Source organism: Chelonia mydas, chromosome 2, assembly GCF_015237465.2.
Source record: "Chelonia mydas isolate rCheMyd1 chromosome 2, rCheMyd1.pri.v2, whole genome shotgun sequence".
NCBI lineage: Eukaryota > Metazoa > Chordata > Testudines > Cheloniidae > Chelonia > Chelonia mydas.
The window spans coordinates 187232662-187304750 of record NC_057850.1 but is presented as its reverse complement, the minus strand read 5'-3'; the positions used below and the strand labels follow the sequence as shown (position 1 = coordinate 187304750).

General features: G+C 43.0%; 1 protein-coding gene across 2 annotated transcripts; it reads right to left on the bottom strand.

Annotated features, from left to right (window-relative positions):
• Positions 1 to 12222: 12222 nt before the first annotated feature.
• ABHD5 (abhydrolase domain containing 5, lysophosphatidic acid acyltransferase) lies at positions 12223 to 57480 on the bottom strand. Of its 2 annotated transcripts, XM_037890362.2 has the most exons (8): positions 57076 to 57285; positions 36771 to 36856; positions 36142 to 36514; positions 32859 to 33013; positions 29972 to 30083; positions 27041 to 27227; positions 18339 to 18402; positions 12223 to 14385 (listed from the first exon to the last, which is right to left on the bottom strand). In XM_037890362.2, the coding sequence occupies exons 1-8, from the start codon at positions 57189 to 57191 to the stop codon at positions 14351 to 14353; spliced, it is 1128 nt and encodes a 375-aa protein (XP_037746290.1). In that variant the 5' UTR covers positions 57192 to 57285; the 3' UTR covers positions 12223 to 14350. The 2 variants fall into 2 exon arrangements, with proteins under 2 accessions (XP_037746290.1, XP_037746291.1); XM_037890363.2 differs by lacking the exon at positions 18339 to 18402 and having other exon boundaries at positions 57076 to 57480.
• Between the last annotated feature and the right edge of the window lie 14609 nt (positions 57481 to 72089).

Here is a 72089-nt window from a genome sequence, read left to right as displayed (position 1 = left end):
CTGGAATGTAGGAGGCAAATTCAAAAAGTTTATTGTAATTATTGAAGTCCTAGCGGGCGAGGAGGGCAGAATAGTTCGCAATTCTGAATTGTACAGTGGAGGATGAATAAACCTTGCGACCCAAGAAGTCAAGGCGTTTAAGGTCCTTGTCTTGCGGGCTGATACTGTGGCTGTTTCATCCTTTGTGCGACTGCATCCATTACAAGAGAGTTCGGTTGTGGATGAGAAAATAGGACGTCAGCGTCCTTAGCAGGAACATAGTATTTATGTTCGGCCTTTTTGCAAGTTGGTAATAAAGAAGCTGGAGTTTTCCAGAAAGCGTCAGCTGATTCCAGGAGTGCTTCGTTTATGGGGAGCGCGATCTTTGAGGGCGCAGATGGTTGAAGGATTCTGAGGAGTCTGTGTGGTGTCTCCTGAACTTCTTCTAAGGGGATGTCTTGACTAAGTGCCACCCTCCTAAAAAATTTCCTTCTTGAAATTGTTTACAGTCGTCCACGTTCTGTGGAGGCAGAGAGAAAGAGGGCTCCATCTGGAGCTGATGGAGAGTCAGGGGTCATTGAGTCAGGATATGGTGCGTAGCTCACGTTCTCAGGAGGGGGTTCAGGTACTCTAGAAGTGGATTGAGCTGGAGATCGAGGCACAGGAGGCAGTGGTTTGGTAGAAGAGGTCTGAGGATGAGTGGTAGGAGGATGTGGCCAAGGGCACCGAGGCCAAGGCATAGGGTAGGAGAACCCAGTGCCACCCATGGGGGGAGGCGAAGTAGGGAAACTGAGGCTGGTGGCTGTGAGCCGTGACCTGATGTGGAAGAGGTTCTGGTGGAGGAGGAGAGGCAGGTGCGGAGAATTCCGCTTGCTGCTGTATATCGAGTTCGTTGTCAGTAAAGGTAGCCAGTTCAGGTTGGGAGAGCGGCTGTTCAAAAGGTGAGCCCTGTGTATCCAGGAGCGGGGAGTTAGGCTCAGGTGGCACTGTGAGGTCACACTGAGTGAGAAACTGTTGCTCCTGCTCCCTGGGCTGCGCTGAGCCTGCTCTGTGCTCTAGCGCGTTATCAAGTGAAAGTGTCAGCGGTGCCGCGGAGCGCTTGGAGGTGCCCTGCAAGGGGTCTGCTGCTGGTGCCGGGGTGGGAAGCAGGCTTGGTGACGACGTTGTTCTCGGTACCGGGGTAGAGAATGCTGTCGGCACCGTGTCTATTTTTGGTGCCGAGGGGACCAGTGCTGCGGAAACCTTCACAGCGCGGGAGGTCGGGTCCCTGCCTCTGTGCGAGCCGCGGCTCAGGCGTTAGAAAAGGCTGGCACTGTTAGCACAGAGGGTAAGGATCTCGCAGGAGCCCCTTTACCCTTGTTAAAGTCTCTCCGTTGAGACTGTTGTGCTTCTTGCCTCTGCTCCAGAGAGGGTGAAGCCATGCTCCCAACTGGTTCGAATCTGGCCGGGGCGTGTGTGGGACTAGGTTTAACTTTCCCCGGCTCTGAAAGCGGCTCCAGGAATTTTTCCATTAGAAGCATTTTAAGCTGCAGGTCCCTGTCGCGCCGAGCTCTTGACTTGAGGCTCATACAGTGGAGGCACTTTGCAGGGACGTGAGTTTCCCCAAGGCATTTCACACAATATGACTGCCCATCCGGCCGTAGCATGGAGTCTTGACAGGAAACTAAATAACTAAAATTAACTAAAGAAAGGGATACAACTGGGATGTAACTAACTATTTCTATGTTCTTTGTTACTGTTTCCTACAGAGACCAGGGAAGAAAAGTAGCACTGCCCCGAGTCCCATCTTCAGCTGAGGACAGCTGAGAAGGAACTGAGGAGGGTGCGGGAAGCACGTGCTCAGGAAGATTCCAACAAGATGGGAGATCCCAGCTGAACGTGTGCATCCCGACCAGGCACTGCTACCGAAAATCTCTGATCAATGGCACTGCAACGCACCGACACCTAGAGTGGAGCACCCACAGGGACAGCACTCGAAGAAGTTCTTTTTCTCTGGAATCTGTATTTTTCTAATGGGTTTGGTGATTCTGTGAAACCCGGAGAAGTGAGCTGGGTCCAATTTCTGGGTAGTTTGGGACCTGCTAACTCTCCTCTTGTTTGTAGGGGCATATATACCCAGAGACCTCAATATGGCCATGGAATATTTCAGTGTGGGCAGGGACTTGACTGTAGCTCCCAAGAAGAGCTTCTAACCATCAAACAGGAGGTCCTCATCAGTATTCTGAACCTCTTTTGGGAATCCCAACAACTGGAGCCATGACACCCTGTGCATGACAACTGCTGTGGAGATGGATCTAGCAGCAGTGTCCATGGCATGCAAGGATGCTTGGAGAGAGGTTGTGGCTAATAACTGAACCTCCTTATTGATGGCCTGGAAGTGTTTGCTGTGCTCTTGTGGAAGATGTTCAATAAAGGATGCAAACTTTTAATTCGTATAGTCATACTTGGCCATGATCGCCTGATAGTTTACGATCCGAAATTGGAGGGTTGCAGATGAGTAGGCCTTCCGTCCCAAAAGGTCTAACCTTTTCTGGTCCTTGTCATAAGGAGAAGATCTGGAGTAATGCCATCTACCCTGTTTGTTTATGGCATCCACCACCAAGGAAGTGGGGGAGGGGGGAAAAAATTCTGAGGCCCTTGGGGGAACATAATATTCTTATCAGCCTGTTTACAAGTTGGCAGTATAATGGCAGGAATTTGCTGCACAGTGTTTGCTGGATCCAGGAGAGCTTCATTAATGAGTAGCGCAACCCAGGTGAGTGTTGCTGACAGCAAAATGTCCAGGACCTTGTGATGTGAGTCTTTAACCTCCTCAAGAGACTTCTGGCAGGTCTCCACCACCCTCCTCACAAGATCCTGGAATTGATGAAAATAATTGGCCATTGATGTGGTGGAGGCATGACTGCCTTGTATGGAGACAAAGATGAATTAGGGGTTTGAGGGGTAGGCTCCTGTTCCTCAAAGCCCTCCTCAAGTTGGAGAAGACTGTGTAACCCTAGTTTCCTGGTGCAGTTGAGCCAGTGGTCTGCCAATTTGTGCCTATATACCTCACAAGGATCCCAGTGTGGCTATTGAGGAGGGCCTATATAGAAGAGGGGTGGTACCCAGGACTGATCCCACCATCCCTGATGTGGTTGAGGGTCTTTGTCAAAATATGGGTTCCTGTAACGATGCAAAGGAAACCGTGCACTGAAAAGGAGGAGATGTTTGAATGTCTCCCTCAATGTACTACATTGGGGAGCCCCAGCAGAAAATGGTGGAGAATCCCATGGTACTGGGAAGCACTGGTAATCAGGAGACTAGGGTGTCAGTACCAAGAAACCTTTGGCACCCAATAAGCAGTGGGGCCTCCGGCTCATCTAATACTGACGAGTCCCTGAACTAATGGAATTCCTGCAGTACTGAGTGGGTCAATACCAATGAGGCAGTTGACTTAGGCTGTACCATTGGTTTGGAGCACATAGACACCATGACCAAACATGGGTGCTTCGATTTTGATGGAGCTGAGTGGGAAGACACTATTGCTAAGTGCTGATCTGGAGGTGGATGGTACTGGGGCTCTGCCATGGCCGTGTTTCTCCTAAGTGGTCTGGGATCTCCCTCTTCCATTGGTACCAGAGGAAGTGTCTTTTCCCTCCATGGTACCAAGCTGAGAGGTCGAGGCCTACATCATCACAGACCTAGCAGAAGATTGGGACTTCTTGGGAGGTGGCTCTTTGTGGTGGGAGATCAAGCTCCTCTTCTTCGGAAACTTCCCTGAGTCCTCTGATATTTTCTCTTTCTTAGATGAGATCTAAGCTGAAGTCAGATGTACAGCGGGGTCTCCTGACTCAGAAGCAGGTTGAAGCGAGTGTTCAGCAGCAGCAGCAGTTTAGTCTTCAGATTCTTCCAAATTCTAGATTTTAGAGCCAGACAAAAGTTACACTTTTGGGAAACAGGGTACTGTCCCAAGCAACGGATACACTTCAGAGTGAACATCGCTGATTGGAATAGCCTTCAGACAAGAGAGGCAGAGTTTGAAACCTGGCAAGCCAGGCACACCCAGCCAGGCCAAATAAGCTCCCAGAAAAAATGGGGGAGAAAAAAGGGAGTAAGGAAAAACTGAAACCTTTCCCAACTAACACTAAACTAACTAAACAACAATTACAAAACACACTGAGGCATGCATGAGGTGGACATGCTAGAGCAGAGAAGGAACTAAGGGAGGTTTACCCGCGCAGCCCTTTGTACTCTTGGAGTATGGCATGGGGGTTGTACATAGAGCATAGGCCAAATGGACACTAATGGAAAATCTCTGATCAAAGGCTCGAGAGGCACATGCGCACTTGAAGTGGAGCATCCATAGGGCCCCTATTTGAAGAATTATTAGTGCCTCCTCAGAATACCGATCCTCTCCATCCAGTGTCCCATCTCCAGTTGGCCAATCTCTGATGCTTTAGTGAGAGATAAAAAAAAAGGCAGGTGTGTGTAAATTCCTTCCTGACCCAGCGAACCAGCTGAGCAGCGGGGACAGCAGAGCAGCTCACAGCAGGAGTTTGCCTGGGACTGGTAAGTATCCGAGTGTGTGTGTTTGCTTGCTGAGGAAGTATCCGAGCGTGTGTTTGCTGGGAGGGCAGGGAGAGAGCCTGAGTGAGTGTCTGATTGGCTGCTAGCCTGCAGGGGGCGGGCATTAGGGTGTCTGTGTGTTTGCGTCAGGGAAGCCTGGCTGTTTAAAAATAGCCAGAGCCTCGCGAACCAGCTGAGCGGCAGCGAACCAGCTGAGCAGCGGGGACAGCAGAGCAGCTCACAGCAGGAGTTTGCCTGGGAGTTCGCCTGCAGTGAGCCCAGTGAGGCTTACATCTTGCCAACGTCTCTGAGGAAGCTCATAGTAGGTAGGTGATATGGAAGGGGGGGGGTTCAGCTGTTGTGACCTGCACTGGATGTGCCATGTTTGTCTTTCTTCCACAGGACAGAAGCGACTTTGTCTGTACAAAGTGCAAGCTGGTCTCCATACTGGAAGAGAAGATTGAAGGTCTGGAGCAACAGGTAACGACCCTGCGTTGTATACGAGAGACTGAGGATTTTCTGGACAAAACTCAGGATAGGCTTCTAGGGGCACAAAGCTCTAAAGATATAGAGCAGGTTGCACAGAGGAGCCAAGAGGCCAGTGAAGAAGCTTGGCAACATGTGACCTCCAGAAGAGGTAAGCGGAATGTCCGGGTTCCAGTAACACAGACACAGGTAGCTAACCGCTTTCATGTTCTCTCCACAGGTACCATTGCGGAGAGTGGACCAGATGATATGTCTGGGGGGAGAAAGCAGAAGGAGACTCCGCTGGTTGGAAGGCATGAGATGCGATGTCCTGAGGTTGGGGGTTCCATGACCACCACTCCCAAGAGGAGAAGGCGGGTGGTGGTGGTCGGGGACTCTCTCCTCCGGGGGACTGAGTCATCTATCTGCCGCCCTGACCGGGAAAACCGAGAAGTCTGCTGCTTGCCAGGGGCTAAGATTCGCGATGTGACGGAGAGACTGCCGAGACTCATCAAGCCCTCGGATCGCTACCCCTTCCTGCTTCTCCACGTGGGCACCAATGATACTGCCAAGAATGACCTTGAGCAGATCACTGCGGACTACGTGGCTCTGGGAAGAAGGATAAAGGAGTTGGAGGCGCAAGTGGTGTTCTCGTCCATCCTCCCCGTGGAAGGAAAAGGCCTGGGTAGGGACCGTCGAATCGTGGAAGTCAACGAATGGCTACGCAGGTGGTGTCGGAGAGAAGGCTTTGGATTCTTTGACCATGGGATGGTGTTCCATGAAGGAGGAGTGCTGGGGAGAGACGGGCTCCATCTTACGAAGAGAGGGAAGAGCATCTTTGCCAGCAGGCTGGCTAACCTAGTGAGGAGGGCTTTAAACTAGGTTCACCGGGGGAAGGAGACCAAAGCCCTGAGGTAAGTGGGAAAGCGGGATACCGGGAGGAAGCACAGGCAGGAATGTCTGTGAGGGGAGGGCTCCTGCCTCATACTGGGAATGAGGGGCGATCAACAGGTTATCTCAAGTGCTTATATACAAATGCACAAAGCCTTGGAAACAAGCAGGGAGAACTGGAGGTCCTGGTGATGTCAAGGAACTATGACGTGATTGGAATAACAGAGACTTGGTGGGATAACTCACATGACTGGAGTACAGTCATGGATGGTTATAAACTGTTCAGGAAGGACAGGCAGGGCAGAAAAGGTGGGGGAGTAGCACTGTATGTAAGGGAGCAGTATGACTGCTCAGAGCTCCGGTACGAAACTGTGGAAAAACCTGAGTGTCTCTGGATTAAGTTTAGAAGTGTGTGCAACAAGAGTGATGTAGTGGTGGGAGTCTGCTATAGACCACCGGACCAGGGGGATGAGGTGGATGAGGCTTTCTTCCGGCAACTCACGGAAGCTACTAGATCGCATGCCCTGATTCTCATGGGTGACTTTAATTTTCCTGATATCTGCTGGGAGAGCAATACAGCGGTGCATAGACAATCCAGGAAGTTTTTGGAAAGCGTAGAGGACAATTTCCTGGTGCAAGTGCTAGGGGAGCCAACTAGGGGGGGCGCTTTTCTTGACCTGCTGCTCACAAACCAGGTAGAATTAGTGGGGGAAGCAAAAGTGGATGGGAATCTGGGAGGCAGTGACCATGAGTTGGTTGAGTTCAGGATCCTGACGCAGGGAAGAAAGGTAAGCAGCAGGATACGGACCCTGGACTTCAGGAAAGCAGACTTTGACTCCCTCAGGGAACAGATGGCCAGGATCCCCTGGGGGACTAACATGAAGGGGAAGGGAGTCCAGGAGAGCTGGCTGTATTTCAAGGAATCCCTGTTGAGGTTACAGGGACAAACCATCCCGATGAGTCGAAAGAATAGTAAATATGGCAGGCGACCAGCTTGGCTTAATGGTGAAATCCTAGCGGATCTTAAACATAAAAAAGAAGCTTACAAGGAGTGGAAGGTTGGACATATGACCAGGGAAGAGTATAAAAATATTGCTCGGGCATGTAGGAAAGATATCAGGAGGGCCAAATCGCACCTGGAGCTGCAGCTAGCAAGAGATGTCAAGAGTAACAAGAAGGGTTTCTTCAGGTATGTTGGCAACAAGAAGAAAGCCAAGGAAAGTGTGGGCCCCTTACTGAATGAGGGAGGCAACCTAGTGACAGAGGATGTGGAAAAAGCTAATGTACTCAATGCTTTTTTTGCCTCTGTTTTCACTAACAAGGTCAGCTCCCAGACTGCTGTGCTGGGCATCACAAAATGGGGAAGAGATGGCCAGCCCTCTGTAGAGATAGAGGTGGTTAGGGACTATTTAGAAAAGCTGGACGTGCACAAGTCCATGGGGCCGGACGAATTGCATCCGAGAGCGCTGAAGGAATTGGCGGCTGTGATTGCAGAGCCCTTGGCCATTATCTTTGAAAACTCGTGGCGAACGGGGGAAGTCCCGGATGACTGGAAAAAGGCTAATGTAGTGCCCATCTTTAAAAAAGGGAAGAAGGAGGATCCTGGGAACTACAGGCCAGTCAGCCTCACCTCAGTCCCTGGAAAAATCATGGAGCAGGTCCTCAAAGAATCAATCCTGAAGCACTTAGAGGAGAGGAAAGTGATCAGGAACAGTCAGCATGGATTCACCAAGGGAAGGTCATGCCTGACTAATCTAATCGCCTTTTATGATGAGATTACTGGTTCTGTGGATGAAGGGAAAGCAGTGGATGTATTGTTTCTTGACTTTAGCAAAGCTTTTGACACGATCTCCCACAGCATTCTTGTCAGCAAGTTAAGGAAGTATGGGCTGGATGAATGCACTATAAGGTGGGTAGAAAGCTGGCTAGATTGTCGGGCTCAACGGGTAGTGATCAATGGCTCCATGTCTAGTTGGCAGCCGGTGTCAAGTGGAGTGCCCCAGGGGTCGGTCCTGGGGCCCGTTTTGTTCAATATCTTCATAAATGATCTGGAGGATGGTGTGGATTGCACTCTCAGCAAATTTGCGGATGATACTAAACTGGGAGGAGTGGTAGATACGCTGGAGGGGAGGGATAGGATACAGAAGGACCTAGACAAATTGGAGGATTGGGCCAAAAGAAATCTGATGAGGTTCAATAAGGATAAGTGCAGGGTCCTGCACTTAGGATGGAAGAATCCAATGCACCGCTACAGACTAGGGACCGAATGGCTAGGCAGCAGTTCTGCGGAAAAGGACCTAGGGGTGACAGTAGACGAGAAGCTGGATATGAGTCAGCAGTGTGCCCTTGTTGCCAAGAAGGCCAATGGCATTTTGGGATGTATAAGTAGGGGCATAGCGAGCAGATCGAGGGACGTGATCGTTCCCCTCTATTCGACACTGGTGAGGCCTCATCTGGAGTACTGTGTCCAGTTTTGGGCCCCACACTACAAGAAGGATGTGGATAAATTGGAAAGAGTCCAGCGAAGGGCAACAAAAATGATTAGGGGTCTAGAGCACATGACTTATGAGGAGAGGCTGAGGGAGCTGGGATTGTTTAGTCTGCAGAAGAGAAGAATGAGGGGGGATTTGATAGCTGCTTTCAACTACCTGAAAGGGGGTTCCAAAGAGGATGGCTCTAGACTGTTCTCAATGGTAGCAGATGACAGAACGAGGAGTAATGGTCTCAAGTTGCAATGGGGGAGGTTTAGATTGGATATTAGGAAAAACTTTTTCACTAAGAGGGTGGTGAAACACTGGAATGCGTTACCTAGGGAGGTGGTAGAATCTCCTTCCTTAGAGGTTTTTAAGGTCAGGCTTGACAAAGCCCTGGCTGGGATGATTTAACTGGGACTTGGTCCTGCTTTGAGCAGGGGGTTGGACTAGATGACCTTCTGGGGTCCCTTCCAACCCTGATATTCTATGATTCTATGACCCCTACTGAAGCCCCACAGCATGAGATTTTAGGAACATAAATCTTGAACCAGAAGGGACCCTCAAGGCTATTGTGCCTAGCCCCCACATCAGTGCCGGCAATCCTATCATACAATCCCATATATTTATCAAGTTCTCTCTTAAAACTAATTAGTTGTTTACCCCCAAAATACTAATCTGATACAAGTCTTTTTAGTTTGTGAAACCTGACATGCATGAGACAAGAGTGGGCATGCCAAATTTTCACACTGCTTTGTATGTAGAACTAGTATCGCAACAGGTAGTTTTTATATTGTGTAGTTTTTCCCTATCCATGTTCCAATGGTTAATTACCCTCACTGTCAAAAATGTACACCTTATTTCCATTCTGAATTTATCTAACTGCACCTTCCAGCCACTGGATTATGTTATACCTTTTTCTGCTAGATTTAGACTGAAGCCTAAACTGCTAGATTAAATAGAGCCTATTTGTTCCACATGTAGATACTTATAGACTGTAATCAAGTTACCCCTTAACTTTCTCTTTACGCTAAATAGACTGAGCTGTTTGAATCTATCACTATAAGGCATGTTTTCCAATCCTTTAATCATTCCTGTGGCTCTTCTCTCCAATTTATTAACATCCTTCTTGAATTGTGGGCACCAGAACTGGACACAATATTGCAGCAGCAGTCGCACCAGTGCCAAATAGAGGTAAAATAACCGCTATTCCTGCTTGAGATTCTATTTGTGCATCCCTGCCTCAACCAAGTCTGAACCAGTTCTTGAAGCTAACAATGCTTTTTTCTGTTCCCATTTGCTTCTCTCTCACTCTCATCTCTAGTTCCTGTTATTCCTTATTTCTATATTCTCCTTCCCTTTATTTCTCTCTGCTCTTCTCACCCATCCATCCAGTTCCTTGCTTGTGAAACTGTAGTAAAGCCTCACCCAGTTTTTATTTATAGCTACTATCCCAAAAAGTAGTAGCAGAGCACTACTCTAGTCTGTTCTGACCTCACTATACCCACTAATATCTTGGGTTGTGGATAACTCTCTCCACTTAGCTTTACAGAAGTTGTAGTGTGAGCCCAGTTTCACCTACAGCAATGACTCTTAAACCTTCATATGATGGGCCATTGAACTTCAATCCATTCATAGATCAAAAGTAGTCCACAGGATAGAAACTTTGTGGCAATTTATGTGCAGGACTACATGAAAAATATTAGTATAGACTAAAGAAAAACTGAAAATAAACTCACTAATGTAGCTCATGTGGCTCCGTAGTTCATGTGGCTCCAGAGGTTAGTAAAAATGTCTGTCACTTGACTATATATTATGTTGCAGTCTCATTCAATAGCCACTGTTGAAGCTGCGTACATACAAAGACTTTAATTAATTGGTATTTGGGCCAGAAGCTTATGTATAGTTCTCTCTACTTACTGTGGAAAATCAGTTTAGTTCTTGGTCCTGTAATCTTGCTCCATGGCTAGTCTATTCTTTCTCCAATTGACTGAGAAGTGATTCTGACTCCAAAAGAAGGACTGGTCACAACTTTTGAACGAATCCAGGGGGGAAAGATGTGAATCTGAGATAGCACAGATTACCATCCAACACATTGTAGTTCATACATGTTTAATAAAGGTACTCATACTAAAAGACGACTGTTCTATAAATCTAATTTGATAAGTGAATACGCCATTGTAGGGTCTAATCTCTTTTAGTACACTCAGGAAAAATGTATTTAACAGCTAACTATGAAGCTAAACAACACTAGCCTCTCACTTCTGGAGGTTCAAATTTTGATTGGTACAAGTGAAATAGACTTTTTGTACATTTATTTGCCCACACTGTAAATCCAGACAAGTTACATAGCTTATCTAAAGTGATCACTCTCCTTAAAATGTGTATGATAATCAAGTTGGGCCATTTCCAGCACAAATCCAGGTTTTCTCCCCCGCCAGCCCCCGGCCCCCACCACACAAACCCACTCTCCTGCTGGTAATAGCTTATCTAAAGTGACCACTCTCCCCACAATGTGTATGATAATCAAGGTGGGCCATTTCCAGCACAAATCCAGGGTTTAACAAGAACGTCTGAGGAAGGAGGGGGGGAAATAGGTTACCTTGCATAATGACTTAGGCACTCCCAGTCTCTATTCAAGCCTAAGTTAATTGTATCCAATTTGCAAATGAATTCCAATTCAGCAGTCTCTCACTGGAGTCTGGATTTGAAGTTTTTCTGTTGTAATATCGCAACCTTCATGTCTGTAATCGCGTGACCAGAGAGATTGAAGTGTTCTCCGACTGGTTTATGAATGTTACAATTCTTGACATCTGATTTGTGTCCATTTATTCTTTCACGTAGAGACTGTCCAGTTTGACCAATGTACATGGCAGAGGGGCATTGCTGGCACATGATGGCATATATCACATTGGTGGATGTGCAGGTGAACGAGCCTCTGATAGTGTGGCTGATGGTATTAGGCCCTGTGATGGTGTCCCCTGAACAGATATGTGGGCACAGCTGGCAACAGGCTTTGTTGCAAGGATAGATTCCTGGGTTAGTGGTTCTGTTGTGTGGTATGTGGTTGCTGGTGAGTATTTGCTTCAGGTTGGGGGGCTGTCTGTAGGCAAGGACTGGCCTGTCTCCCAAGATTTGTGAGAGTGTTGGGTCATCCTTCAGGATAGGTTGTGTGGGAATGGCTAAGTCATTATGCAAGGTAACCTATCTCCCCTTGTTTTCCAACCCCCCCCTCCTTCCTTGATTATCATACACATTGTAAGGAGAGTGATCACGTTAGATAAGCTATTACCAGCAGGAGAGTGGGGTGGGGGGAGGTATTTTTTCATGCTTTGTATGTATAAAAAGATCTTCTACACTTTCCACAGTATGCATCCGATGAAGTGAGCTGTAGCTCACGAAAGCTTATACTCAAATAAATTGGTTAGTCTCTAAGGTGCCATAAGTACTCCTTTTCTTTTTGCGAATACAGACTAACACGGCTGTTACTCTGAAACATATTATCAGAATATGATTACATTCAAAACTGCAGTATTAACCTCCAGGAGAAGGAGGAGAGCTAACATTTCCTTTCATTTAACAAACAACACACACAAACAAAAACATTTTCTTTGTATGCATAGCCAAAGTTCTGGAACCTTTCAGTTACCTGTTAACCTATACTCAAGTCTCCAGTTCAGCACAAAGTAATGCTAAGAAGTTTGAGACGTGTAAAAAATTAACACACCCTATACATTTCCTCTTTACACATATTTGGATGGTTTAGCTCAATTTCTGTAATTAACCTCTGGAAATCAAAAGTAGTCACATAAGTATCTTTAGAAAAGCAACTGCCAACAGAAATATTCTTAGCAGAAAACATACACAAGCATTTAATGAAATTTTTTTTAATAGTGCAAAACTTACATAAACAGTGATTTTTACTAGCACAGTGAGTTGGAAAAACAAGAGCTATTTAGAGAAATTTTCATGTTTGGCATAGAACTTTTCTCCCCTTCCTTACATACTTAGATGTGACAAACTGGAGCTCCCTACATTAATGCTATCTGAAAGTATTAACAATGTGTTCCACCTTTTCCTGGTTAGAAAAGAGACACCACACATTTTGGTGTCACTTTCTGTAGGTAATTCAAAATGTTTAGCTGAGTTCAGTTTATCAATGCAAATTAGACTGATAATTATGGAAAAAAAACTATTCACCAACAAGGCATTCATTAACCAATCAGTCATGCTGCCAATTTATGACCTATGTACAAAAATATATGTGATGTTCTGTATCTCCATTTTGAACATTGAATTTTAGAAAATATTGTTCTGTTTTATATAAATCTGGATTTGCTAATTAAAGATGCAATTTAATTTACTAATTCATTGCAATTAAATAATTTAGATGTATAATAAGTACCACCAGTCAAGGCAATCACAAGGACTGTTTGATGTTTTCATAGCACCATGTAAGTAAAGTAAGAAGAAAGACTGTGCTCTACTGGAATACAATCTATGAGAAAATTTGTTACATGTAATCATAATATGGAAAGCAAAGATATCCAGAGATTCTTTTCAAACCTTTAGAAGGTGATAACATTAAATATTTTATATAAAGGAGCAAGATACTTTCAGTAGTTATTCCAACAATCAAATGGAAACGTAAACTTGCTTTTTTTAAAAAATAAAAACACCACATAAATTGGCTTTAAAGTGTCAAAGTACTTTGTTCAATGTATTTTACTAAGCATCTGAAAACTAATGTCAAACTACACTTTTGTAAAGAACCAAAGAATAGATTTGCTCCAATTGTGAAATACTGAATTGGTCAAACACTTAAGAAGGAATTCCCAAAACAAGCTACTGTTTATTTCATTGATACTATTTATTCTGGTAATATCCATTCCTATAAGGATGCTACTAAGATCCAATATTCTGTTGCATTTCCAATTAGACTAGTTTCAGTCTAATTTGTATTTGTGAGAAAATGGCAGGCTTAATATCAAAAGCAAAAGATCAGGATTAATCTCATTAGTCAGACAGTTATTTCCTGGTATTAATCAAAATGAGCAATTCTAAAACCAATAGATTTGGGCTGGCAACAGACCTTACGATAATTGTATCAACATAAAAATAGGTTGTGCAACTAGCAGGCCACTTCTGTATTTTAAGTCATTAAATTCAAACATATTTTATCTGTAATGGAAGCATGAGTGTCAGCAACACCATTGTCTCTTAAAACTGAAGTTTCCTAGGAGATTAGACACATGGAAGAATGTCTTGTGAAGTATATAATAGAATCCAATAGGCAAAAAAGTACTGTAAGCTTCAACGCACCTTATTTCCAATGACAAGCTGTGCTAATTATTTTGGCCCTGACACTCTCCAGACACCTGCTTCATAATCTGTCATCATGCCAAAATAAAATGTTAAAATATTGTACATAAAGTCTTGGGATCGAAAGAGAAGAAATATATTAATTTCACATTCTTACTATGAATGCATTGGCCTACCAAGTATGAATGTTTATAAAGTAACCAAGTCATATCTTTATACAGTATATTATTTATATAGTGGCTTAGTATAGACATTCTTATGGTAGATTTAGAATGCAACATAATTTAAAGTGTTCAAAATTTTGCAAATTTCAATCAATTCAAATTTTTTCCCAGTTTAAAAACTATTATTTATTTCTATTTTCACTATATCAGACAGGCAAAAAACATCTCTAAATATTTAAAGACAAGTCTCAAAGTAAACTGTACAAGGTTTCCATTTAAAATATTCCCCACTCAAAAGGCACTAAGTGGTTTAAGTGTGCAGGTGACTTCTTGGAAGAAACTGTGTGCAAACAGAGCCTGCTCCACTAGCTCTGCATTCTTTAAATTTTTGTAATGTTCTACAAAGTATTGCTAGTAAACTGTATGTACGATCAGACTTTATAAAGAGCTGAATTCAGTCAGTCCACAGAATCACATATCTCTTTTACTTTCTGATTGAAGTCTTCAGGTTGATCAGCATACACATAATGACCAGCACCAAGGATAGCCTGGGAGGAGGAAGTAGAAAACGAGAAGTCAGAACAACAAGAACATCAACAAATCCTGAAACACTAGGACATGGGAAAAACGTACATTAGGAAAAATAAAAATAAATACATATCCAAACCTTCACACATAATCATGAGTCTGTTATTACATAGTGAGAAAGACATACTCTCCCCCATGTCTGGTCATACGGCAAGTTCCTTTGGTCACCCTGAACAAAAACACTATGCCAGAATTTCCAAACAGGCTTTTACACCTAAATCAGAAACCTGATTTTTAAAAGGACTGAGATCAATGGGAGCTGGTAGGTGCTCATTACTTTGGAAAATTTTTAACACTTACTTAAGACGTCTAAATGTGGATGTAGAAGCTTATAAAACTTTAGGTTCCTTTATTTTAAATCTTGGCGCCAGCTCCTGTACATTACATTACAAGTGCTAATATTAAAACCAGACAAATCTAACAAGTGTTAGAATGTGCATTAGATGAGAACATTGATTAAAAAACTGACAGCTGTGACAGACCCAGACCAGTGGGGTACAGGAGTCTGGTCCTATTGGGATCCAGGGTACAGGAGTCTGGTCCTATTGGGATCCAGGAAGTGGGCGGGCTAAAGCTCGCCCACTGCTAAAGGATCTCCCCCCAGCCTACGGGGGAGATCCACAGGATCTGGAGGCCAACTAATCACGGGGGGCAACTAATGAAGAACTAATGAAGAACAGGGACGGGAGTGCGGTCAAAGGGTCAAAAGAAGGGAACCGGACGGGGACACTGAGCAGAGAACCCCGGACAGGAGACTCCATCGGCCAACCTCCTCACCCTGGTTTTATAGATGGCCACTTTAGCCAGGGCCAGGAGGAGGTTGACCAGGAGGTCCCGCGACTTAGTGGGGCCACGGACAGGCAGTGCGTACATAAGAAGGTGAGGGGAAAAGTGCAACCAAAACCTTAACAAAATATTGGTGAGGAGCCGGAATAGGGGCTGCAACCTGGCGCACTCCAAGTAGACGTGCGCCAGGGTTTCCCTCACGCCGCAAAAGGGGCAGGTGTCTGGGATCGGGGTGAACCGCGCCAAGTACACGCCCGTGCTCACGGCCCCGTGAAGGAGCCGCCAACTGATATCCCCGGCGGGCCTCGGGACTAAGGTGGAATAGAGGCTGGCCCACCGGGGCTCCTCACCCTCTAGAGGTGGCAGGAGGTCCCACCACTTTGTGTCAGGGCGGGACGCGAGGGTGTACAGGAGTCTGGTCCTATTGGGATCCAGGAAGTGGGCAGGCTAAAGCTCGCCCACTGCTAAAGGATCTCCCCCCAGCCTAAGGGGGAGATCCACAGGACCTGGAGGCCAACTAATCACGGGGGACAACTAATGAAGAACAGGGACGGGAGTGCGGTCAAAGGGTCAAAAGAAGGGAACCGGACGGGGACACCGAGCAGAGGACCCTGGACAGCGCCCACCGTTCCTCAAAGGCGTCAAGGGAGTCGGTGTACGCCGCCCAGAGGAACTCTGCCTGGAGGCGTGAACGGACGGAGGATCGGAAATAGGCCCCGCAGTCGCAGGAGACTCCATCGGCCAACCTCCTCACCCTGGTTTTATAGATGGCCACTTTAGCCAGGGCCAGGAGGAGGTTGACCAGGAGGTCCCGCGACTTAGTGGGGCCACGGACAGGGAGTGCGTAGATAAGAAGGTGAGGAGAAAAGTGCAACCGAAACTTTAATAAAATATCGGTGAGGAGCCGGAATAGGGGCTGCAACCTGGCGCACTCCAGATAGACGTGCGCCAGGGTTTCCCTCACGCCGCAAAAGGGGCAGGTGTCCGGGATTGGGGTAAACCGTGCCAAGTACACACCCGTGCTCACGGCCCCGTGGAGGAGCCGCCAACTGATATCCCCGGCGGGCCGCGGGACTAAGGTGGAATAGAGGCTGGCCCACCGGGGCTCCTCACCCTCTAGAGGTGGCAGGAGGTCCCGCCACTTTGTGTCAGGGCGGGACGCGAGGGTGAGGACATGAAGGGTGTGGAGCACGAGCGTGTAGAGATGTTGTTTTGGCGCGGTCTGGAACCGGACGGGCTGCAGCTCGTGCAGCCGGCTCACGGTGAAGGGGCGGGGGGGTCGGTCGGGTCCACGGGGCAGGGGCCCGATGAAAAGGTCCGGAGGGCCTGGGGTGGAGGGTGGGCGGGGCGCGCCCTCTCGCAGGACCCGGTCGAGGTAAACCCGAGCAGCGGGCGGCAAAGCGGCCCTCACCTCGTGAAGTACGCGCAGGGCAGTACGAGGTCTGGAGAGCCCCATGCGCTGAGCGAGCGTCAGGGGATCCAGCCAGTCTCCCCGGTCGTAGTCCAGGAGGTCTCCGACTTTGGTGACTTCTGCCAGGACCAACCTCTGGCGCACCGAGGGGGACTCCGCCGCCTGCACACGGAGGTAGGGGTTATGTAGCAGGGGCTCCGCGAGGAGATCTTCCCCCACGGAGGCCGCCACGGACCTGGTCGCTGCAAACAGTTTCCAGGTCCGGAGGAGGTCCTGGTAGAAGACCGGCAGCCCGGAGAGGTCTCGCGGAAGACCCCTCGGATGGAGATAAAGGAGCTGCCGGTCATATCGGAGCCGCTCTACCACCCTGCCCTCTAAACCTTGCCAGTTCTCCGGCGGAGACGGATGCGTGGCGGAAAGGTAAACGCCGAGATAGAGCAGCGGACCCGCGCTCCACCGGATGGCTTGAAGCGCGGGTGGAGTTCCAATTCCATGAGGAATTGAGACAAGTTATCTTAAGAGAAGAGAAATACTAGGAAGCTAAGAAACAGTCACAAAATAAAATGTAATTAGAAATAACGAGATCTAGTTAGATATTAGAATAAACATTGCTGGGGAGACACTTTACTACCTAAAGGGAGACACTGGAAGAAGCCTCTCTGTCACCCTAAAGGATGCCTTTCAGTGTCCCCATTTTTCTTTCCGTGTTGCATTTGCCTTTTATAACCCACATCTTGGCTGACAAAATGTTAACCTGAATTAGAATAGGACATTAAATTAGCCCTCCTGTCCCTCAGAAAACCCAAACCAGACTGGTTATACCTGTTTGCATGACTCACGCATGTCCTACCCTTCTACTCCCTAACAGTAACTTCTGTTATAGGAAGCCTGCTTGTTAAGCCATAACAGATCACTTTTGATAAATATATTTTTATTCGCAAACATGTCACTACTTCAGGAAGAGGAGAAGTGCTCTTTAGAAGGATTTGACTTTCCCTAATCCTCCTATACTGTATTGGGCGGTATTTATGAGTGAATTATAGAACCAGGAAATTAAGAGAAAAATCTCATCTTGTCCACACTCCCTTCTTCGTGTACCTACTTCTGATACACGTGCACATTCATTACAATCTTTTGTTCAACTTCATGAGCCACAATATATTATGTCTAGAACACGTTTGGGCAAGTTACTGGTCAGTCACATCCGGAAGACCACACAACAGTAATACGATATCCAGCATATTCTAAGATCTGACCAACTCATAAAAGTAACTCGTACATCCATATTCAACAGTCACAGCTGTCTAGTATGATTCTGAATATGAATGATAATAGTAAATTTCATTTAGTTCATTAGAAAAGTGGCCTCTGTGTGTGTGTAAATATTAATCTAGGATGTAAGCACACACATCTGAAAGAGTAGCTCTCCTCACATATATAAATAAAGCCACATTGGCTGGAATGACAAAATTCAATATTTCTGCAATGATTCAGATGAGGGCACTTCCAAAACTTCAGAAGAAAACAGTTACCACTTATAAAAAAATGTTCACACTACACAAAATGATTGGAACAACTTATCACATTGAAGATTCCTTGATTAAGTAGTATGTAAATTTAGACTGTAGGTATCTTTTCTTTACAAAACACATTTCATTAGAACACTGTAGAGTTCATACTTTTTTAGAGAGGAAAAATGACCCTATGGTTAAGTACCTGGATTGGAAATTAGGAAGAAATGTGGCTCAGTTCCGAATGCCACAGTCAAACTTCCTTTTGACTTGAGCCCAAGTTTCCCCACATGAAAAAAATGGAGAAGAAGAGTTATTGACCTTTCTGTAACTGTTTGTCTTCGAGATGTGTTGCACATATCCATTCAAATGTAGGTGTGTGTGCGCCCCAAGCACAGTTACTGGAAATTTTTCTTTTAGTGGTATCCATTGGGTCGGCTCTAACACCCTCTGGTATCAGGTGCTCAAAGTGCTGGTAATAAGGGGCCCTGCCGACCCTGCCCTCCTTCAGTTTTTTCTTGCCAACCGCCTCTTAAGAGGGGAGTGAGGGTGGGTTTTGGAATGGACATGTGCAACAGATCTTGAAAAACAACAGTTACAGAAAGGTTAGGAACAGTTTTTTCATCTTTGAGTGCTTTCACATGTCTGTTCCAATGTAGGTGACTCACAAACAGTTGTCCGGTAGGTGGGTTTGGAAATCAAGGGCAGGCTGACTGTAACACAGCCCAGCCAAAACTGGCATTGCCTCAAGCCTGTTGTGTAATGACACAGTACGTTGTGAAGGTATGAACTGATGACCAGGTTGCCGCCTTGCAGATGTCCTGAATTGGAATGTGCTAAAAAAGGCAGCAGAAGAGGCTTGCAAACTTGTAGAGTGAGCTATTAAGTTAGCTGGGGGCGAAATGTTCGTGAGGGTGTAACATGCCTTGATACACGAAGTGATCCATGATAAGATTCGCTGTGCAGAAATGGGGAGACCTTTCATCCTTTCTGCTATTGCTATGAACAGTTGAATGTATCTGCAGAATGGTTTGGTACTTTGTATTGTAGAAGGCCAGAGCACACACAACATCTAATGAGTGGAGGTGCTGTTCCTCCCTGCTCTCATGTGGTTTAGGGTAGAACACTGGCAGGAAAACTGTTTGACTCCAATGAAACTGTGATACAACTTTCAGGACGAACAATGGGTGCAGTCGCAGATGGGTTGTGTCCTTAAAAAAGACTGTGTATGGGGACTCTGAAGTGAGAGCTCATTTCTCGGAAATCTATCTGACTGAAGCGATGGCCACCAGGAAGGCTACTTTCCAAAAGAGGCGTAACAGCGAGAAAGTTGCCAGTGGTTCCAATGGGGGTCCCATGAGTTTTGACAGGACTAGGTTTAGGTCCCACAGGGGGTGGGATACCTAACTTTGAGGAATACCATCTCCAGGCCTTTGAGGAACCAGACTACTATGTCATGTGAAAAGATAGAACAGTTGTCGATCTTGGGATGGAAGGCAGAGATGGCCGCTAGATGAAACTTTACTGAGGAAAAGGCTAGCCCTTGCTGTCTTAGCGACAGCAGGTAGTCTAAAATGAGATGCAGAGAAAACTGCAGAGGCAGTTGTGAACACTAGCTGGAGAACCTCTTCCATTTGGACAGGTAGGTAGCTCTGGTGGAAGGCTTTCTACCGCTCATTAGGACCTTGCGGACTTGTTCCGAGCAAACTTGCTCCTCTGGATTCAGCCGTGGAGCTTCCAGTCATCCAGGTGCAGCGACATGAGGTTTGGGTGCAGCAGTTGACCGTGATCCTGGGATATTATGTCTGTGTGCGACAGGGGTTGCAGGGGTGTCTCCATGGACATACCTAGTAGGATGAATAACCAGTGCTGCCAGGGCCATGAGGATAACCCACGCTCAGTCCCGCTTGATCTTCATCAGAAACTAGTGGATCAACTGGATAGGAGGGACAGCACAGTACAGGTGCCTTGTCCATGGTAACAGGAACGCATCTCCGAGAGACCCCAGGCTGTGGCCCCTCAGGAAACAGAACTGATGGCATTACCTGTTGGATCAGGTGGCAAACACGTCTATAAGGGGAGTCCCCCGCCATCAGAAGATGTCCCTTACAATGTCTGGATGGAGAAACCATTCGTGATGAGAGGAGAAAGATTAGCTGAGGTGATCTGCTAGCTGGTTCTGAGTCCCAGGAAGATAGGATGCTTCTAGAGTGATGTCGTGATCGATGCAGAGTACCCACAGGCAGAATGCTTCCTGGTACAGGGGGGAAGAACGTGCATCACCCTATCTGTTTATGTAGATCATAGCCATCGTATTGTCTGTGAGCACTGAAAGAGATTTGCCTGTCAAGTTAGGTAGAAATGCCTGGCATGCTAGACATACTGCCCTGAATTCCCTGACATTGATCTGCGGGGAGAGCTCTTCTTGGGCCCAAAGGCTTTGGGTTCTGATGGGTGTTAAGTGGGCTGCCCAACAGAGGGCTGATGTGTCACATTCCAGGGACAGGGATGGGTGAGGTCTTGAGAAGGTACCCTCGCGCATACCGTGGGGCTGTCCAGTCACCATTGTCCAGTCACAAGATGAGGCTGGAACCGTGAGAACTGAATCCAGGTGATGGCGAGAGAGGGAGTAGACCAGGGCTAGCCAGGCTTGCAGGGGTCTGAGTCTTAGCCTTACATGTTGCATTACATATGTACACGATGCCATGTGGCCCAGGAGACTCAAGCACTTTTGTGCGGTCATGATTGGATGGCTTTGGAAAGATTGTATCAGGAATGCAATTGCGAGGAATCGGTCGTTTGGAAGCAGAGCCCTCGCTTGCACTGAGTCGAGTTTTGCCCCTATGAACTTGATCTTTTAGACTGGGATCAGGAAAGTTCAGCACAAGGCCTAATACATAGAAAGTTAATTGAAGGAGATGGATGTCGGGCTCTACTTGAGTTCTGGACCAGCCCTTGATCAGCCAGTCGTCCAGGTATGGAAATACGTAGACTCTCTTTTTCCTTAGGAAGGCCACTACTACTGCCAGACATTTTGTAAAAACTTGCAGGGTGGCCAAAAGGGAGCACCATGAACTGGAAGTGACTTTGGTTCACTACAAATATTAAGAAATGTCTGTGAACAGGGAAGATCGAAATGTGAAATAAGCATCCTTTAGATCGAGGGTGAAATACTAATTCCTGGGATCCAGTGAAGAGATGATGGAGACCAAGGAGACCATGTGGAACTTCAGGTTCTTTAGAAATCGGTTGAGACTGGGTAGGTCTAAAATGGGTCTGAGACACCCCCCATGGCTTTCAGAATTAGGAAATAGTGGGAATAGAACCCCTTTCCTCTCAGGTGATGGGTTGCAGAGGATTGCAAGGAAGAATAGGAATCAAGAGGAGTTGCAGCCAAAGGGAACAGGAGATAGACCGGAGAATCGCACTATCACCAGGAAAAAGCAGGTCTACATGATTAGGGACTCCTTATTGAGAAAAATAGACAGGCCTGTAACCAGAGCTGATCCAGAGAACAGAAGGATGTGCTGTCTGCCGGGTGCTAAGATACGGGATGTGGACCTGAGGCTGAAGGGGATCCTAACGGGAGCAGGAAAGAATCCACTGATTGTCCTTCATGTGGGAACAAATGATACGGCTAGATTCTCACTGGAACGTATGAAGGGAGACTATGCCAGGCTGGGGAAGACGCTTAAGGAAATCGAGGCTCAGGTGATCTTCAGTGGGATTCTGCCTGTTCCTAGAGAATAGCAACAAAGGTGTGACAAGATTATGATGATCGGCAGATGGCTCAGGCAGTGGTGCTATAAAGGAGGGCTTTGGGATGTATGGCCACTGGGAGGCATTCATGGACAGAGGACCGTTCTCTCGGGATAGACTTCACCTGAGCAGGGAGGGAAACAGACTTCTAGGATTGAGGCTGGCACAACTCATTAAGAGAGCTTTAAACTAGGAATTTGGGAGATGTCCAGGTAATCTCTACGCCAGATTTTAACACTGAGAGGGAAGAAAACGAAGAAATAAAGGATACAGCCGTGGGTAGGAGAATAGACATAAGGAGGAAAGGTAGCGTAGATACCAATCTAATAGGTGATACTGGCAGTAGAATGTCTGGGCCTAATTGGGTAAAGAATGTGAGCGAAGCCAAACAGCAAAAATTAAGATGTTTGTACACCAATGCGAGGAGCCTAAGTAACAAAATGGAGGAACTAAGTTACTGGTGCAGGAAGTGAAACCAGATATTATAGGGATAACAGAAACATGGTGGAATAGTAGTCATGACTGCAGTACAGGTATTGAAGGGTATGTGCTGTTTAGAAAAGACAGAAATAAAGGCAAAGGTGGTAGAGTAGCATTGTATATCAATGATGAGGTAGACTGTAAAGAAATAAGAAGTGATGGAATGGATAAGAGTCTGTCTGGGCAAAAATCACATCAAGGAAGAACGCTACTAGAGCCTCCCCTGGGATAGCGCTTGGGGTGTGCTATAGACCATTAGGATCCAATCTGGATATGAATAGAGCCCTCTTTAATGTGTTCAATGAAGTAAATACTAATTGGAATTGTGTGATCATGGGAGACTTTAACTTCCCAGATATAGACTGGAGGACAAGTGCTAGTAATAATAATAGGGCTCAGATTTTCCTGGATGTGATAGCTGATGGATTCCTTCACCAAGTAGTTGCTGAATCAACAAGAGGGGATGCCATTTTAGATTTGGTTTTGGTGAGTAGTGAAGAACTCATAGAAGAAATGGTTGTAGGGGACAACCTTGGTTCGAGCGATCATGAGCTAATTCAGTTCAAACTAAATGGAAGGATAAACAAAAACAGATCTGTGACTAGGGTTTTTTATTTCAAAAGAGCTAATTTTAAAAAATTAAGGAAAGTAGTTAGGGAAGTGGATTGGACTGAGGAACTTGTGGATCTAAAGGCGGAGGAGGCCTGGAATTACTTCAAGTCAAAGTTGCAGAAACTATCGGAAGCCTGCATCCCAAGAAAGGGAAAAAAATTCACAGGCAGGAGGAGTTGTGGACCAAGCTGGATGAGCAAGCATCTCAGAGAGGTGATTAAGAAAAAGCAGAAAGCATAGAGGGAGTAGAAGATGGGAGGGATCAGCAAGGAAAGCTACCTTATTGATGTCAGAACATGTAGGGATAAAGTAAGAAAGGCCAAAAGCCATGTAGAGTTGTACCTTGCAAATGGAATTAAAACCAATAGTAAAAGGTTCTATAGCCATATAAAGAAGAAGGAAAGAAAGAAAGAAAGAAGGGGGACCGCTAAGCACTGAGCATGGAGTGGAGGTTAAGGATAATCTAGGCATGGCCCAATATCTAAACAAATACTTTGCCTCAGTCTTTAATAAGGCTAAAGAGGATCTTAGGGATAATGGTAGCATGACAAATGGGAATAAGGATATGGAGGTAGATAGTACCACATCCGAGGTAGAAGCGAAACTCGAAGAGCTTAATGGGACTAAAATCAGTGGGCCCAGATAATCTTCATCCAAGAATATTAAAGGAACTGGCACATGAAATTGCAAGCTCATTAGCAAGAATGTTTAATGAATCTGTAAACTCAGGGGCTGTACCGTATGACTGGAGAATTGCTAACGTTGTTCCTATTTTTAAGAAAAGAGGAAAAAAAAAAGTCATCCGGGTAACTACAGGCCTGTTAGACATCTGTAGTATGTAAGGTCTTGGACAAAATTTTGAAGGAGAAAGTAGTTAAGGACATTGAGGTCAATGGTAATTGGGACAAAATACAAAATGGTTTTACAAAAGGTAGATCATGCCAAAACAACCTGATCGCCTTCTTTGAGAAAGTAACAGATTTTTTTATACAAAGGAAATGCAGTGGATCTAATTTACCTCGATTTCAGTAAGGCACTTGATATGGTTCCGCATGGGGAATTATTACTTAAATTAGAAAAGATGGGGATCAATATGAAAATTGAAAGGTGGATAAGGAACTGGTTAAAGGGAGACCACAAAGGGTTATACTGAAAGATGAACTGTCAGGCAGGAGGGAGGTTACTAGTGGAGTTCCTCAGGGATGGGTTTTGGGACCAATCTTATTTAATCTTTTATTATTGACCTTGGCACAAAAAGTGGGAGCGTGCTAATAAAGTTTGCGGATGACACAAAGCTGGGAGGTACTGCCAATACAGAGAAGGACTGGTATATCATACAGGAAGATCTGGATGACCTTGTAAACTGGAGTAATCATAACAGGATGAAATTTAATAGTGAAGAGTGCAAGGTCATGCATTTAGGGATTAATAATAAGAATTTTGGTTATAAGCTGTGGACTCATCTGGAAGTAACAGAGGAGGAGAAGGACCTCGGAGTATTGGTAGATCACAGGATGAGTATGAGCCACCAATGTGATATGGCCGTGAAAAAACCTAATGCGGTCTTGGGATGCATCAGGCAAAGTATTTCCAGTAGAGATAAGGAGGTGTTAGTACTGTTATACAAGGCACTAGTGAGACCTCATCTGGAATATTGTGTGCAGTTCTAGTCTCCCATGCTTAAGGAGGATGAATTCAAACTGGAACAGGTACAGAGAAGGGCTACTAGGAAATGGAAAACCTGTCTTATGAAAGGAGACTCAAAGAGCTTGGCTTGTTTAGCCTAACCAAAAGAAGGCTGAGGAAAGATATGATTGCTCTCTATAAATATATCAGAGGGATAAATACCAGGGAGGGAGACGAATTATTTAAGCTTAGTACCAATGTGGACTGGGTGTCTGGCTGGTGAGTCTTGCACACATGCTTAGGGTTTAGCTGATCGCCATATTTGGGGTCGGGAAGGATTCCCACATGTTGAAGTTGTAGTGCCCCAGCAGGGCCTGCTGGTTTGCTATACAAAGTTGCAGGCCCTCTGATGGGTAAACCTTACACTCAGAGGCCTAGCTTTTTAGGGTCCTTTGCCTTTGGCACAGAGCTCTGCTGTCCCTGGTGGTCTTGCTCATTGGGTGCCACAACCACCAATGATCCCGAGAGGGATGGGGGTGGAGAAGAGGAACTCACACCCCTTGGCCGGAACAAAGTATTTATGCTCTGAGCATTTCGCCATCAGTGGAAGGGAGGCAGGAGTTTGCCACAGGGCTTTAATAGGGTCCATGATGGCATCGTGTAGCAGCAGAGCCACTCTGGATGGGCCTGCTTGTGACAGACTATCCAGGAGGCCGTGTGTCACCTCCTTAACTACCTCTGTTTGAACCCCTAGGCTTGAGACTACCTGTTTTAGTAGGTCCTGATACCCCTTATGGCCATCTGGAGGTGGAGAGATCCCAGGTGCCACTGCGGCCTCACCTGGAGTGGAGGAGGAGGAGGCAGCTAAAGCTTGTTGGGGAGCCTCAATTGATGCCTCTGCTGTCTGCAGGAGCTTGCAGGGCTTCCTCTTAGGGTTTGGTGCAGTGTTTGGTACCGGAGTATCTCTGCACAGTACCAGGGTGCTCTAGCCTCCGAGATGACCGAATAAGAGCGTCTTGACAGGGTAGCTTGAGGTGGGTGAAACCCCCAATGATTCCAAAAAGGCCACTGCATGGTTGTTGGGCCCCCTGGGTATGGTAGCCATGCACCCAGAGGCCCCTATGAACTCAGTGCCATGATGGAGTGGGAATGGCCTGGGGAGCAGGCGGGCGAGTACACTTCCACCTCTGAGTCCGTTTAGGACTAAGAGGTGCGCTGCAGAGACCAAGGCAGTGCCGTGCCCCTGGGTGCCGGAGAAGGCTGCTCAAGGGCCCTTGAGGCTCTCAGCAAGGGTTCCCCCTTGGACATCTGACACAGTTCTGGTTGAGATGCTGGCGTCAATTCCCTGCTGCTTGGGGGCACTGATGGAGCTGAGTCTTGACCCTCCAGAGAGCCTAGTACTGGCAGGGTTAGAAGATCCCTTTCAGCTGCAAAGGCTTTGAGGGTCGACGGGACCGTAAAATACCCAGTACTGTGGTCCTGAGTGGGTGACGTAGGACGCTCTGATACCGGGACTGTGGGCTCCTGGCAATGTGGCACCAGGGATGAAGAGAGGCCCAGCACAGGTCTCTCCCTCTCCTGGTCTCCTTTGTCCTTTTGCACCAGAGACCGGCTCTTCTCCTGGCACCGGTGAAGATGATCGGTGCTGGGTGACTTGTGTTGATGGAGGAACACGCTGCACTGAGGCAGAGGTGCTCGGTGCTGACTCTGAGCGCAGCTCTGAATCTGTTCTTAAGCTGTCTCCATAAAGAGGACCTTTGAAAGAGCAGTCCTTCTCGGTCCGGGGCTTGAACTCTTTACAAATTTGGCAACGGTCCTTCCTATGAGCTACCCCATAGCACTTGAGACAGCTCAAGTGCGGGTTGCTCAAAGGCACAGACCTCCTGCATGACGCACAAGGCTTAAACCCCACGCCTCGGCACTGGGACAAAGGACAACTCTGTTATCTAAGAGCGGAGACGTCCAATCTATGTAAAAACTAACTACTAAAAACTATGAGAATTATTTATACTAAAAGGTTAGGAAAACCACTATAAGGAGATTGCCTAAGCAATGAGAGGTTTCAGCAACCATCATGGGTGGTAAGAAGGAACTGAAGCAGGGCAGGGCCCCTTATACTGGCGATATGAGTGCACCACACCAGAGGGCGCTAGAGCCGACCCAACAGATACTACTAAGGGAAAAATTTCTGGCAACTGTGCTCTGGACATGCACATACCTACATTGGAATGAACATGTGTAAGCACTCAAAGAGGAATATTTATTTTCTCCCACCCTTTTTCTGTTATAGAAATCAAATCAGATATCCTATCCAGAGTTTTAAACTGTAAGACTACCATTCCAGGGCTGGCACTAAATAGGGCAAAGAATGGACACAATTTACACAAACCCATAAAAAGGAAAAAACAAGGGCTAGAAAAATTCACTTACCACTGTCTTTACGTATGAATTTGGTCGCAGAGACTGGATGGTACTACCAGAATTGCCATCTATACAAGAACGTGCTCCATAAATCACAGTGATAGGAATATCTTGATGCATGTGAGCGATCCGCTGTAACATTGGCCTTTTTGCCCATCCATAAGGAACAGTCATGTTCTTGAAAGCAGTTTCACCACTTAAAATGTCAAATGAAATAAGTGCAAAGTAACATACATTAGAAACAAACTCAACTATACATACAAAATTATGGAGTCTAAATAAGCTATTACCACTGAAGAAAGATCTCAAGTCATCATAGAGAGTTCTCTGAAAGTCATCTGCTCAATGTGAAGTAGCAGTGAAAAAACTTAATAGAATGTTAGCAACAATCAGGAAAGGGATAGATAAACAGAAAATATCGTTAATGCCACTCTATAAATCTATGGCACACGCACACTTGGAATACTGCATGCAGTTCTGGTAGTCTTACCTGAAAAAAGATAATAGAATCGGAAAAGATACAAGACAAGGGCAACAAAATGATTAGGGCATGGAATAGCTTCCATACGAGGAGAAATTAAGAAGAGTGGGACTGTTCCACTTTAAAAAGAGATGACTGGAGGAGGGAAGAGATATGATAGAGATCTATAAAATCATGAGTGGTGTGGAGAAAGTGAATAGGGAAGTGTTATTTATCCCTTTACATAACACAACAACCAGGGGTCTCCAAATCAAATTAATAGGCAGCAGGTTTAAAACAAACATAAGGAAGTACTTCTTCACTCATGCACAATGAACCTGTCCAAGTCATTGCTAGGGGATGTTGTGAAGGCCAAAAGTATAACCAGTGTTGTTGCCAACTTAGCTACTTTGTCACTAGATTTAGTGACTTTTTGGTTTCCCTAGCGAGAAAATAAGTTTCAAAGTGACCGGTGATAAATCTAGTGACTTTCACTGCCAGTTACAGTGGCATTCAGAGAAAGAAGTCACCAATATGTATAGTCACAAAATCATTCACAAGCAGCTCAACAGTGTTAATAAAATCCATTCCATGCTCTTATTTTTCTTACAGATTTAAAATTTTTATTAAAGCTAATGTTAAAATTATGTAATACATAATAATAATAATACATATAAAAGACTGTCTGTGCATCTGCGTAGAATGCTTATATTATCCAAAGTACAAATGTTGGTTTAAAAGTAATGCAATATATGTAGTACATAATCAGCAATAACCCAAATAAGATTAATAAATTTAATTACTACATTCTGTTGCACACCAAGTCAATGTCATTATGTCTCAATTGAGCATGTCCTTGGAAGGAACTGCATTCCAGGGAGTTTGTGGAAGCTAATTAAATACTTTGCTAAGCCAGGCACACTTTGAAGAGAGCAGCATATTAGTCAGGACTTGTTTTTACCCAAATGTGTTCTTTCTTGCTGCTCCGTAGTAGACAGCACATCCCAGGTCAGCTGGGATTGGTTAATTTCAGCTAAGCCTCCCTTTCTTGCCAGCCTGGATTTGAGCTGACAGGTTAGTAAAAGGGAGACCCAGAACCAGGGGGAAGAGGGCATTCACCTGACCTGAGCTCGATGCTGCAGGGAGCCAAGAGGGTAGATTTAATCCCAATCCCACTGCTTCCAGGGCCTGATATTTTGAAAACGGCTGGGCTGCTAACCCCAGGCCAAGTCAGGGAAGGAGTAAAGGGGAACTGAAATCAAGCTAGCTCCTCCTATGATCCTGTGGTAAGGGCTTCATCCCTTGAGGCACGGTCCCCCCGGCCCCATTAGGGCACATGGTCCTGTCTCATCCCACCACACCTTCCATCCGCGGGGCTCGCCTTGCCGGCTAACCTGCCGCCCCCGCCCTGCCCGCTTCATTAGTGATCTTCCCTTGCATCACAGGTTACACTACCTACTACAGAGCAGCGAGAAAGAACACCTTTGGATAAAAACAATCCTTGGCTAATGTGCTGCTCTCTCCAAAATGTGCCTGGCTTTAGCAAAATATTAATTATCCTCCATAAACTTCTTTTTCTCGCCTGCAGATTACAGTGATCTCAGCCCAAGCAGCCCTGGAATGCGATTGCTTCCGAGGACATGCTCAATTAAAACATAATGACATTGACTTGGTGTTAAACAGAATGTAGTAAGAAGAACATGGAATAGATTTTATTAACACTATTGAGCTGCTTGAATGATTTTGTGAATGTACTTGCCTGGGTGAGTGTGTATACACACACACACAATCAATTCTCTAGAAATTTTATTTTGTGACATTTTTGACTCCTTTTGAATGCTTAAACAGCTACATCTAGTGACTTTTCGGGGTCTGTCTGGTGACTTCCTGCTATGTGAAGTTGGCAACACAAGATTCTGGGTTCAAAAAGAATTAGGTAAGTTCATGGAGGACAGGTCCATGAATGGCTATTAGCTAAGATGGTCACAGATGCAACCCCATCTCTGGATGTCCCTAAACCTCTGACTGCTAGAAGGTGGGCCTATACGACAGGGGATGGTTCAAAATTGCCCTGTTCTGTTCATTACCCCTGAAGTATCTGATGCTGGCCGCTGTTGGAAGACGGGATACTAGGCTAGATAGACTATTGGTATGACCCAGTTGGGCATTCTTATAAGAACATCCTTTCGATTGAAACTTAGCTCCCAAGTGCTCATCCAAAGTTAAAAAAAAAAAAAAAGGCAACAAGATCAAACTTGGTGGACCTAAAATTAGGATTGCAAATAGATAAATGAACAAGCAAAGTTCAATAATGTTTTGCTTTTAAAATTAACACATTAAATGCTAGCAGCCTAACAAACAACTTTACAATAAAAAGCCAGTGCGCATGCATTACTGGAAGCACTGAGGGAGGAGGAGAAGGGTGGCTGTTGAATTAGGAAACAGATTAATTTCAAATATTTTGGCAAATTTATGCTCACCTGGGTGACTGTACATTGCAGTGGTAGATGTATTCAGTAACAGTGTTATCATCAAACATAGAGGAATATTTTCGCTTGAAGTCTGGTCTTAAACGCTGTACAAGACTTAACCCTGTAAAAAAAAAAAATAGAAGTTTAAAAATAATTATCGGGAGCTGGTAGCGACCCCCTTTATTTAGGTTGACTAACATTTTCCCATTATAAAAAGGTACTGAGGTTGTGGCTGAGATAACTTTGGACAAGTCACTATCTCCCATTCCATCATTTGCGTTCCTTAGAAAAATTCTGGCATCATGCATGATATCAAAACAAATGGACACAAACATTCTAAAAAGAATGGGCACCAAACTGCATCAGAGCAGCAGCTGCATCCCCCCAACCCCCCCAGGGGTCAAGATAGAGGAACGGGGCTGGGCCAGGCTCCACTAAGCCAATTCTCCAGAACCAGCACATGGCTCCAACAAACCATTCCCCACCCTGAGGACTCTACATGGGATAGGAGCATACCAACTCCTTGCAGGGAGGACGTGCTGGAGGAGATAGCCAGGCCAGGTTCCTTCCTGCAACTCCTGGACCTTGCATATGGCCTCAGTGGCTCATAACCTCCTCTTGGAGGAACAGCCTTCTCCTGTTGCCAGCTAATTAGTTAGTCCTATAGCTCAAGAGGTAGATGTCTGGGCTGGAGGTTTGCTCGCTGAACCCTATGGATGATGTGGGAACTATAGTAGTTGAATTTAAGGGTTTCTTTTAAAACCTTTTTCTTAAAAAAACATTCTCTAGGAAATTACATACAAAAACTACATTATAAGAACTACATTATTTTGGGTGCAAAACCAAGCACTTGAGAATTAGGAAATGTCAGAATTAAAGTTGTCCATGCAATCCTCATTCTGTCCTTTTGTACACATTCATTAAGATATTGTTCTTAGCTTTCTTTTCATTTTCAACTGTTTGACTTTGCAACCTTAAAAGAACGTTATTTTAACATATTTTGTGTATGTAATCATACGGCTCAGCATTGGCCTAACTCTACTCTCAATGAATTCAACAACAGTTTTACCATTGGCTTCAATGATAGTAGAGTTAGGGCACTGCTGAGTTCTTTTGAAAATCCTACCCATAATCCATTATTAAATGCCTTATCCAGTATCTGGGGCATGAATGAGGGATTGCTGGCTGAAGGTCAACCCAGATAAGACAGAATTGGTGCTAGTAAACGGGGGTAGCAAACTGAAGACATGTCAAAGACTATAGCTCCATCTTTAACTGAAGATGTGACCTCACCATTTATGACTTGGGTTTATAATCTGGAGGTAAGGGTTAATCCTCAAATGCTGGTAAACAGTCACAGCAACAGCAGTGATCATAATGCTGCTTCCCCTACCTGTGTCAGGCCAAAAGGCTATGACCATTTATGTAGAACTTGTCACCGTGATCCATGTTGTTATAACCTTGAGATCAGACTATTGCAATATACTTTATGTAGGGTTACACTTTAAATCAGTTCAGAAACTGAATCTAATACAATAGGTTGCAGCTCACTTATTAAATGGAGGTTTTAGTCATGAGCATGACACCAATGCTCAGTTATTTGTACTGGCTGTACGTAGTATTCTACATAGAGTTTAAAGTGCTGTTTTAGATTTACAACCCCAAAACTGGCTTTGGACCTTGTATTTGAGAGACTGCTTATTTCTGTGTACCATCCTGCTTCAAATGAAGTGCCTGCACTTCAATAAAGTGGAGACTACCTGCAGGGCATTTTCTGTGGGTAGCCCAATTTTGGAATGTACTTTCCACTCGGCCATAAGTCCAAGTTTATTGATCTTAAGTCCACATTGCCAAATCTCTTTTTCCTGGAATGTTGGGTGAGAGAAGGAAGCTGCGATATATTGGTGTGTGCTGAGATCAGTGGTTGGAGTGTGAGGGTCATCTCCCTTTTCAGTTTTAAGAAGATGGCTGCATTTGCTTTTGTTGATCAAATTAGTTTGTATTTTTAATGTTTATCAAAGACAACTTGAACCTTTGGATAGTTTTTTTTGTGCATGTTGTCTAAATAATTTAAAAAATAAATACTCCACATTAAATCAAGTAACGGAGTTTCTATCTTATAAATGGATTTAACAGTCTCATCCCCTCACCAGAAAGAATCTCACCCCCTCATCAGAAAATCAGAATGTACAGTTAATCCACTATATAATAGGAAGAAAGGAAACCAATTTTTTTGCATAAGGAATGGAACAGATGTTCATGAAGATTTACAACAGAAGCTAGGATTGTTGGGGTTTTTTACGTCTAAGACAGACAAACCGGTTGCATTTTAGAGAAAATTTTCTTTGGCACAGCAATCTATTTTAAAATTAGAATTTCTACATTCCCCAAAAAGAGTGGAATACTGTTAAGAATAACTAAACTGAATTTTTAAGTTAGAGGCATCATTTGTTAGCTTTATTTCTGTGCAACTACTTGCTAATCGAATAGTCCTATTAAGTAAATTAGAAAAGCTTCTACTTCAAAGAATAATTTTGTTTGCAAAGTAACAAATTAATATGTCCAAAAGGCTAATTACCTTAGTCAAGCTTTTAAAACATACAAAAGCCTCTTTCTGGTTTGCATATTAAATTATATTATATATATAGATATATTTTAAAGAATACAGTTAGTTCAAATGTAAACAAAGGCTAGAAATTCCACTTTTTTTTTTAAACTCACAATAGATGGTTGATGTAGCTCCAGATGCTTTATGAAATAAATGATGGGCCAAAAACTATTTATAAGAAGGCAATTAGCAATCATAAGAAGACAACCTCTTAATGAAATATTTGCTTTGTATTCATATTTAAAATAAATAGAAATAGTACTTTAATAAATATTAATTAGCACTCACCAAAGGGTCCTGCTAACCTGAGCCCAGCTAATGGATTAAATGGACTCAGCATAGCTCCTAGTGCTTTAATCCAGATTGGAATTGGTCGTTCTTGTTCAGCATTGTCAGGCCTCTCTGGAAAACCCCATGGCTCCACTAAAATGAGGTGCTTTACCCTGTTGGCAAAAAAGGTTTGGGAGGTTTAGTGTGTATAAAATGGTTTGAAGTCTCTCAATTTATTGTGGAACAAGAAATATTAAAACTAGCTATTGGCAGATTAAATGATCTACATTATTCACCATCACGGTCATATCCTATGATCTAATTTCTGATCCCTCATTAGCATAAAAAAGTAAAATCAAAGAGAAGATTCAACACAAAACCAGCTGCTAGGCACTGTATTCTGTGAGCTAGAAAGATGAGATTTGTGTCCTTGTAAATCAGGTAGCGGGTATAGCAGAAGGGGTAATCACGAGCAGCCAGCATGAATTAACAAGAACAAATCATGCCAAATCAGCTTGATTTCCTTCTGTGACACGCTAACTGGCTTGGTGGATGGGGGAAATGCAGTGGACATAATATATCTGGTCTTCAGCAAGGCTTTTGACACAGTCCCACATGACATTCTGGTAAATACGCTGGAGAAATGCATGCTTAGCAGAACTACCATTAAGTAGATACACAATTGGTTAAACAATCACAAAGAGTAACTGTTAATGAAATGTCAGATTGGAGGTCTCAAGTGGGGTTCCAAAGGGATCTGTGCTGGGTCCAGTGTTCTTTAACAAACTTTATTAATAACCTGAAAGTAGGAACAGAGAGCATATTGATCAAATTTGCAGATGACACAAAACTGGCGGGGGGGGGGGGGGGTTGCCAACACTTTGGAGGACAGAGCTAAAATTCAGCAGGATCTTGATAAACTGGAGAAATGGGTTAAAGACAACAAAATGAAATTCAACAAAGACAAATGTAAGCTGCTACACATGGCGAAGAAAAACCAAATGCACAAATACAGAACAGGGGATAAGTAGCTTGGCAGCAGCACTACTGAAAAGGATCTGGGAGTTGTGGTAGATCACAACCTAAACATGAGTCAGCAGTGCAATGCTTTTGCAAAAAAAAAAAACAAATGCAATTTTAGGTTGCATTAACAAAGGTATAGTATGCAAGTCATACAAGGTGACAGTACTGCTCTACTCAGCGCTGGTTAGGCCGTTGCTAGAGTACTGTGTCCAATTTTGGTCACCAATGTATAGAAAGAACGTAAAGAAACTGGAAAGGATTCAGACATGAGCGACAAAGATGATCTAAGTGATGGAATGCATGTAAACAAAGGCTGAAGGAACTAGGTATGCTTAGTTTGGAAAAGAGGAGACTAAGGAGGGACATGATAGTGGTCTTCAAATATTTGAAAGGCTGCCATAAAAAATGATGGAGAAAAATTTTCTCTTGCCAGAGAAGAGGTAATGGGTTCAAACTACAGAATACCAGATTTGGATTAAATCTCAGGAAAAGCTTCCTAACTGTACGATTTGAAACAGATTGCCTAGGGAGGCTGTGAAGCTCTTTCACTGCAAGCTTTCAAAGGGAGGCTGGATAGCCATCTGTCTTGGATGGTTTAGCCACAACAAATCCTGCATTTTGGCGGTCACTTCTAACCCTGTGACTCTGTGGTGTTTAAGTGGTTTGATAACATATCTTGCCTATTTTTAAATAAGTCACTTGACAAACTCAGGAGAGACCAGAGATGTTAGAGAATAACTACAAAAAAGCTCCACTCCAAACATTAATTTAAGGAATACTTCAGAAACACTCCCCCCTCCCCCCAAACATTAACAACTGCAGCTCTGGAATAATTTCAGTAGCTTTTTTTTTTTTTGGAAGTACAGGTTTCTGCAGCACTAGACATACATTAGAGCAGTGGCTCTCAACCTTCCTATTTTACCCCTTTCAAGAGTCTGATTTTTCTTATGTATTCTCAAGTTTCATCTCACTTAAACTACTTGCTTACAAAATCAGAAATAAAAATACAAAAGTGTCACTGCACATTATTACTGAAAAATTGTTACTTTCTTATTTTTACCATATAATTATAAAATAAATCAAACGGAATATAAATATTGTACTTACACTTCAGTGTATAGTTTATAGAACAGTATAAACAATTAATTATCTGTATGAAATCTTAATTTGTACCGACTTTGCTAGTGCTTTTTATGTAGCCTGCTGTAAAACTAGGCAAATATCTAGATGAGCTGAAGTACCCTCTGGAAGACCTCTGCATACCCCCAGGAGTATGTGTACCACTGGTTGAGAACGACTGCATTAGACTGTGGGCTCTGTCTTCCTAGATGCATCCCTACTAAGATCCCCCTTATAAGAGATTCATCCATTGGAAGGGATAAAACAACTTACTGTATTTTCATTTAAATACACAGATTTAACAAGTAATTATTTTTAGTTTAAACCAAGCAAACATTTATCTCCTACTGGCTAAGAATCTCTGATTTCTAATGATAAGTTGGAGAGAAAAATGCAGCCATCCTTATACCTTAATGTTAAATTATCAGGGTGGTGAGAGGGAAAAATACTAAAACAGAAATGTAGGTTACTTTTAAAAGGGCACACAGTATTCAAATATAAAACTTATTTGACTGTAATGTCACAGTCTGATTAAAAACAGAAAAAAAGAGACACACGATACCCTTATTTATACAAGGATTGGGGAACAGGAGACAGCAATGGACTCCTAAAATTAGAAAAATCACCTAGAGGTCATTAATTTGTTGGTTCATCCTGCCTACTATGGGAGTTATGTTATTAATATTTTTATTATGCAAATACATCTGCAGCTTGTGATGTCTGAACAATTTGTAAATATATACTTTAAAAGTTATATTAATGCAGATTATTAATAGTACAATATTTAACTAACTATACATGCTTCAGGATTGCAGTTTTGCTTTTTGATTCTCACGAATTAACTGATTTTTCTGTTCAGGTTCAGAGTACTGCAAGAGGATGTTTACCAAAAATGGTTGATGGTTAGAACGTAAACAAAGAATTTCTGCTCATACTGTATTCATATTTTTCTACACAGAACAAAAACAATTTGCATTTTGGGTCTAAACTAGATGATAGTGTCTCTTTAAATCAAGTCTTGACCCAATTTTCACAACTAAAACTAATTCAGAAAGAACTTGGTTTTACATTCTGCTGCATGTCAAATGAATACAGATGTGTAGTACTAACATTAGTAAGAGACAGCAAAGATTTCCTTTATCCCTTTATTTTCACATACCTTGATGGGTATTTCAGTGAGTAAGCCGCAGCCAGGAATCCACCCAGATTATGGCCAAGTAAAATCATTCTGTCCAGCCCTACTTCCTGTCTCCATTCTTCTACAGCTTCTATAAACTGATTTTCTGCTCCTTCTGCATCAGTGTCAAACTGTGGTCTACTACTACGCCCAAATCCCAAGAGGTCAAATGCATAAACAGTCCTATTTTCGCAAAGGTCTTCAAAATTGAGAGCCCAAAGTCCAACACCTCCTCCAAACCCATGGAGGAGAACAAGTGGAGTTTTATATGAAAAGTCCTGAGAGAATGTTAGCGTCCATATTTTATTTCCATTGGATATGAAGACATATTGTTTACTGTACGTGCTTGTGATACCTGAAGAAAAAAAACATAGTTCAGATACTTTTTATTTTGTTAGTCATATCTAGCAGTCTGTTCAGTGGAAGCTCAGGGCAGGAATATCAGGTATCTTTCAGATCAGGGTCAAAGGTCCTAAACAAGGGAACACTGAGAATCTATACTACAGTCATATTTGCTTCATTGCAATGCATTAAAAATAGCAATGATTATTTCTGAAGAAAAATTACATGAGATCTGAGCATATTCCATATGTGTAAAAAAAAATACTTACACTTCAGTATTTTCTCTTCAGCTTCTTTAAGATGTGGCAGTGACGTGGGGCACCATGCAGGAAGCCAACTAGATAGCCACCCTGACCTACAGTAGCAGTAAACACAAAATAAACAGATTTATAAATAAATTGTAATATATATAAACAAGCTACCTACATTCTGCATTAGCTGCAGTTTTAGTGATCTTCAAGTATTGCCCCAAGTAGAGCACACAAGTACCCCAGACCATTCTGTACAAGAACCACAATGAGCATGAGATGGAGTTTCAGCCTTTACTTTCTCCTGACTTATTAGTTTGTGTCATAAGCTTAAGCAGTAACACAACAGGGAAAGTCTGATGAGTGTGCTCGGTGAAGCTGCAGATAGCACAGATCAGATACACACAGAGCAGGTGATTATAGCAGAAAGACAGTCAATCAGGATTCAGCATCTGACAATCTGTATCCACTGCCATTCAATAATATTTAGTTACCTTTACAACAGTCACTCTGAATCATGACCTTTCTGTGTAAAAAAGTGATTTGCTTAAACCATCAGAATTTAGGAGCTGTGTTTCAATTTCTCAATAAACACATTTAAAAACAAATACTACTTTATCCTCTCAGGTTTCAGAGTAACAGCCGTGTTAGTCTGTATTCGTAAAAAGAAAAGGAGTACTTGTGGCACCTTAGAGACTAACCAGTTTATTTGAGCATGAGCTTTCGTGAGCTACAGCTCACTTCATCGGATGCATAGCATATCGTGGAAACTGCAGAAGACATTATATACACACAGAGACCATGAAACAAAACTTCCTCCCACCTCACTCCCCCGCTGGCAACAGCTTATCTAACCCCTTATCTAACCCCCTAACAGCTTATGAAACCCCTCTTTATAATGCGCATGATAATCAAGGTGGGTCACCTCCAGCACTAATCCAGGTTTTCTCACCCACCCCCCAACACCCCCCCCCTTTTCCAAAAACCACACACACGAACTCATTCTCCTGTAGAGGAGTTTCAAAAGGGGTTTCAAAGGGGGATGGGCTGTTGCCAGCAGGAGAGTGAATTTGTATGTGTGTGTGTGGGGGGGGGGGGAAGGATGAGAAAACCTGGATTTGTGCTGGAAATGGCTCTACTTGAGGATCACTTTAGATAAGCTGTTGCCAGCGGGGGAGTGAGGTGGGAGGAAGTTTTGTTTCATGGTCTCTGTGTGTATATAATGTCTTCTGCAGTTTCCACGATATGCTATGCATCCGATGAAGTGAGCTGTAGCTCACGAAAGCTCATGCTCAAATAAACTGGTTAGTCTCTAAGGTGCCACAAGTACTCCTTTTCTTTTTATCCTCTCAGGTGCTCAGCTCAATCAGTGAACTGAAAGCACTCAGCATCTTGCAGGAGCAGGCTCTTAAGAACATTAAAAAAAGTGTTGAACAAAAGTAAAACATGCATCCAACATCCCAAGTTTCATATTGTGGAAGTTCTGAAAAGCAGCATAGGCAATGGCATAAGTTTCTAGATTCAGGAAGACTGCACTGCATTGCTTTAACTACAATTTTTGTTTGGAAGAGTCTCTTTACACCCATAAAGTTAGAAACTTCCAGGGTTTCAATTAATTAATTTAACTGATTTTAAAGTAAGCTCGAAGTCTGCAGAAAGTGATGGCACCCTCCTGGGAAAATTCCCAAACTCCCTATGGCAAGTGGACTTTTCAAATTCTACATCTTAAGCTAAGTCAGCTCATTAGGCATTGGCATCCAAACACACAGACACCAACTTTCCAATGTGCTGAAGGATGCTCAGCCCCTGACTCTGCCCAGGCCCTGCCCCCACTCCACACCCTTCCCCCCCAGACTCCACTCCCGCCCCCTTCCCACAGCGCATTGTGCCCTCGCTCCTCCCCCTGCCCCAGCCTCCTGCATGCTGTGAAACAGCTGATCACGGTGGGTGGGAGGCACTGATCTGCGGGGTCCGCTGGTGGGCGGGAGGCTCTGGAGGGTAGGGGTGGAGTTGATATAGAGGCTGCGGCTCAGCATCCATCATTTTTTTCCCCGTGGGTGCTCCAGTCCTGGAGCACCCATGGAATTTGTGCCTATGTCCAAACATGTCTGCCATACATTCTCATGTTGATTTTTTAAAATACTAACAGTTGAGGAAGACACACACAACACAAGACAGCTAAATTAGAATGTCAAATCAAACTCAAGGTTACACATTTTCAAGAACCTTTTTCTCTTAAAATCTCAGTTAAAACTCTTCTGCATTTAAGGGTTTTTTTTACATCATTTTGCCTCAGTTATCCTTTTCCCCCCTTTATGTTTCCACTTTTTTGTTTGCCCAGCCTCTTGGCATTTGTGAAAGAAACTAAAGCAATTAAATATTTGCTTCTACCAGTGCTAAAGATTGCAGAACATTGCACCCAAGGATCACCTTAATGCTATATAAGGGACCAGTCCAATTCCCTTTAAAGGAGTCAATGGAAAGATTCTCATTTTAAGTCACGGCTGTTGCATCTGACCCCATGGTTCTCTTTCAAAGGCCACTGAAGTCAATGGAAGTCTTTACACTGATTTTTAATGGGATCTGAATCAAGCCCCAAGAGTACTTGAATACAGTTTGTTTCCAAGCTGATGGACAAGACTAGCTATCTAAAATTTAGATTTTTATAAAAAAGTAAATTTGGCATCAACACAAAGCAATCTGGCCAACTATCAACCATCAACTTGTACCATGAAATTTAAAACAGTTTAATGAAAATTAATCAATTGATATAATCAACTTAGTTTTAATTAATTACTGTCTTAAAAACTGATTATAACAATACCTTGGTATCAGCTGGGCTACCATGTTAAGACAAATGTCTCTTCTAGTGAAGAGTTTAACACCCACTCACTTCTCTTCCCATCCCCTCAGCCCAATACTGTATAAATTCCTAAGACATATCTTGATTAAAGAAAAAAACCCTTAAAATTTCTTTAAGAGGAAAAACATTTTTAGCAATAAAGAAATTTCTCTACTGTTAAAGACAGCTGTAACAAACATGTCAAAATGGTAGCAGTGCAGGTCTGCTGATCATCCGCAGTGTTGTCCAGGCCCACAGTTCCCACTGCTTGAGAGTCGCAGTCACCTCTTACAGGAACCTGCAGCACATGTCCTTCCCCCTCCTCAGCCAGCACAGACTGAGCTGGGCTGCCTCCTTTTATCTGTCCCTTCCACCTGAAACATGCACAGCAGGGGCAAAGGGGTGTGGTCTCCTGTCCCATCTGATGGATTTCAGTGTTAGTTCCCTGATTGGTCAGGCCCCGGTGCCCAGTGCTGTGTTAGTACACCCGTCACACTGTTACTTGTATCTGTTCTTTGGGATAGGCAAACTTCAGTCTTCTGAAGACAAGTATTTAGTTTCCTCTATCTATGCTAAATCTGTCATATTTAAATGACTAAAAGTAGCTTTATTTTTGTATTGCCTATTTTAATTTCTGTTAAATAAATTTGAACACTACAACAGGTGGATGAATTATTAAAGGAAATTCAAGGTTTAGCGTTCTCAGAACTAAGCGAGTATATATCTTTGTATTTATGTGAATTAAAGGTTTTTCATATTTTTCATTCCAGATTCTTAGTTTCGTGCCTTTTTAAAAAAAAAAAAAGACAGATCTTTGAAGAGTGAATAAGTCTTTGATATGACAAACAGAGCAGTAAAAGGTGATCCAGATCAGGCAGGAAAATGGCCAGGGTACCTCTATCATCTACATAAAAAGGTTACACACTGCTGGGGTTGAGAAGCGATGCACACAAGGCATTTGACATGTGGAGTATGTAATCCTGACTGTGATAGGCAGAGGGCAACAGTGAGCACGTATTAAAAGGATACAGTCAATTTGAAATCTAGTCAAAGCTTAAAGTAGTTTCAGGTCCTACACTTTCCACAGAATCTTCCTGTCAATTTATATAGTTTTACAATCATATTTTCTTTTCTTTTTTTAAAAAGTGGTTTCATTCCTCAGTTGCTGTGTGAAGTTACCAAACAAAAAAAAATCAACTAATATTGACTATACAAAGAGAAACAGACACTCACTATACATAATGTTATCAAATACACTAAGTAAACAAAAAGGAAGAACAGAGAAAATAACGTCTCTAATCTTTGTCGAACTCATTTTTGATTACCCTTGTAACACCAATAGGCAAAAAGAATTTCAATGAAGTATCTTTTTTTTTAAAGTAGACAATGTCCTTTTAATGACATCTTTGACGTGATACAACATTGATATGGTTCCATGTAAGACAGAAACTACAGTTCACACAATCTCCAAGCAAGTGCAGGTTTACCAGCAACCACCTTAAAATAACCTGAGGAAGTCCCTAAGGGCTTGAAAGGCATGGGAGCTTTCAAAACTATGTTCAGAGCACGAGTCAGAGGAAACTTAACTAGGTTGCCGCAAAGTGCATGGGGACCCCATTAACCACAGCACAAGTAGGCCTCATTCAAGAGAGTACAAACTTGAACCCAGAGGAAGCTCAAACACCTCCCTTATCTAGCTCATCTCTAAGAAAAGTTAATTGCCAATCCAATCCTTGGTTTAATGTCTTTCATGACATCAAAGCCAAAAAGTTCTTCATACCATCGAATAAACCACAGAGGTGGAACCACCTAAGAATGGAGAAGTGTGGAAAAAAATCACTATCTGAGAAACCCTCCCAAATTAGGTGCATCTGTCAATATTCATGCTGTAAGATACAGGTGAGCTTCGTAGTTTGAACCACTTGAAACAGGAGATACCATCCTTAGGTTAGGGAAAAGAGGATTTTACAACAGCTACAAGTTTGGAATATCAAGGGACAGGATAATCTCGCACTACCAAGGTTCCTTTAGCTATTTCCCTGGGTAGTTTCTTATTTTTATTATCAAGAGTAGATGCATATGGGGAGGTCAGCGGGAATATGTAGTCTTGTCAAAGTCACATGTTTGAGAGTGTTTGTCCTCCCAATGCAAAGGGTCCCAGAACTAGCTATGTAACAGCAGTCCCACTTTGCATTCTGCATGTTCAGTGATGCTTGTTGGCAGAGAATCTGAAACATAAACTAGCTGAGCTCCAAGACACCTTTCTGAAGTACACTATGGTGAAGCTGGCCATACAGGTCAAGATATCCACAATATGGATCATTTGTACAGCAATTAGATTTGATGCTTTCCAATGAAGTACCATCCCTACCTCTTCTGTCATTACTCAACAGCCTGGGTGACTGTTTATATACATAGAATTATAGAAATGTAGAACTGGGAAGGGACCTCGTCAGGTCAAGTCCAGTCCCCTGTGCTGAGGCAGGGCCAAGTAAACCTAGATCTCTCCGAGTCTGTCCAACCTATTCTTAAAAACTGGAAAAGCATTTCACAACCTCTCTTGTTAGTCTCTAAGATGCCACAAGTACTCCTTTTCTTTTTACAACCTCCCTTGGAATCCTATTTCAGAGCTTAACCATCCTTATAATTAGAAAGCTTTTCCTAATATTTAACTTAAGTCTCCCTTGCTGCAGATTAAGTCCATTACTTCTTGTCCTACCTTCAGTGGAGATGGAGAACAATTGATCCTCATCTTCTTCATAACAGCCCTTAACATATCTGAACACGTACTAGGTCCCCCACTCAATCTTGTTTTCCGAAACATGGCCAGTTTTTTTAACCTTTTCTCACACATCAGGCTTTTTAAAATCTTTTATCACGTTTGTTGCTCTCCCTGGACCTCTCCAATTCGTCACATCTCTCCTAAAGTGTGGTGTCAGGACTGAACGCAGCATTCCAGCTGAGGCTCGTCAGCGCTGAGTAAGTGGGACAATTACCTCCTGTGTCTTTCATACAACACTCCTGTTTATATTAGCTTTTTTTATAACTGCATCAAATTGTTGACTCAAATTCAATTTGTGATCAACTATGACCCCCACCTCCTTTTCAGCAGTACTACCTCCAAGCCAGTTATCCCCAATTTTTGTTTGTGTATTTGACTTTTCCTTCCTTGGTGTAGTACTTTGCACTTTATTGAATTTCATCTTGTTGATTTCAGACAAATTCTCCAATTTATCAAGGTCATTTTGAATTCTAATCCTGTCCTCCAAAGTGCTTGGAACCCCTCCCAGCTTTCTGTCATCTACAAATTTTAGAAGCATACTCTCCACTACCTTATCAAGTCATTAATAAAAATATTGACTAGTACCGGGCCCAGGACTGACTCCTGTGGGACCCCAGAATCTCCTAGTTGGATTCCGAACCACTGATTTACTCTTTCAGTATAGTCTTCTAACCAGTTTTCCACCTAATTTATAGTAATTTCATCTACATTACATTTCCCTAGTTTGCTTATGAGACTGTCATTAAGGGCTGTAACAAAAGTCTCACTAAAAATCAAGAGACATCTCCTGATTCCTCCCATCCACTAGGCCAGAAAACCTGTCAAAGGTTGGTCTGGCATGATTTGTTTTTGACAAATTCATGCTGGCTATTCTTTATAACTCTATTGTCCTCTAGGTGATTACAAACTGATTGTTTAATAATTTGTTCCAGTATCTTTTCAGGTATCAAAGTTAGGCTGACCAATCTATAATTTTCTTGTTTCCTCCTTTTCCCCTTTTTAAAGATGGGAATTATGTTTGCCCTTCTCTAGTCCTCTGTGACCTCATCCATCCTCCACGAGTTTTCACAGAAAATTGCTAATGGTTCCAACATTGCTTCAGCTAGTTCCTTAAGTATCCTAGGATGAACTTCATCAGGCCCTGCTCTCTTAAACATATCTAATTAATCTAAATATTCTGTAGCAGCTTAATAGTGGTAGCATTGTTTTATTTGGATTCCTAACAGGATCTACCATCAGGAGGAGTAGTATGTGAGCATATCATGCCATTCTAGCCTTCTTCTGGGAATATGTAAGGCCTTACATGTCACATTGTTCCAGAAACAGATACAGCAACCTTTATTTTGCTGTCTTTGTTTATTGGGATTCAGGAGTGGGGCTCTAAACGTATCCCTTCATGAAATTAGCTTCCACCAGTCACCAATCAAGAGAGGCCAGTACTTCTGAGGTTATAGTGAAGAAGACATAGTTCTGTGACTGAGAGGACCAGTGAGAAAGGAAAAGACTGTAGAAGACTTATTTGGAAGAGTACCCAGGAACTATATTTAGGCAGTCCACCCTGGAGGCTGGAACCTGAAAGCACTGCTATGCTGAAAGCTGAGACTACGAATACTAGATAAATATAAAACTTTCCTTTGTTACTCTCTGGCCTGAAGGAATGTCTTCTCAAATAGATCAAATCAAAACGGACTCAAATATACTAATGTCTGAGAAAAAGTTACGGTTCCTAGCTGGGAAGTAGGCTGCTGTCCTTAGCTTCTCTCCTGAAGACCCAGGAATACAGACATTTTAGAAAGTAGTGTGATTAAGATGACATTATGCTAACAATACCATATATCTGAACAGCCTAGCAAGCACCTCTGCGGAAACAAAGGACAAAAACTGAGCAGCAGCCAGCATACCCTTTTACAGGGTTCCTACCATCACAACTCTACTTCTAGTTTGACTGATCATATCCACTTGTCTGGGATGGCATGAGACAGTTATTCACAATGTCTGGAAAGGCTGTCAAGCACAGCTTTAACAGAGAAAATAACTATATTGAGGACAAAACTGAAAATTAGTATTGCATGGATTTATTAATGCAGCTGTTACAACAAGGTTTATAAATATTACTAAAAATCAACATTTGAGCATAATATACACAGATGTTATAAAAAATTTAGAAGAGAAAAACAAGCTAAAAGCATAAAGCAACACTTATGTTTGCATCCTTGTCCTGATTTCAATTACTGTACTAATTTTAAAATGTTCTGCTCATTTCATTGTTCTTGTATTTATTGAAAAATTAAAAACAAACCATGCTATAGACCTAGGCAACACAACAGAATCATTAACTTTTCTATGATGTCCCAGATTACAATATTCTAAACTGTTTACAGCAAACCCGGATTTAGCCGCAGAATGACCTCAAAAATGTGAGAAGCAAAATTTACATGTTTTTAATTGCCAGTATTACCACAACTGGGTTAGTGGTGTGGGGGGTATTCATATACATGTAGTTAGATAATTCAGGAGTTTCTTTCCAGGTCACTTGTAAGTCTCATATATGGTTGGCTTCAATCAACGTGGAGAATCTAGTGCTTTACTGCATATAAGATTATGATACTTATTGTTCTGGACAATCCTAGCTGGGGAGGTCTGTCAAAGAACCAAGAAAAAGTGGTTTATAAGGGAATATCATAAATACCCTTCTCAACCTAGTTATTGTGATTATTCGCCACATTTCTAAAGTTGTAGAAATTTTGTTTTGTTTCTTTTGAAGGTCAATCTCAATTATTCATGCAGTGTACCAAATCTTAAATTGGTTAGTGCTACTTTGTAGGAAAACGTACAGAATATCTGAGCGTCAGATAAATGCCAACGGACAATAAAGCCTGTTAAAACTCATCAACCCTTCTCAGCCTTAAGGTCAGGTCAGAATACTGACACTTATACAACTCTAACTTTGTATTTGAAAAGAGTATACAATGAAATTGATAACCTGACTATTGCACTGAATTTCCTGTTTAAATCCAAATGTTTTTTGGTTTTACAACTTAAACAATAACCTTTCCCCTCACCAGACTTCCAATTTGTGCTGGATGTCTATAGAGTAGCTGCACTACTGGATTATCATGGAAAGGATAAAGAACCTATTGTAGTTTGCTGCCTAAACACTGAGATGAACAGAGGTGGTTGTTTCCAGACCTAATGAATTAATGAGATGGCCTCTGTGGACTTCAGTTGGATTGCACTGGTACAAAATTGAGACACATTAACAGTGGAGCAGACACAGAAGTACAAACCAATATCAAAAGGGAACTACAGATGCCTTCCTCTGCTGCCTTCTGCAGGCAGTGTGTTTAAAAAAAAACAACAACCCCTCTCTTTTGCCAGCAAGAGAATTCAGAATTGTGGATACTTTGCAATTTAGATATGAAAAATACTATAAGGCTCAATCCAGCAAGGTTCTGAGCACAATGGCTAGAATCCAGAAAAAACATTTAAACGTTTGACTTAACTGAGACTACTCATGTGTTTACATGCTTTACTCGATCAGAGCCAGAGTGCTCATCACTTTCCTGGATCAAGCCATAAAGAGCTACATAAATAATAACAAACAAACTTGAGAAAAGGAAAAGCAAATGGGAGAGCTGGGCAACTACTGTCCTAGAGAAGTCAGGTTAAAAAATTACATTAAAAAAATCTTTAAATTAAAACACTATTATATCATTTTGAACTGAAGTGGAAAGTAACTAGCTGAAAAGGGAGTGGATTTCAATCAATATATATGACTACTTTCTAACCTGCATAGAGTCATGAAAACAATGAAGATTAAGCAAGTACAATTTCACAGAGGAAGCATCAATAGCCATCAAGTGGCTGATGTATTTAAATATGGATAATATATGAGTTAAAGATAAGTGATGAGGTACACCACTTTTTTGAACTTTGGGGAGGAATGGCCAATAAGTTAGTCTGTTCCACTGAATTTACACATGTTCAGTTTTGAGCATTTTCCTCAGCATCACTGAGTTCATGTGCCTTCATGCTATAAAAGCAAAGAAAACTTACTACAGCAATAAAGCATCCACTTTTCTGTTCCAGGGAGCTTTTTCAAATTAAAAAAGGCTCTTAAGGGCAATTCTACTCTGAAAAATGATGTGGCATCGTGTAATCCCACGTTTGTGTCTAAACTACTCCATATCAAAATTTATTCCATTTACAAGATGTTTATTCTGCCAACTCTTTAAACTCAACCTAGGATCTGAGACTCAAGCTGTGGGTTTTTTTTTTTTTAACCTTATGCATCACAACCAGTAATAGAGTTTGCAGTACAAATTCTACTTCAGTTACTAAATTTTGAGTTCCTTTTAAGGTTGTGACCTTAGGACAAAGGGAGAGAAACTGTCAAGGATGACACAAGCAGTTAGTATGGAATAAGAGGGCAGACAGCAACGACAGGTTTACACCAGGCTAATTTAGAGAAAAATTCTTATTAGCATCTCATTTCCCACTTTGATAGTTTAGTTATTTGAGACAACCTGAAAACTGAACATAGCTTACATGGACGCTCACGGCAGGATGTTACGTTTCCATACCAAACTATTTGCTAGCCACCTATTAAAAAGGACACCATCAATTTAAAAAAACAAACAAACAAAAACCCCCACACACAACAACAAAGCACACTTCTCTGAACATTTTTATTGACTACTATTACTACATACAAAATAAAGTGCTATAATTGAAATGTGTTACAGAGAGTATTTCTCTTTTCACTTTATTTACTTTGTGTATTGACAGTATTTTGTATCTTCAAGTTTCACTGTTTGTCTTATTAAAACATTTAGTCACTTTCCCTTGACTATATGGATCTTTCATACAGCGTCAGAGGAGAAAAATACTTTTAAAAGAATATGAGCACGTGATTGTAAAACTACAAGAAATTGGAAAGAAGACATGGACAGGTACAGTACCAGAAAGTACTTTAAAAATTTTTTTTAAAAAATCAAGTTAAATGATTTTAAGTTGCTAACTCCTTGAATCAAATCTAATACCATTTTGCTATTTGGTTACATAGTACTGAAAGACCAAATTTGGACAGGCCTTTAAAATACAACAGACTCAAAATGAAGCACAATCCTAAAAAACAGGATGTAGTTTTAACAGACGAGAGTTTAATTTCACTAATATGTCTGGGTTCTGTTTCTTCCTCCTACACACAAGATTTTCAACAAGCCAACAGAGCTAATAGACTAATCAGAACACTGAACCTCAAAACAGGAGACATTTTAAAGCAAAGCAAATTTACATTTTATTTGGGATAGTATTTCAGGCAAAGCTGAAATCTTGCTGTGAAAGGGAAAAAAGCTTGTGGGGGTGCAGAGGGTTTTCATGTAGGAAAATGCAGGAAATAATTACAGAGTACCAAGATGAATGCATGATGAAACCATCTCCTTTTACATCTGGAGTGAGGAACCTGTATGTATAATATAGTTAAATTGTGAGACTCATTTTTACGAGTGAGATGAAAAGAGGTTTGAAATATAGTACATGTGGATCTAAAATGAGTGACTTGCATTGTCAGATTTGAAAGTTGACCGATTTCATAAGTAACGTATTTAATAACTAAATAAAAAAAGAGTTTGTTTGTAATATGTAAGGAACATGCCTTGCATGAAAACTGGTGACAAGGAACTGCAGGCAAATTCACAATAGGTTGAAAGAGTTGCCAAATTAAACAGGCTAGTCTTCAAAGTTAGACAAGTCAAGAAAATAGTTTTTTATGTGAGGAAAGTAAATGGGTCCACAAGGGTCCATTTGCACTATACTGTGAATCTTTTCCATTTGGAATTTCATCTACAAGACTGATTCCAAGAAGGCTGAAGGAAACAAGTCAGCTATTCAGAAACACCACATCTACAGATCTCTAACCTGGTCCGTTAGGAAGAGGGCTCCTGGGTTGGAATAGAGCAGGTGTCCCAGTGTAAGACCAGGCCTCAGTCTGATGGGGACTGGCTGAAATGATTACAAATGTCTTGCGGCAGAATCCATTCCCATGCTTGCAGAGCTTTCCAACACAAGAGGCACAACCTGATTCCTCCCTCATTGTTTCTATAAACACGGTAGTTCAACTTCGTTTGAATCAAAGCGACCTTTTGGGATATCAGGTCTCTAAAGATGAGGAGTACATTTAAGATCACATGAGTCCAGATGCTTTATGAGTAGTAGTTATTTCTGAAGAGACCAAGCTGTGTGGGTGAAGAGTTTCTTCATGTGGATTGGAAGTTAGATGTAGTGACCACAGATGCAATTTGGATGGGAGATTCCAAGGACAGGAGATAAGCTCCAGAAGTGGCACATGAATGTTAATAGAATGGAATACAGCTCATGTTCTACCCACTATCACTACCCTCAGAAATTACAAATCTTCAAGAGCGTGGGGCCTTGGAGAACATACTAGAAAGCCTAAAACACAAAGTGAGAACCCTGATGGATGGTATCCTTTGCAAATACCAGTTTGGCATTTTCCATAAGATCCAACAGTTTTATGGAGCTGCTTCATGGTTAACTTTGAAGCCAATTTTTCCCTCTTCCAACTGGATTATCACCCTATTTATAAAGCTGTTTAGAAGAATTTCAAGCCAAAATGTTCTGTGACTACTTGAGTGTTACTGAATTATCCAACTGTTTTGCAACATTTAAAGTACTGCGTATTATTTTGAAAACTACTGCACAATATTTCTAGGAAGTGTCCTGTACATCATACCTCCTGATTTCAACAAGAGGCTCTTGGTAGCTTATTACAGAATATTGCTACATTAGGTCAGAGGTAAAAACGCCTTCCTTGTATATTTATTGTATCTTGAACTTGGTATTTAGAACAGTCAGGATCTACTTTATCAATGTTAAATTATTTAGAAACATTGCATTTTGCCACTTGAAGTTTCCTGTACATATAAACAGCATGTTACATTGGCCCCTGACTTCCCAAATACTAACAAGAGATTGTAAACAAGGTAAGTCATACACAATTAATCTCTTCTGACTAGTATAGTGATATTCTAGTACACCATGACATTAGGAATAGTTGGAACAAGCTGCAAATTCAGTCAGGAGAGAAGATCAACATTACACTGGTACTCAAATTTGGTACAGCTCCCCTCCCTGAAATGCAGCAGATGGGTACTAGCTCACTCCTCGTACTATCATGTTCCTATCCCTCTTCTCTTCTGTATCCCAGCAATTCCTCACATCCTTTTCTGCCCCTTGTGAATTTTTTCTTTTCTAATTTTTGTTTCATTTTGATGCCTCCTTTTGCCACTTCCCCTCCCCACATTGCAGGGTGTGTGAGAGGGCATTCACTGATGCAGTGGGGTCAAGCATTATGTGCTCTTGCAGCTGAGATGAGTACTACAAGGGCAAAGTTTAAATGATCAGACTGCTGCCTGAGCCTGCATCCCAGTACACCCACGCTGCTTGCACAACTGGCTGTACAGTACTAGAGGCTGCCACAAGAGAACAGGAGGTCAATAAGCACATTTGCAGTTGTGAGAGAGGCATATCTGTAGGGCCGTACAAATTCATGGTCCATTTTGGTAAATTTCATGATTTTTAAAATCCTGTGAGCATAAATTTCATGATTTCAGATATTTTAAATCTCAAATTTCACGGTGGTGTAATTGTAGGGGGAGCTGGGGGGGAGGGGTGTTGCAAGATTATTGTTACGGGGGTTGAGGTACTGCTACCCTTACTTCTGCTCTGCTGCTGGCAGCAGCGCTGCAGCTGGAGAGCAGTGGCTGCTAGTCAGGAGCCCAGCTCCAAAGACAGAGCCCCGCCAGCAGCAGTGCAGGAGTAAAGGTGGCATGGTATGGTATTGCCACCCATACTTTTGTGCTGGTGCTGGCAGGGCACTGCCTTCAGATCTGGGCACCCGGCTAACAGCCGCTGCCCTGCAGCCACCCAGCTATGAAGGCAGTGCAGAAGTAAGGGTGGCAATACTGCAACCCTCCTAAAATAACACTGCGGACCCCCCCACAACTCCCTTTTGGGTTAGAATCCCCAATTTGAGAAACACTGGTCTACCCCGTGAAATCTGTACAGTATAGGATAAAAGTATACAAAACACCAAATTTCACGGACCGTGACACGTTTTTCATGGCTCTGAATCTGGTTGGGCCCTACATAAGTGGGATCATTCAGCTTTTCCTGATCACCACCACTCTCCTCTGCCTGTGCTCCAAATCCCCAGACAAGCTTGGTATCCCTTTTCTCCCTACCCCCAAAGCTTGTGAAACACTGCCCTATTGCCTCACATTTCATCTAAAAGACATGTCAAACTACTACAAAGACATGGAGGATAATTAATGCTAACAGGTCAGGAAACCAGTCCTTTCCTGCTCTGATTTCATCAACTCTGGAGGAGTAGAAACATTCAAAGTTCAAGATCAGACACTTCCCCTTTAAAAAAAAATAATTTACAAAGCAGTCACAGCACCAGCAGTAAAGAAATAAAGATTTTGTGTTTTCTTCCCATTCTTATGTAATAAAACATTATTTTACACTTGTATTTTGATACTGAAATCCAAACAAACCTAACCAAGAACATTAACAAAAATGTTAATTCTGGAGGGGGGTGAGAGAACCTGGATTTGTGCAGGAAATGGCCCACCTTGATTATCATACACATTGTGAAGAGAGTGCTTACTTTGAATGGGCTATTACCAGCAGGAGAGTGAGTTTGGGGGGGGGGTGGGGGGCGGAGGGTGAGAAAACCTGGATTTGTGCTGGAAATGGCCCAATTTGATGATCACTTTAGATAAGCTATTACCAGCAGCAGAGTAGGGTGGGAGGAGGTATTGTTTCATGGTGCCTGTGTATATAATGTCTTCTGCAGTTTCCACAGTATGCATCCGATGAAGTGAGCTGTAGCTCACGAAAGCTCATGCTCAAATAAATTGGTTAGTCTCTAAGGTGCCACAAGTACTCCTTTTCTATTAACAAAAATGTTATACCAGCAAATTAGAGAAAGTACTTATTATATAGGACTGAACTTTACCCTTCCTTCACTTCTGTAGCCTCATGCTCTCCAGATTTTCCTACCACTAACCACCTCCTTCTCCTCCCCCCACACTGTCAGTCACTCAGGACTTTGTATTTAAATCCCTCCTCTTTTCCCTCTAACTTTAGCCCAGTGTGACCTCATCCCTTTACACAGCTTCAGTGACTCAGACATCTACCTCTCTTCCCCTGACTTCTCTCCTGTTATCAAAATCTCTCATCTGGAGCTCTCACTGCCTGCTCAACCTCAACATGGCAAAAACTGAGCTATCCACCTTTCCTCCCCCTCTTCTCCCTTGCTGTCAATACCAATGACACCCCAAAAAGCTATGCTAAAGGCATGTCAAATTTGCAAAGTCAAGTGCTCAAAAGTTAAGACATGCCAAAAATAAGATTGCAAATGTAACCATAGTGAATAATCAAAAGAGACTACAGATTTTTTTTTTTAAATGGGAAGGTTCTTCATTTGTGTTTTCAGTTTTCCACCCTTTAATTCTCCCACCAAAGGCCCTGTATTGTGGTGACCCTCTTGGGCTCACAGTACCTAGATTGGGGTCGGCAACCTTTCAGAAGTGGTGTGCCGAGTCTTCATTTATTCACTCTAATTTAAGGTTTTTAGAAGGTCTCTTTCTAGAAGTCTGTAATATATAACTAAACTATTGTTGTATGTAAAGTAAATAAGGTTTTTAAAATGTTTAAGAAACTTCATTTAAAATTAAATTAAAATGCATAGCCCCCCGGACCGGTGGCCAGGACCCAGGCAGTGTGAGTGCCACTGAAAATCAGCTCGCATGCCGCCTTCGGCACACATGCCATAGGTTGCCTACCCCTGGCCAAGATGCTGTTCCTCGCAGTGCAACAGGGAGTTGGACCAGTCTGCAAGAGTGAATATACTGCATCACGAAAAAGACCTAAGGCACAATTCCTCCTAGTGCAGCTCCTCACTGCATAAATGGCCCTACTGAGCATAGAATGAATTGTGAATGTAGTACTAGTGAAAGGTTTGTGCTAGGCTGATAGCCCTGTGGACAGAAGTCTTCATTTTATCTACAGTATGGGTGGCAGTAGTAGATTTCCCAACACTATTTCCCAGATATCTATTACCCCTGTTACTCAAGATTTTAAATATGATTCAAGAGTTAACAGATGACTATCATCTTCCTCTCCCCACCCTGACACTTTATTGAGAAGGAAGGGACTAGAGCCCAAATGATTGACTGGCCAAGCAAGCTGGTGGAGGATTTCTGCCCCAACTCAGCAGGGACTCAGCCAACTAGCCATGGAGAACAGGATCCTCCACCTGAGGTAATGGGTAAGACTTTAAAAGTGTGCAATCCCTGTAATCTCACCCTGAATTTATAGCCCTGTGCATGCACGTACCATGCTGGCACGAAGCACTGAGTGTGGTATGTTTGATTATTAAAGGCATACTTAACTTGGGATTTTTTTTTTACTTGAAAATTTTTTGAAAGTATGTCAATATTTTCTTTTTACCATTGCACTCACTAGAGAATTACTAAAGGGTGGGGAAAGAAGGGCAGTCTCTTCTTTATGCCTCCTGCAACCTTGTGGGGGAGTCTGGGAGCTGCCCTTCTGTCCACTAAGCCCATGTTTGGGCTTGAGAAGGGAGGGAGGAGAAAACCTCTAGCCCGGCAGTGTCTACCTTGCAGTACTTGAGGGAGACTTAAGAATAAAATATTTGATTACAAATTCAAAGTGTATCATGCCCTGCAATTTTTAAACTGTGTTCAAATTAAACTCATCACTGCAAGGAGGAGGAATTAAGTACTGCCTCCCACTGCTTCACCTACAACCCAAGGAGGAGCTGTGATGTGAGCCCGGAATGATCTTAGCAGCTGCTGTCCCTTCCCTCCGGTAACTGTTGAGCAATTCAGCTGCTTTGTTGACTGTTTCTCTTCAAGCCTGAAGAAGAGCAGGATAGAAGAAGTTTGACTGGCTCTGCCTGAGCCTAGAGGAACGATGGCTCAGTTCCCCTTCGCCACATTGCCATTAAGGGCAGCTCAGGAGAGGGGAAAAGAGAAACCAAGAATGAACTACTCCTTATGGATCCCAGGTTCTCTGCCTCAACCCCTGCATACGCTAAAGCAGCCTAGGGAGTCCCCCCAAAAAAGGAGAATCTCTATAAGGTGACCAAGTGTCCTGATTTTATAGGGACAGTCCCGATTTTGGGGTCTTTTTCTTATATAGGCTCCTATTATCCCCCACCCCACCCCGATTTTTCACGCTTGCTGTCTGGTCACCCTAAATCTCTAGCACTGGCCTAAGTGGTACAAGGAGAGCAGAACAGAGAGAATCCATCTCCAATATTGACTGCAGCAAATAATCTGTTCACCCCTCAGACTGAGAAGGCTGGATATCACTGTTCTAGTCCCTATTGCCGTTAATCATTCCTCCCAGGGAAGTTTCTAAGTGGGAGGCCTCCATCTGCAGGGATGGGAAATACACTATCATGATCAACTCTCCTCTCCTCCAGCAGCAGGCCAGGGGTGAGGAGACAGCCTCCTAACTGTGTCTCCATTGGGGCTCCACCCAGAAGAGAGGGAAGAAAAGACACCTTCCCAATGAAAGCCACAGTGCTCCCCTTCCCAAATCTATGCAGGGGCAGGGAAACTGCATAAATACACTTTCTAGAGTGGCTAAAATAAAGCTTGTTCTTGAGCTTTGATGACAGTACATGAATGTGATGCAAGTGCATGAGACCAGAGAGTGAAAGCGATGATAGGCATAGAAAGGCATCTGCCTATACACTAACTCCTATCAATGCAAAAGGCCAAACTGGAAAAGGGGTGGCAAATTTCCTTTAGTCTGTGTGTAACACTGGGCACTGGGATAAAAGTGTACATCCCAGTGCACCTGTTTTGCCCATGTTCCCTTTAAAACTGGAAGCCTCTGCTAGTCATGTGACTTACAAGAAACTATATAAGTCTTGTAGCCTTTTAGGGAGGGGAGCAGACAGGAGAGACCCTGGGTCATGGAGGAACATAGGTGCATAGAGCTCTTTACTATCAGGTAGAGGGCCTGAGAAGAAGACCTTTTAAGGGAGCAAGAGTTGGCTGGGTGGGAGGAAGTCCCAGCTGATGATGAGAGACAAGGACTAAGACAAGACCCTGCAGGGCAGTGACACTGTTTTGAGTTGATTTGTTTTGAATCTTCATTTCTAAGTTAAAGAAAAACTGAGCAAAAGAACTATAACTGTGCAGATATTTGGAGCATGATTTCATTACCCTACCTGCTTACGCTTTGTTTTAAATTTTAAGGTGCGACAGCCAGCCAAACACCCAGACAAATCTGCAGTTGACAGTGTCTCTGTAAAGAGCAAGTGAATGATTATGAATGTTATGCAGTATAGTACCCTGAGTGTCTTACTGGAAGTGCTTCATGAGTTCAAACCTACTGAATTCATCACTGCAGATTTTAAAACTACATTCACTCTGAGACTGTAAAAAGTCTAACATCTCCAACAACATGCCTCACAAGTAAAAACCCAAACTAAGAAAAGTCTCAAAGGATAATGGAAAAACAGTTATGAATATTGGAATTGCAATGATTTCTGCAACATAGTTCTATATATTATTCCAAAGCACTCTTAGTTTTAACTAGTTGCTGCAAGCCATTCCAACTAAATTCACCAAAAAAACCCACCCAAAGTTATTTTTAAAGAAAGTTACCACTTATCTTAAAGACAACAGTTTTAATCCTTGAAACTTTTCCCCACATTTATGCAAACTGAGCAGTAATTAGGTAATCTTTTACTGACAAACGCTGACAAACTATTTCTAGATACTTTATTCCACACTGAAGATCCAAATATATTTAGTTTTATCTTCAGATTAGACTGTGGATTACATCTGTATGATTTTGCATGTTTTAATTAATATATTTTATAGTGATTTTACTATGCTGTCACCACTATGCTCCCACAGAACGCTCACGTTGCCAGATTTCAACTAGTTGAACTTGCTGCGTAACTAGGTGAATTACTATCTGATGTATTTGTTTTTAAAAAGACTAAATTTCAGATTTTTCCTTTATATACACCCGATATGTCACCTGTCATTGAGATATGTATTCAATCTGCAATTTTAATAGCATGTAGGTATTTCTCTACCAAACCAAACAATTTTAAATCTGAAAGTAATTAGTGTATTTCACTAATTCATACAATTTAAATTTTCTCTAGCTGTAACCAGGCTTGTTCACCTTGAAAGGATGACCATGCTTTAAGACTGGCCAATATTAAGAATGCAGTAATGCAAATACTCTGTGCTAACTGTTCAAAGCACTAGCATTTCACCAATGCCAATGCACTTTTTGATGTGCAAAGAGGAGACTTAAGCTTTCATTTTCAAAAGTGACTAGTGATTTTGGGTGCACAATCTGAAAGACCTTAAAAGGGCTTGATTTTCAGAGGGTGGATGCTGAGCACTTTCTAAAAATCACACCCCTTTTAAAAGATGTCATGTTGGAAACCCATAACCAGTAAACGCTTTTTAGACCATTTTTTCCTACCCCAAGGACCTTATATTCTAAGAACAAAATCCTGAAACGTGCTGTGTGAAGATAGAAGTTGGGAGCACGCAGCACTACCCAAGAAGCACTTAACTCCCCAAAGGATCAAGTTAGGCAACTAATGCAGTTTAGAGCCAATGCACTGAATGAGTCTGAGAATATGAAGCAGAGATATTTTAAGACTCACTTGGTAAATCATCAACAAGAGGCTTTATAGACTGTGTATTTTAAGAAGAATGTTGTAGGGTGTTATAGCTGTGTTGGTCCCAGGGCATCAGAGAGACAAGGTGGGTGAGGTAATATCTTTTATTCACTCGAAACCTCTCCAACAGAAGTTAGTCCAACAAAAGATTACCTCGCCCACCTTGTCTCTCTCTAAAGGACAGGGAGGTTTGTTTGGCACACAAACTACAGTGGAGGGGAAGATAGTTTCAAACATAAGGTGCAGCATTGTAGAAAGTGTGAAGACAACGATTAAGTCATTCTGAATGGGCTGCTTGGGAAAAGAAGGAATAGTAGCAGAAATGTGGGTCAGGCCAATTTGCACAGCGGTTTAAAGGGGACTTGTGTTCTCAGTTGATGCTGAAGGGAAGTAGAAGTCAATGGAGCGACACAGACAAAAGAGGTTTCAGAGTAACAGCCGTGTTAGTCTGTATTCGTAAAAAGAAAAGGAGTACTTGTGGCACCTTAGAGACTAACCAGTTTATTTGAGCATGAGCTTTCGTGAGCTACAGCTCACTTCATCGGATGTGAGCTGTAGCTCACGAAAGCTCATGCTCAAATAAACTGGTTAGTCTCTAAGGTGAGACAAAAGAGGAAAATTACTGTTTGGCAACAGCAGTTTGTACAGGGTGGAGGAGACGAGAGATGTGAGTAGATCGCGGGGGGGGGGGGAGTTGCTGCAGCTGAAGCAACTAAGACCTCAGTGGTTTTGCAGTAAGAACATGGAGGAAGTGAGACAGAAAAAAACCTGCAGCGGCTGGGATGTGAGGGTCCGCTGCTGAGCGGTGTGCGGGGGGGCCGGGAGGGGGAATCTGGGGGTTCGCAGGTGTACATAGGCCGGGGGTCCCCCCCAACTGCTGCCCCCGCCTGTGGCGGCGTCTCCCCGCCCGCCGGCCCGCGCTCACCCTTCGCTTGAGGCCTCCAGGTGCCCGTCCTCGGCCATGGCGGGGGCTCGGCGGCCGCGAGCTGGTGCCGGGGAGGCGGCAGCGAGTGACAACGCGAGGGCGACACCGCCAGCCATCACGGGACCCGCCCGCCGCGTCACCCCAGCCGGGCCGGCCCACCACAGAGCGCGCGGCTAGAGCGTCTCGGGGACGGGACCCGCCCCTCCCTGGCCTGGCCTGGCCTGGCCTGGCCAGGGCAATGGGCTGCGCGGGAGGTCGCGCGCGCTGTCAGCCGAAGGCCCCGCGGGCGCCCTCCAGTGCTCGGTTCTTCCCTGGGGAGCTCTTTGAGGGGGCCGGAAGGGGCCAATTCTTGGAGTGAGGGGCGCGTTCTAAGGGAGGGTTCTATGTAGTCTCATTTTTTGTGTCATGCGCAAACAGGCTCCCCAGCAACGCTTTCTTCCCTGCCTGGGGCCTGAGTCGGGTCATTGAATTCAGTGCACAGGGCACGTTTGAGAAAGAGATTCCTGGAGGGTTTTTGTTTTTTATTTTTTAATGTCACATCCAAATGGTCTGATGACATATTTTCAGGACAAAAGAAGAAAGGCGCTTTTCGTGTGATGCTGTCAACAAATCCTATTAATCCTGTGTCAGAAGTAGAGTGCTCAAATGTCCTGAGTTGCCTGGGGGGAGGGGGGCAGCATGCTTAAACACATCCTAAAAGGAACTCAAGAAATGCCATACTGGGTCAGACCAGTGGTCCTTCTAATCTAGTATCCTGTCTTCTGACCAGCGCCAGATGCTTCAGAGGGAATGAACACAAGAAGTGAATTCGAGTGATCCATCCCTTGTCATCCATTCCTAGTTTCTGGCAGTCAGCGGTAGAGTGGTTCTCAATCTTTGCAGACTACACTACTGTACACCTTTCAGGAGTCTGATTTGTCTTGCATACCCCAAGTACCTCACTTAAGCTACTTGCTTACAAAATCAGACATAAAATACAGAAGTGTCATAGCACACTATTACTGAAAATTGATTCCTTTCTCATTTTTACCATGTAATTATAAATTAGAATATAAATATTATACCTACATTTCAGTGTATGGTAGATAAAGCAATATAAACAAGTCATTGTATGAAATTTTAGTTTGTGCTGACTTAGCTAGTGCTTTTTATGTAGCCTATTTTTAAACTAGGCAGATGAGTTGATGTACCCCCTGGAAGACCTCTGCATATCCCCCCGGAGTACGTGTACCCCTATTTGAAAACCACTGCTTTAGCAATAACTGGTTCTATGCTAGTAGATTAATTTTTGATAATCTAACAGCCTCTAATACAGAAACAGGCAAAGGAAATCTCATTGAGGAGTCCTAAAGGAGTACTACTAAATCTTCTACCAACCCTGTGGATGTTATAGCATTTTTCTGGTTTTGTTTTGTTTTGTTAAGAACTACCATCCCTAATCTTCTGCTTCCATTTGGGACCATTAGAAGAAAATGGATGAGGATTAGTGCCTCATTAAATCAGGGGGGAAATGTCTAAAATGATATTCAGGAAAAAGTATTTAAAAGGATTCGTTGCACGAAATGCTGTGGCCATAGTTATGTCTACATACACACTACACAATGTGTGTGTATAAATATGACACACACTCACATGCACCACAGATGTACAAATATAAAATATGCATATTTATTTAGATTTAAATAATAAAAATATGTCTATTATAAGGCTCTAGGCAGCCTAACATAACTGATTAGAACTAGCAGCATTAAAATAATTTAAACTGGAATTATGCCAACCAGCCACCTATAGGAATGCTCCCTTCCACCACCTTTGTCTTTCTGGGAAGCATACTCTCAGCCCTCTCCAAAAACCCTACCAAACAGATGTCTTTGCAGCGTGCCTAGATGGTCTCCAAATCTGGGCTACTTTTGACCAATATGGAGGACCAAGAGCGCAGTGCAGAAAATGGAGCAGGCTGCATGGAATGAAGGGTTAAATGCTGACCGGGTGTCTATAAACCAGCCACCAGTTTCTAGTACTTAGAAGATGAGTAGGAAGTGAGCAGGTAGAAGGATTGGAACATAAAGGCCCCAGGAATTGTGGGATGGCACTGGAGGTCTAGCTAGGACAATCTAAACAAAACTCAGCTACACATACTTAAGTTGCATCTTTATTGCAAAAAGGTCAGACAGGAGCATGCCTTAAAGTGAGACATACTTTAACCCATACTTCCAGTCATGCATGCAAACACAGAATTGACACTTATATAAGCATCTGTTTAAGGACTTTGTGCACGGATGATAGGGGTTTGGGGCTAAAAAAACCACACACACAAAAGCACAGAGTTCAGCCTGCAGTGTAGATATACTCACAGAAAACACCCTGTAAGCACCAACCTCTATTATAATGAGTGGGATCCAGCTCAAATACCTCTGCTTATCACAGCTGTGGTGGTATAGCACAAGAGTGAGGGAATCTCTCAGGAGGATAGGTCACAAGCCATTTAGGGATTTATAGGTCAGAGCATACACCCTTAAGTGTTTACCTATATGCTCAGCTCAGTAAGAAAGCTGCTGCTTTTAGCACCAGCTTGTTTCCAAATGTTCTACATGTGGCTACATCTGAAAACCATGTTGCAGCACTAGCAACAGTCTAATTTTGAGACAGCAAAGGCATGAGTAACACAGTGAAAATTATATCTAAAAAGAAGGGTTATGGCATCCTAGCCAGACACAGATGGTAAAAACCCAGCTGGGTTACTGTTTGAATATGATCAGCACCAACAGGGGGTCTAGAATTACCATTAAACTGTGGTGGATGTACCCCATCAATATACATACATATATGTATATAATATTTTCACTTGGCTATTAGTTATGTTAATCAAATAACAAAGAGGCAAAAGCTTATGGAACAGGAAATATCTGTGAAAAGCTAATGAGCCCCCTTGCACACACATAGCCCAAAGGTGATTCCAGGGGAGGCAGCAGCACCAGACTGAGGTATTGATTCCCTCACAAGAAAAAGCATTCTCAAGCATGTTTACTAGAGGCCAGAGAGGCAACCGCAACCTAGCAGCTTTGAATTAGATTTTTGGGCTGGTTTTGGTTTTTAAAGTAAACCCTGACAATTATTACATGTGTAATTGGAGCAGTATTGAACTCTGACCATAATAATGATTAACTAGCATTTATATTGTGCTTTGCATTTGCAAAGTGCCACACAAGCTTTCATTTAATCCAACATATGTATATTAAGTTTCACCTCCCTCATGTGGAGGTGAGTAATTAGGGGGAGGGAGAGGCTTATATTAGGCATTACACACCCATAAAAGCAGAACAACAGTCTTACTGTTAAACTTAATTATTATTAAACTTATATAAACATTATAACTGAAGTCAGGCAGCATGATTCAGTGTGTGGGAAGCAGGGTTCAGAAGTCTTAGCTTCTATTTTCAGCTAGTATGGTATGGGGCAGTACTTTACTTGGTATTGTATGTATATATATATATATTGGTATATATAACAGGTAATATCTGACCAGGTTATAATAAAGCACTCTGAAATTGTTTATATAGCACTCTGAAATTATTGGATGAAAGCAGCTATACAGCACAAGTGTATAGTATGTACTTGGTAACAAATGCAGTAGTCAAGGTCACAGAATAGTTTCAGTCAAGGTTTTAATTGGGGTATCTTACAATGGCAAACTAGTACTTTTCTTTGGAGGATACCTGCTTGTGTTGTGGAAACTTTTATTTAAATAAAAAATTAAGTATCTAGACTTTACAATTCTGAAGATTTGTGAACAGAGTATAAATGGATATAGTGAAGTCTGCCTGCATCTGCAGACAACCTGAAATGATAGCTCTGCGTGCTGTGAGTTGTTCCTCATCATTCAAATGGTAAATTAAGTCTAAAGCCTAGTTACGATGATTTAGGTCCTGATCTTGCAACACATGTGTAATCTCATTGACTTCAATAATTTCTACACACATGCATACAGAGGAACTTCAGTGGAATGACTCATGCTTAAAGTCTAGCATGTGTGTAAGTGTTTGCTGGTTTGGAGCCTTTGTTAACATTGTTAACATTAACCATTTCATTGCTCTCTAGATAGCCCCCCTTGCTATAGTGTCTGCGTGCCTTCCATGTGTTAGTCTCTCCCAGGATCTAGGAGAAATAGCTTGATTACGTTATTAGTTAGGCTTGGCAGAATTCCGTTTTTACTTTTTATAATTTTGACTGATATTTGTTTATTTTGGGGCATTTTTATTTTAAATTTCCATAGTTGCGGGAAATTATGGTGTGGGGGAGTTGAGACAGTGGGGGAGGGAATCAGGCAATTATTTAATTATTTAATGACAGTAGATGTTAAGATTCAAAATGTTGAAGCTTTATAACCATTAACATAAATTTTCAACATCACATGTCAAAATACACAAAGTAAATATTTTTAAATCAAGCTCTAAAGTTCTCAAGAAGCATTTATTACTTTGCTTAGCTGTGAATTTTGATGATCAATGGAAATATTTTTGTCAGTTTGCATGGGTGCAGTGAAATCCATGTTGATTGACTTTTACTGATAAAAATCTAATCCTTACAAACCTACTTATAGTTTTGGTTGTTTATCTGCTTGTTTGTATCTTTATGGATTGGTGAGTGGATGTGACCCTAACAGCATCCAAATGTAAGAGGGCAAGGGGCTCACTGGTATCTGGTAGTAACTTTCAGCTGGTCTGACCAGTTCAGCGTACCCAGTTCATTGATGTCATAAACTGTATCTGATATGTCTCATGAAAGGTATCATTGGAAAACTAATAACACACGATGATTAATATTCTTGTGTGGTGTATGTGCAGTAAACACCCAAGGGAACATAAAAATGTGAAAGAAATGTGGAACTAAAATGTGCTTACCAGATAAGTCTGGGGAGCAGGTAAACAGGTTTCTCTCAGACAAAGGACAAGGCCATGCCTCCAGCCAGGTGTCATCAGAATCCATTAGCAATCACATGTCAAGAGGCCATTCATTTGCATTGAAGGGACAGGAACAAACCAATTTGCATTTTAGCAAACACCATTGGGGAAGAAACCAGCATGGAACTTCCTTCACCACCATACTCCATGTCTCCTTCCTCACAACTTGAATGAACTTTATTTTGGGGGGTAACCTTCAGAAGAATCCATTTCAAAGGTTCACTGGACTATAAATGAGAGGGGCAAAGAACCCCAAGTTAACTTTCTCCTAGAAAGACAAGAAGGAATCAGCATCCTGTGCTTCTGTGGAAGGTCCTGACTGAGAGGCAGTCAGCCATGCTGGACAAAGTGCGATTGCTAAGAGAAACCATTTTAAACAAAGACTGTACCTTCTATTGTTTCATCTGTCACTTAAAAAGGGGGAATTTAACTGCTGCTTCAGTTAGCCTGAATGGAAGGTGCTATCATGTCCACCAGTTTCATTGAGATCTGTGATGACTCATAGATCAAATACACACCCTCATGGAGGTGCCCAACCTCTAGCATAACATTGTGTATATATTTGTTTAAAATACACATTATGGGGCTCTTATCTGACCTCTTATCTTTCCTTTCTGATTGGATGCCTACATTATGCTGTGAATGGGGCAAGCTGCTCCACCTGAAGAGATGGCAGCAACCCTAAGAAGTTCTATAACTAAAACAAATATCTAGACATACGTGGGCAGTTGAAGATTCAACCAGTAAGAATTAGTTGACATACTATCTCAGTAGAGGGATCAGATATCGCCTAGTTCCTGCACTCCGGACAGAAGCATTACTCAGTCTTAACAAGGTTGGGGCTCAGCCAGCTAGTCCTCATTAACTCCTCCTCTCTTCCACACAGTGAATAAGTCGTTCAACTGCACCAACTTGATCCAATGAATCAAATATAGAACTGGGTGGCATGTATGTCCTGTGGCACGTAATAGTTCAGTCTCCTGAGCATTCTAATACTTTGGTCTCATTTCAGTTGTCGGGTTTAATATGCAGGTGCTGGGTGTTGTTGGTGACCTATGATTACATGAAAGCAGACTCAATGCTTTAGTGGTCCCTTTTGGCCTTAAAATCTATGATTTTAACACAATCCACACTTCTTCACACAGGATATGTCTACACTACGAAATTAGGTCGATTTTATAGAAGTCGATTTTTAGAAATCGATTTTATATAGTCGATTGCATATGTCCACACTAAGTGCATTAAGTCGGCAGAGTGCGTCCTCACTACTGTGGCTAGCATCGACTTACGGAGCGGTGCACTGTGGGTAGCTATCCCACAGTTCCCGCAGTCTCCGCCGCACACTGGAATTCTGGGTTAAGCTCCCAATACCTGATGGGGCAAAAACATTATCGCGGGTGGTTTTGGGTACATGTCGTCAGTCACCCTACCTCCGTGAAAGCAACGTTAGACAATCGTTTCGCGCCTTTTTTCCATGCAGACGTCATACCACGGCAAGCATGGAGCCCGCTCAGCTCAGCTCACCGTCACCACTACTGTTGTGTCCTGGGTGCTGCTGTCAGCAGACGGTGCAGTAGGATTGCTAACCATTGTCATATACTGCTTCCGCTGCAACTCTGCTATCCTGCTCCCCAGCGATGAGCTCGGGGGATCTGTGCTGGTCCTCCTGGGTGCTGTACGACTGCTCACCGTCATCATCCACCGCTTCCGCTGCAACTCTGCTCTCCTGCAGATGCCATACCACGGCAAGCGTGGAGCCCACTCAGCTCACCATCACCGCTGCTGTTGTGAGCATTGTAAACACCTCGCGCATTATCCTGGAGTATATGCAAAACCGGGCTAAGAGACGCCAGCACGAGAAGGATTTTGAAGAGGACATGGACACAGACGTTCCTGAAAGAATGGGCTGTGGCAATTGGGACATCATGGTGGCAGTGAGGCTGGTTGATACAGTGGAACGCCGATTCTGGGCCCAGCAAACAAGCACAGACTGGTGGGACCACATAGTGTTTCAGGTATAGGATGATTCCCAGTGGCTACAAAACTTTTGCATGCATAAGGCCCCTTTCCTGGAACTCTGTGAGTTGCTTTCCCCCACCCTGAAGCACAGGAATACCAAGATGAGAGCTTCCCTGACAGTTGAGAAACGAGTGGCGATAGTCCTGTGGAAGCTTGCAACGCCTGACTGCTACCGGTCAGTAAGGAATCAATTTGGAGTGTGCAAGTCTACTGTAGGGGCTGCTGTGATCCAAGTAGCCAATGCAATTATTGACATTCTGTTATCAAGGGTAGTGCCTCTAGGAAATGTGCAAGTCATAGTGGATGGCTTTGCTGCAATGGGTTTCCCTAACTGTGGTGGAGCGATAGACAGAACGCATATCCCCATCTTGGCACTGGACCACCTTGCCAATCAGTACATAAACCGCAAGGGGTACTTCTCAATGGTGCTGCAAGCACTGGTGGATCACAAGGGACATTTCACTGACATCAGCGTGGGATGGCTGGGAAAGGTGTATGACGCTTGCATATTTAGAAACTCCAGGCTGTTCGAGCAGCTGCAAGAAGGGACTTACTTCCCAGACCAGAAAATAACTGTTAGGGATGTTGAAATGCCAATAGTTATCCTTGGGGACCCAGCCTACCCCTTGCTCCCATGGCTCATGAAACCTAACACAGGCACCCTGGACAGTAGTAAGGAGCAGTTCAACTATAGGCTGAGCAAATGCAGAATGGTGGTAGAATGTGCCTTTGGACATTTAAAAGCTCGCTGCTTGCTGTGTGCTCCATAATATCTGTGAGAGTAAGGGGGAGATGTTTATGGCAGGGTGGGAGGTTGAGGCAAATCGCCTGGCATCCGATTTTGAGCAGCCGGACACCAGGGTGATTAGAAGAGCACAGCAAGGCATGCTGCGCATCAGAGAAGCTTTGAAAACCAGTTTCATGACTGGCCAGGCTTCGGTGTGACAGTTGTGTGTGTTTCTCCTTGATGCAAATCCACCCCCTTTGTTGATTTTAAGTCCTTGTAAGCCAACCACCCTCCCCCTTTCGAAATAAAGTCACTATTGTTTTGAAACCATGCATTCTTTCTTTATTAATTAAAAAAAAAAGAGATAGCGGACAAGGTAGCCTGGGTGGGGTGAGGTGGGGTGGGGTGGGGTGGGGGAGGAGGGAAGAACAAGGCCACATTGTTTATTGTAGCCATACTACAAAATCAAACTGTTTGAATGACAGCCTTTTGTTGCTTGGGCCATCCTCTGGAGTGGAGTGACTGGGTGCCCCGAGGGGGGCCCCCCTGCATTCTTAGGCGTCTGGGTGAGGAGACTATGGAACATGGGGAGGAGGGTAGGCGGTTATACAGTGGATGCAGCGGGGGTCTGTGCTCTTGTTGGCTTTCCTGCAGCTCCAACAGATACTTCATCATGTCCGTTTGCTCCTCCAACAGATGCTTCATCATGTCTGTTTGCTCCCCCATTAGCCTCAGCATCGCGTCCTGCCTCCGCTCTTCACGCTCACTTAATTATTTCCTGGCCTCTGCCACTGAATGCCTCCATGCATTAAGCTGTGCCCTATCAGTGCGGGAGGACTGCATGAGCTCGGAAAACATGTCATTGCGAGTGCGTTTTTTTCCCGCCTTCTAATCTGCGATAACCTCAGGGACGGAGATGATAGGGGGAGCGTAGAAACATTTGCACCTGGGGGGAGATAAAAAGGGAGAGTAAAATTGGGTTGGCTTCTTATGCCTTCATAACATGTGGGAATGTTATCAAATTGCAGTACCCCCCTTTCCCAGAGCAAGCAATGGGTTGGGTTTCACATTTAAAAGGAGGGGCTGCAGTATTCGGGTAGATGAGCAGCCCACACCTACCCCCACCCCACCGCATGGCTATTCTCTGGGATGATCCCTTTTAGCCAAGCACAAACAGCCCAGCATGAATGGGGTCCTTTTACTGTTCCCTTACAAAAATTCCCCTATTTCAACCAGGTGATCATGAACACTATTGCTTTTAAACCCCCTACTGTAGTTACAAATGTGCACTCACCAGAGGTGCCTTCTCTGGCTTCAGGGTCGGGGATCCAGCCTTGGGAGGGTATTGGATCCAGGGTGATGAAAAGGTCCTGGCTGCCGGGGAGAACGGATTCACTGCTTGCTTGCTGCACATTCTCCTCCTCTTCATCCTCCTCCTCTTCCTCCTCCACAAAATCTTCCTCCGTGCGGCTTGAGACTCTCCCCTTGCAGGTGTCCACGGACAGAGGTGGGATAGTGGTAGGGTCCCCCCCTAGAATGGCATGCAGCTGTTCAGCATGAACATGAAGCGGCATGTATGGGGCTCTGACCCAGAGCGACTGTTTGCCTCCTTTGTCTTTTGGTAGGCTTGCCTGAGCTCCTTAACTTTCACGCGGCACTGCTGCGTGTCCCTGGTGTAGCCTCTGTCCAACATGCCCTGTGAGATTGTGGCAAATATATTTGCATTTCTTCTTTTGGATCGGAGTTCTGCCTGCACAGATTCTTCTCCCCATACAGCAGTCAGATCCAGTGTCTCCGTTTCGGTCCATGCTGGAGCTCGTTTGCGATTCTGGAATTGCATGGTCACCTGTGCTGCTGAGCTCGCCATGCTGACCAAACAGGAAATGAAATTCAAAAGTTCCTGGGGCTTTTCCTGTGTACCTGGCTAGTGCATCGGAGTGGAAAGTGCTGTCCAGAGCGGTCACAATGGAGCAGTCTAGGATAGCTCCCGGAGGCCAATACCGTCTATTTGCATCTGGACTGCCCCAAATTTGACCCAGCAAGGTCGATTTTAGCACTACTCCCCTCGTCGGGGAGGAGTACAGAAGTCAATTTTAAGAGCCTTTTCGGTCAACGGAACAGGGTTGGTTGTGTGGATGCGGTCATTTTTAAATCGACCTAAAGCGGCTAAATTCGACCTAACTCTGTAGTATAGACCAGGCCTAAGGGCACGATACTACACCATTGATGTGGATGGGAGGTTTGTCACTGATGGTAGTGGGAGCAAGAGCAGGCATAGGCACAAATTCTCCAAAGGTATTTAGGTGCCTCACTACCACTGGTTTTAGTTAGAAGCTTTCAAGCTTCCTTCCCCACTCTGAACTCTAGGGTACAGATGTGGGGACCTGCATGCAAACCTCCTAAGCTTACTTTTACCAGCTTAGGTTAAAACTTCCCCAAGGTACAAACTATTTTACCTTTTTCCCTTGGACTTTATCACTGCCACCACCAAACGTCTAACTGGTATATTACTGGGAAAGAGTCCGTTTGGAATAGTCTTTCCCCCCAAAATCCTCCCAACCCTTACACCGCCTTCCCTGGGGAAGGTTTGATAAAAATCCTCACCAATTTGCATAGGTGAACACAGACCCAAAACCTTGGATCTTAAGAACAATGAAAAAGCAATCAGATTCTTAAAAGAAGAATTTTAATAGAAGAAAAAGTAAAAAGAATCACCTCTGTAAAATCAGGATGGTAAATACCTTACAGGGTAATTAGATTCAAAACATAGAGAATCCCTCTAGGCAAAACCTTAAGTTACAAAAAGACACAAAAACAGGAATCTACATTCCATTCAGCACAGTTTATTTTCTCAGCCATTTAAAGGAATCAGAATCTAATGCATATCTAGCTAGATTACTTACTAAGTTGTAAGACTCCATTCCTGTTCCGTCCCCGGCAAAAACATCACCCAGACAGAGAGAGAGAGGATTTGTTTCTCCCTCCCCACAGCTTTTGAAAGTATCGTCTCCTCATTGGTCATTTTGGTCAGGTGCCAGTGAGGTTATCCTAGCTTCTTAACCCTTTACAGGTGAAAGGGTTTTTCCTCTGGCCAGGAGGGATTTTAAAGGTGTTTACATTTCCCTTTATATTTATGACAGAAGCCTAAAAGCTTTTGAAGATCTGGACCTAAACCAAGGCTCAGGGAAGTCAGAAGGAGGCTTTCCATTGGTTTTGGATCAAGCCCTTACCACCTCATGGCCTCATTCATATTGGGTAAAATTCATTCCACTCACATGAAACTCAAGTTCTCAGTGTAACCATATATGTATATTAAAAAAAACCCATAAGAATGATCATACAGTACTCCTGAGGGAATTGTGTGCCACTGGACACGCACAGAATTCATGTCTGCTGCAGATTTTTTTGCTTCCCTGCAGAAAAATGAATTCTGACAGGGAAGCAAAAGGAAGCCGCAAGAGTGGTCACATGCCCCTCCCAGGCAGGGCGGGCATGTCAGTTTGGGCATCTGGAGCAGATAGGGGAGACGTAAATCATCACCGGAGGGGTGGGGTGGGGCGGAGCATGTGAGTGAGTGAGAGAGACTCTGGCCCTCTCGCTTGATATCGCAGTGCACCCTGCCTTGAGGGGCAGGGCTTTGGAGCGTTTCTAAGGAACTGATCTTTCTGGAGAGGGTCAGTAATCAATATAAACTGTGAGTTTGATTCCCCAGCCCTCACTTGCTCTTCAGTTGTCTATGATGTAATACTGAGCATATGGCTATATTTGTTGACTAATAACTAGAAATAAAGGGTCAAATTTAGCTACATTACTGTTAGACAAAGGGGATTTGTGGATTTCCTCCAATGCTTCCCCACTCCCATTCTACATGCAGCTCAGCAGTCCACCTGAATCCCTGCCTGTGTTATTTCTTCCTCCAAAAGGGTGTCAGTCATCTGCTGCAGGCAGATTTTTTTGAACCCACTTACACTGTTGGCCTTCACAATATCCCTGACAATGAGTTCCACAGGTTCACTGTGCACTGTATGAAGAAATAGTTCCTTTTGTTTGTTTTAAACCTGCTGCCTATTAATTTCATTGAGTGACTCCTGGTTCTTGTGTTAGGCAAGTGTTATTTACCCCTTCACATATTCATTTTCTCCACATTGTTCATGATTTTATAGACCTCTAACATATTTCCCCTCTCCTTAGTCATCTCTTTTCTAAGATGAACAGGCCCAGTCTTTTTAATCTCTCCTTGTATGGAAGCTGTTCCATACTCCTTTGTTGCCCTTCTCTGTACTTCTTCCAATTCTAAGAAATGTTTTTTGTAGGGTGACCAGATGTCCCGATTTTATAGGGACAGTCCCGATTTTTGGGTCTTTTTCTTATATCGGCTCCTATTACCCCCCAACCATGTCCCGATTTTTCACACTTGCTGTCTGGTCACCCTAGTTTTTTGAGATGGGGAGGGGGACCAGAACTACACACAGTATTCAAGGCGTGGGCATCACATGCATTTATATAGTCACATTATGATATTTTCTGTCTTATTATCTATCCCTTTCCTAATGGTTCCTAACTTTGTTAGCTTTTTTGACTGAATTTCATCTACCATTTTGTTGCTCAGTCATCCAGTTTAGTGAGATCCCTTTGTAACTCTTCACAGTCTGATTTGGACTTGAGTAATATTTTATCATCTGTAAACTTTGTCCTCTTACTGTTTGTCCTCTTTTCCAGATCATTTATGAAAATGTTAAACAACACAGGTCCCAGTACAGATCCTTGGGGGACCCCATAGGTGCTGGAACTAGGGGTGCTGAGGGTGCTATGATACCCCCTGGCTTGAAGTGGTTTCCATCATATACAGGGTTTACAGTTTGGAATAAAAGCTCTTCAAACTCAGTTTGAAACATTTTTGTATAAATTATGCTCTGTTTCAAATAAGATTTTAGAATAACACTACAGCTGTAGAAGACAAAGTCAATGAACTTGATGACAAGATTAAAGATTTTGCTGTACAGATAGTACTAATGTTCTAAGTGGACCACTTAGCAGTATGAAAGATAAATTAGAATTTATGGAAAATGTAATTAAATCTACAAATATGTGGTCTTTAGTATTTCTGAATTGATGGCTATTGAAAATCTATCAGTTAAAATTTCAATTTTTCTTTTATTCTTTGCAGCTTATCTTCCTTTGGTCACACACAGCACATAATAGACCCTTGAAAAAAATCCTTTATTTTGCAAAATAATTCTACACTAACTAGAACTACTATAGTCATTTTTTGCAATAGTAACAAAAATAAGATAATGAGAAAGAAAGTCTGGAAAGCAAAATGTTCATGTGCTGTTTGGTAGAAAATAAAATTTCTGTTTTTTCTTTGATAACTCTAAAATATAAACGATAATTGGTACAGAAAGTTTTATAACTTTTATATAAATACTAGCTAAAAGTTGCCCATTATTCTATCTACACTTAACCATTTTGATGTGCTCATTTCTGTGAGATTTTCCTGCAAGATTTGATATAGTTTTTAAAACGTCTACTCTAGAAGAATAAAATAAAGGAACCTTTACCAAACCATCTCCTTTCACCAGTAAAATTTATTACAATCAGTGACAATTACAGTTTGGGGAATTCTGGATGTAAGTCAGTATGAATGGCCAGACTATAATATACTATCTTTTTGGGTCCAATCCTGCAAGATAGAGTCCCACCCAAGAGGTACAGAGTATCCTCAACTTCATTGAACTCAGAGAGAAAGCACAGAACCTTCTAGGAGGTACTCACCTTTTTGCAGGATTAGGCACTTCATGCTTTGTTGCCCATTAAAGGCCATTAGACGTTGCCCATTAGAGGCCAATTTACAGAGAGGATAAGGAATCTATTAGGATTTAAATGGTAAAGGCTTTCATATTTTTTTTTTGTATAGGTGGAAAATGAGAGATCTAGTCACAGCTCACCACTGGGGGTTATTTATATAATAATTATCTTTCAATTGCAGTATAGGGGTTTGTTACAATATTTCAACTCCTGGTATAGCCCTCTACTAGTACACCCCTTGTCCTTAAGAGTAGAAGGGTATGTTATATCTACACTGCAATTAGACACCTGTGGTTGGCCCATGCCAGCTGACTCAAGCTCGTGGGGCTCAGTCTAAGAGGCTGTTTGATTGTGGTGTAGATGTTTGACTCAGTCTGCCGCCCACGCTTTGGCACCCTCCCACCTTGCAGAGTCCTAGAGCCCCGGCTCCAGCCTGAGTCTGAACATCTACACCACAATTAAACAGCTTCTTAGCCTGAGCCAGGGGGTTTTAATTGCAGTGTAGACATGCCCAAAGAGGCCACTTGCTTTTCCCTTCTAAGTAACTCTCTGCCCCACCACAGGACCGCTGGGTTAATGGCACACCTCAAGTTGTCAATCTATAGAATACATAGTGCCTCCATCTAGTGGTCAGGTGAATACATGCTTATATATAACCCCTCTGATACCTAGGACATTAACAATATATTTAATAGGAATCAAGAACCAAAAAGTTGTAGGAAAACCCCTCCCAACATTTAAGAGAAAGGGTTTGGGTTACATAAAAAGAAGAGGGGATAAGTAGGAATCATAGGTAAAAGGAAAGGTCAGGGAAATCAAGGGGAAGAGAGATACCAAAGTGTTAACTCCAAAACAATAATCAAACACCCCTCCCCTCAAATAATCACATCTTTTGCAATAATTAAATACAATCTGAATTCTACAAACAGAATATAAAAGAAAAGAGGGTCCAATCGTAAAGTCTACCCACAGATCTCAGCTGGTCAGCATGTACACGCTGTCACTTGTGTTAGAGCTCTTTAGGATTGATTAAAGAAAAGTAAACTTGCCGTTGTTTTTATGTCAGAGCCCTGACCATCATTTGGGTGCTGACACTATCCTTCAACTCTCTGTAATCCTTCGCCTGTCTTTACACTGAACTTAACTGAGTCTCTTAGACAAGGTCTTGAATGACCTCTGGGTATTTCCCTAAGAGTAAGTGAAAATACTCACTTGGTATATCTACACTGGAGCTGAAGGTGTAAATTCCAGCTTGAGTAGATGTACCTGTCTGATGGAGCTACCATGCTAAAAATAGAATGTAGCTGCAGCTGCATGATGGGCTAGCCATTCCAAGTATGTACCCATCCAAGTACATGTCCTCAAAGTCAAAGTGGAATTTACACCTCCAGCCCAAAGTGTAGACACACCCAGTATTGGTACAGTATCATACTGTGAGACAGATTGCTCTCTGGACTGGAGAGCAGGTCTCTGTGTTGCTCAAATACTAATCCTCCCTT

Coding starts and splice junctions, on each gene's coding strand:
- ABHD5 (XM_037890362.2), bottom strand. CDS start 57,191: ATGGCTGGCGGTGTCGCCCTCGCGTTGTCACTCGCTGCCGCCTCCCCG. Junction 30,084..32,858: donor CAGGTTAGCAGGACCCTTTG/GTGAGTGCTAAT, acceptor TTTTTTTTACAG/GGTTAAGTCTTGTACAGCGT. Junction 18,403..27,040: donor ATTCATACGTAAAGACAGTG/GTAAGTGAATTT, acceptor CTTGGGCTCAAG/TCAAAAGGAAGTTTGACTGT.